Source organism: Coregonus lavaretus (assembly GCF_964263955.1).
Source record: "Coregonus lavaretus genome assembly, chromosome: 3".
Lineage (NCBI taxonomy): Eukaryota > Metazoa > Chordata > Actinopteri > Salmoniformes > Salmonidae > Coregonus > Coregonus lavaretus.
In genome coordinates, this window is record NC_139990.1 from 34,633,677 (window position 1) to 34,701,546 (window position 67,870).

The following is a 67,870-nucleotide window of genomic DNA, read 5'->3' on the forward strand; positions in this document are numbered from 1 at the left end:
ATCCCTGTACTTCACACGTATATTTATCCTTAAGGTCCCTCAGTCGAGCTGTGAATTTCAAACACAGATTCAACCACAAAGACCAGGGAGGTTTTCCAATGCCTCTCAAAGAAGGGCACCTATTGGTAGATGGGTAAAAAAAAAAAAAAAGAAGCAGACACTGAATATCCCTTTGAGGATGGTGCTAAGCACAGGCAAAATCCTAGAGGAAAACCTGGTTCAGTCTGCTTTCCACCAGTCACTGGGAGATGAATTCACCTTTCAGCAGGACAATAACCTAAAACACAAGGCCAAATCTACACTGGAGAAACTTACCAAGAAGACAGTGAATGTCCCTGAGTGGCCAAGTTAAATTATTGACTTAAAATCTACTTGAAAATCTATGGCAAGACCTGATCAACAAAAATTTGACAGAGCTTGAAGATTTTTGAAAATAATAAATGGGTAAATGTTGCACAATCCAGGTGTGCAAAAGCTTAGAGACTTACCCAGAAAGGCTCACTGTTGTATTCGTTGCCAAAGGTGCTTAATTTTCAATACATTTGAAAACATTTCTAAAAACATGTTTTCACTTTGCCATTATGGGGTATTGTGTGTAGATGGGTGAGAAATAAATATATTTAACCCATTTTGAATTCAGGCTGTAACAACAAAATGTGGAATAAGTCAAGGGGTATGAATACTTTCTGAAGGCACTGTACAATAACTACAGAAAACACAGGACAACTGAATTCTGAAATGGCTTCTCCCCCCTTAATGACTACAGAAAATGTTTTACTCATCATACAAGGTATGTTGTATGTGACAAATTTAACCGTGGCTATGTTTAAAAATTCCAAACAAGTAATTTTGCAAATTAGAATTTCAGGACCAGTCATTCATCCAGGTTCCAGGAACAGAATACAAATAATTTTCTTTCCAGCTCTTGCAGAATTCAGTCTCTCAGTTTATTGAATGCAGAGTGTCGGCATGTAAGAGGAGTCTGCATTAGAGAAGCACAACACAGTCATGCATGCAATTCAGAATTTGTGCAACTGGAGATACATTTGAGGCTTTGCTGTATTAGCTCTATTGCAATTTGGGGATCAGGGGTATTCTGGCTTCAAAATTATTTGTACCAGTTTGTTTATTTTCTCCAAACCCCATGCTGCAATACCATAATTCCTGTTTGCTTAATTGCATTATACCCCAAACCCCTTTTACCTTTCCCCACCATATACCTTATAGGCTAGCTCTTACTCGTGTTCTTAAGAGTATGAACATGATTACCTTTTCCAAACATCTTGGAGTTACCAACAAGTGAACTTTCCCTCCCTCCCCCCCTCCCCCATTTGTACTCCTTCATTCACACACAGTCATAACTTGACTCAATGGCCAAGAGCGCGCACACACAGATACACACAGGATTAGACAGTTTATTAGGTACACTACACCGCTCACGAAAATGGTTAGCTCCTACAGACAGCGAGTCACGTGGCCGTGGCTTGCTATATATAGTAGGCAGAAAGGCATCGACACATTCAGTTACTGTTCAACTGAACGTTAGAATGGGCAAAATGAGTGACCTAAGCATCTGAGCGTGTTCTGATCGTCGGTGCCAGTCGCGCCGGTTCCAGTATTTCAGAAACGTCCGGCTTCCTGGGCTTTTCATGCACGACAGTGTCTAGGGTTTACCGAGAATGGTGTGACAAATAAAAAACATGCAGCCAGCGGCAGTCATGTTCGCGAAATCAGCTCGTTGATGAGAGGTCGATGGAGAATGGCAAGAATCATGCAAGCTAACAGGCGGGCCACAAACAGGCAAATAACGGCGCAGTACAACAGTGGTGTGCAGAATGGCATCTCGGAAAGCACAACTTGTCGATTCTTATCACGGATGGGCTATTGCAGCAGACGACCACACCGGGTTCCACTCCTATCACCTAAAAACAAGAAGCGGCTCCAGTGGGCACACGATCACCAACACTGGACAATTGAGGAGTGGAAAAACATTGCCTTGTCCGACGAATCCCGGTTCCTGTTGCGTCATGCTGATGGCAGAGTCAGGATTTGGCGTAAGCAGCATAAGTCCATGGCCCCTTCCTGCCTGGTGTCAACGTTACAGGCTGATGGCGGTGGTGTAATGGTATGGGGAATGTATTCCTGGCACACATTAGGTCCCAAAGAATTCAGGCTGTTCTGGAGGAAAAGGGGGGTCCGACCCGGTACTAGATGGGTGTACCTAATAAACTGAGTGTACAGACATTTACCCACTGACATAGACCGAATATTCCATCTCAACACTATTAACATTGCCTGTTTTCTAGTCCCCTTTGTGACCACTGATCGGAAAGAACAGCATATGAAGGGAATCTGAAGCAAACTCTGCCTTGGGCTAGTTTGGGGTTTACACTATATGGGCTAGTATTGACCTATTGTCTTTGCACGGTATGGGTCACGAAGTATACTAGAAAACAGGCCAGGGACAACAGCCATAAGGGTATTAAGATATTGTATGTCACTCACAGACAAGCAAGCACACATAAACATTCACAGTTGCATTCAGACATTCACATTTCAGCCAATTGAACACCCAACCAAACAATATTACAGAACAGCCATTCATATACAGACACACAGGCAATCACATCCATACCAACAAACAAATGAGACGGGACATTAACTTACTCTTAAAACACACCAACCAACCTTGTTTCTCACACACCAAGTTTCTCTCTATGACACACACACACAAACATATAAAACACTTACGGACAGTCACTCACGCAAAGCACACAAAATGCCATAACGTGACATTACAATTTTTTGGTTTCGATTCAATATAAATCCTGAAAGTCAGTATTTAAAATCAAACACATTTTCTTTTATTAGAAACTACCTCCACCATGAAGCAAATTCATATTTTTTTTGTTATTGTAAACGACTTGTGTAAATGACGAATCATTTACAAACCAATTACCTCAAAATGATACCAACCACCTTGTAAAAAGATTGCCCTAGCTAACCAGTATGACTGTGCTCAGGTAGCATTCTCTCCAGCACTTATAACAAGCAAACTAATCGTCAAAATATTATACTTTTTTTGTTCATTGGGAGACAAATGTGTTGAGTTTCAGATCTGTTGCAAACCATATTGGTTGGTCCACTGTTGTGCTGGAGTTCTTAAGTACCAGAGAGAGGAAAATATTGAAGATGCCTCAGCACCCAATATTGAAGACTAGGGGACTCGCAAACCCACACAACCCAGTGCCCCAAACCCCTGCGCTGCCCCCCTCCCTGCTTAGCAAGCATTGCCACAGATAATTTCAAAGAGAAGCAAAAAATATATATAACATATTTTTCTCTGCTCTCATCATCATCAGCTAAACATTTTTAGCGGGACCAAAAAAAAGATCACAGCTGCCAGTTTGAAGATGCTACAATTCGCTTTCAAATATAATTCTGATGTGAGCCAACCCACCCCACACACAGGAATAGTCCCTCAGCTTTTCACAATCATAACAAAACTGTATGAATGCCCCCCCAAAAGACTCAGGGTCTTCCCAACCTAATGAATAGCAGAGATAACAAATGAGAGTTCTGCCAAGTTCTCAGCTCTGTATGTATCATATCAAAATACCCTCCCTTCTCTCTTGGAGCCAGGGTGAGGAACATAACCCAAGAGCTCTGAGGATTTTAAAATAAAAGCTTGGTTCTTGTTACCTAGTTTTTAGTCTAAATATACTATATTTTGGCCTTGGCATGTACCATTGGGATGCACAGTACATATTGGCAGTTAATACATTCACAACACTTTGGAGATTACATTTTACATTTGAGTCATTTAGATTGATTCAAATTAGACCCTAACCCTAAGGACATACCCACAAAACTGGCCCAGTGTTACCAACATGAAATGTCTACCTCTAAAAAACATATTATATTACTTTGAGGGTCCCTCACATCGAGGAAGACAAAGCAGGTCTTAACAATATGTTGAACCATGTTGTTTTGTACAAAGAAAACTACAAGATTGCCTCTAGGGCAATTCAGGTGGATGTTAGTGGGCCTTTTTATGGAAGAATGTGTTTGTTTCCTTTGCTCCGCATATGTGTTATTTCGTAGTTTTGATGTCTTCACTATTATTCTACAATGTAGAAAATAGTAAAAATTAAGAAAAACCCTTGAATGATTAGGTGTGTCCAAACCTTTGACTGGTACTGTAGATATTTAGTGTAATTGTTGTTTATTGAGGTGTTCATGCAGGGCTCATATACGAAAGAGACAGTGGTTAAAAAGGTTTTAAAAAAGACGCCATGCTGATCGTAATCTCCAACAACACTCTGTGCGTCTTTCAGAAATTGGATGCATATGACTGAACAGATGGTCAATTCTACCAGTTCTTTCCATAGCTGCAGACATATGGGCCTATTTCCTATATAGTGCACTACTTTATGGGTCCTGGTCAAAAGTAGTGCACTTTACAGGGAATAGGGTGACATTTTGACCCATAATCACATTAACAACATTATGGGTGCCAGATCATGCGCCCCCACAACATCAGTATGAAAGCGCCGAAAATTGTTTCACTAGTAAAATGCAGCACAAGCTCAGTAATTGGATGCTACTGTGACTTGTGTTTTCATGAATTGCTCCTGTACTGGTCTGAGATCGTTTATACATAGGGGAATTCTTGTCCGGTGCTATATTAGTTTGATTGTTGGCTACCATCCACAGTTTTTACAATGAGCCCAGTCTTATCTTCTTTAAGTAGTCTTGTATCATATTTATATCTTATTCACACAATTGATTATTCATAGTGACTGGAAAACAGTCATGTTGCGTCTAAGTAAAAGCTGCCCTTTTTTATTGCAACATTTACATTAAAAGTACTTTCGCATTCTAGATGATGGCAGTCAGAGTTTGAGCCTTGGTTATTGAACATCTAGAACATTAACAAGATTCCCTAGAAGGAGTGCGCAACGAACGTTCTACTTGCATAATGGATATCTGAATCAACCAATGTTACAATTTAGCTTAATTGTGTTTTTATTCTGTCTGTTGTGTGAGAGAAAGACAGACTGATTAACTGATAAGAGCGCATTTGGGAGAGTAATTAAGGCACTTGAGTGACAAAAGGCGTGTGAATGTAAGCGGACAAGATGGCTAGTGTGAATGTCCATCTTGTCTCTACAATGGAGGAACACTGGTTTAAATGTTTGAGCGCTGTCGGGCCTTGCGTCCCTGGCAACCGCTTCGGTCCCGCCCACAAAGGGTAAAGAAAATTACTAACTCTGACCACTCATTTCAAGCTACGAAGCAAATGTAGTGAAATACTAGCAATTCAATACAACTGCATGAACGAAGGTGTTGTACCACTGTAAAAACATATGTTTGGTGGGTTTGTATCTAGTGTGAGTGGGAACACTACCACAGGTGTTTGCATCTCCGTAATTTGAGATAAACTAAACATTTATTTTGTCTAGTGACATGCATGTCATGTATACCTAGGTAACTCTAGCTAGCTTGAGGCAAGGCACAAGCAGTGTCACTTTTCATCAGCAGAAATATTGTTGAAAAAAACATCACTGTGTGCAATTCAAAGACCTGAGCCATCGATAACAAATCAGGTTTGAATAACCTACCGTAAACATTTATTTTACGGTTGGGACGGACTGCGCCGCTGAAAGTGTACGTGACTCGAGCTGCTGAACTAGATAGCTGTTGATCATTTTGAACATGACCACTTTCAAGCAACCTAAAGCCATCAAGCTATGTAGCTATTTTCCAATACAGGCATTCGTTTGATAACCCAGCTAACTATTTACACTGAGTGTACAAAACATTAGGAACACCTGCTCTTTCCATGACAGACTGACCAGGTGAATCCAGGTGAGAGCTACTGTATGATCCCTTATTGGATGTCACCTTCAATCAGTGTAGATGAAGGGGAGGAGACGGGTTAAAGAATGACTTTTAAGCTTTGAGACAATTGAGACATGAATTGTGTATGTGTGCCATTCAGAGGATTAATTGGCAAGACAAACGATTTACGTGCCTTTGAACGGGGTATGGTACTAGATGCCAAGCGCACCAGTTTGAGTGTGTGAAGAACTGCAACGCTGCTGGGTTTGTCTCACTCAACAGTTTTCCGTGTGTATCAAGAATGGTCCAGCACCCAAAGGACATACCAGCCAACTCGACACAACTGTGGGAAGCATTGGAGTCAACATGGGCCAGAATACCTGTGGAACACTTTCGAAACACTTTCGAAAACTGACGATTTTAGGCTGTTCTGAGGGCAAAAGGGGGTGCAACGCAATATTAGGAAGGTGTCCCTAATGTTTTGTAAGCTCAGTGTATGTAGTACAGAAGAGACATTATTCAAGTCGAAGTTGGATATTAGTAGTGCTGTAGCAAAGGATTTATTATCTAACTATTTGTGAATTTATGAATACGTTTAAATCTAAAAATATAGCATCTTAATTCCAAGCAAAAATGCATGTAAGTGAATGAGCTTTCCAAGATCTGAAGCTTTCTTTACCCTTAGTGGTCGTTCCTAAGGTTAACAATAGGGCTCATGTCATTGTTGACAAAAACCTGTCTTCCTCCAAAGCTGGCCATAAAAGACATATTCAGCTGGAAACAATACAACTTGATCAATATTTTGCATGGTTCTTACTTTTTTTAAAGACAATGTTCCTCACCCATCTCTGAAGTTTTTCAGCTGATTATTACCTTGCAATACCAGGATACAATCAAAAAAACATTAACCTACATGTCTTAAGCCAAAAAAGGACTGATGGATCTCATTCAGTGTGCATTGGGCAAGTTACCATTCGTGCAAAACAACATGGTTAAGCCAATTTAAACCAAAAAATGCAGGAAGCTCTTAATGAAATAACAAGGGGGAATAAGAACAGAACATACAAATCAGCAAAAACTAAAATTGACCTTAACATCCATGTGCCAGGTTCTGAAGGTTGAGAAAAGACAAGTTGAAGAGGTGCCTGAAGCCTGTGTGCAAGAGCTGAATGTTGTGCAAAAGCCGGGTATGTCCTATTGTCCTGGATGGAAGATAAGGTGGCAAGGATGAAAAAGATGGGTCACACACTTTATGCACATCACAAGACTGGTGCCGAATTCGAAATATCCCTTATCCCCTTACTTGATAGATGTAAGAAATATGGTAATAGGGCCATCTTGCCTTCTAAAGAATTTACCATATTGCTTACACCTATCCGACCCTTTCAGATCTAAGTTAGGGTCGACCTAAAATATTAGGCATTCTCACTGGCATGTCAGACTGATAGATATCATATGCATATATAAGCATTAAAGTACTGGGTCCATCTCGTCTTCTGAGGAATTTTCCATATTGCTAGACCGGCTCAGTAGCATGTCAGAGTGAATGACTCACCAGTTGAGGGGTTCTAGGGCTCCCCCTGTTGGCAGCCTGTCTCCTTCAACTCCTCCTCCACCACCTCGCAGTCTAGGTTGGCGGCATGGAACTCTGCCACGTACAGGTTCTTGTCGATGCTGCCAGGGATAGGCTTGATGTCGGTGACCAGCTGGTCCTCGATGGACTTCAGGTTAAAGCGGTCCTCAGAGGTGATCAGGTTGATGGCCAGGCCCAGGTGACCAAACCTCCCTGAGTGAGACAATACCACAGAGGGATGGAATGTACATGTGGCCATGTTTGCAAAACAGAACATTCAGATATTACAAGATGATAAAAAGCATTGACATAATACCACAAGAAGCACATAAACAACACAAGAAAATGTCCATACCTGATCTTCCAATGCGATGCAGGTATGTCTCGGCGTTCTTGGGGAAGTCGAAGTTGATGACAACATTGACAGCCTGGATGTCAATACCTCTGGTGAACAGATCTGTTTCAAACAGTAAACCAGAAAACTGTTTAATCAACTGTACTACATACCCAAGTAAAATCTGATTATACCAAACAAAATATACAGAAACAATTCATATGGACACGCAGGGCTTTAAATAAAAAAAATGTCATTGGTAGCACTGGTGCTCCCAACTTAAAGTTAAGAGCACAACATAACATTTAGGAGCACCAGAGCATCCCCCCCACAATTTAATGAACTGCTGCTATTTAATAATGCAACACTAGTCACTTTAATTATGTTTACATACTGCTTTACTCATTTCATATGTATATACTGTATATACTGTATTCTATTCTACAGTATTTTAGTCAATGCCACTCCGACATTGGTCGTCCTAATATTTATACATTTCTTCATTCCATTCTTTTACTTTTTTTATTTGTGTGTATTGTTGTGAATTGTTAGATACTACTGCACTGTTGGAGCTAGGAACACAAGCATTTCGCTACACCCGCAATAACATCTGCTAAATATGTGTATGTGACCAATACAATTTGATTTGTTACCCACAAATATGGTATAAGAAAAACAATTATTTTAACGTGGATTTTTACTCATTTTAGACTTTTACTCAAGAAACAGTTCATACAAACACCAGTACCTGGTTCTCCTTCCATATTGAAATCAAGAAGAAGAAAAATAAGGAGAAATAAACCTGTTTACTGCTGTGCAATGTCACATGCATCCATATCAATGAAGACTAGGGTTGGCCAATTTCTATTGTAGATTTTCTCAAATTGAAGTTGGTTCTGGAAGTTTTCTAAGGATGATTACTAGGTTGCATAAACATGATTAGTGCGTTCCCCTCACAATTTTGGCCTTCAAATTTGTTTTCTAAACTAACTAAAGAGAATAAGTTGCTGCTACTGGTCAGAGTCTGGGAGGCAGGCTGCCTCTGACTGAGGAGAGAAACAGGGTTGCTTGAGCCTAATGCCTGAGGTTCAGAGAAACAGCCCATGTCTAATTCTGTAGCCTACTAGAAACCAGATATTTTAAGGTTTATAATACTCAAAATTGAGCCGAATATGACTGTTACCAATTATCACTCGTTTTGAGAAATAGCGCTCACACACGAGATGCACATCTTGTCACTTCGCAATAGAAACTTCCTCCATTTGAAAAAGTATCCTTTTCAATATAATTATTATTTGTGCTTATGAATTTAGCATGTTAAATTTGACTGCATTATTTTATTTGTTCCAAGTTAACAAACCCGCAAATATGTGTGCTAAGAAAAGAGGAGAGAGAGCGAAAGGGGAGATATTGCGCGTTTCTCCATTCACCTTACCAGTCTTGCGCAACTTTTTTTCTCTTCACAAACCTCGGCCTCTGAGGACCGGGCCAAACCAAAAGCATAATTGGAGATGAGGGGGATTCAATCATAAAATAAAGGTAGCATTGTGTGGTGTAGGCCTAAAGCCATAGAAAGCCAGTAGCTGCCTGTCGCTTTACATGTAATAATTTTCAATCAATCAAATTCATCACGGTATATTATTGAGGGGGTGAAATTGACCCGTCTCTAATATTGGGGTTGGGGGTTACGTGCCTGGTACAACCATGAAACTAATGAATATGTGATAGCTTTATTTCTCTAGGGCACTCAGAAACAACGGTAGAGCGAAGCCTAATCATTACAACAATTATCTGGGTGATTTTCTTTTTCTAGGTGCACTGGTGCTCCCAAATTAATATTCCAGGTCGCACAGCTAAATTATTAGAAGCATATGCGACCAAAATGGTCGCACTTTAGAGCCCTGTGGACACGTACCGGTGCAGACAAGATTTCTGCAGAGTCCATTTCTGAAGTCGTGGAACACACGGTTTCTGTACTCCTGTGAGGATTAAAAAAACACTGAATGAGAGCACTGAACACACAACCTCAGAAAAGCATCTCTTCTCATGGCTCCCATAGATTGACTAGTACAAACTCATATATTCCCCATATTTCTGCCCAAAGGTCTGTCTCCTCTCTGGTCAGGTTTTTTCTTGTAGGACAACAAACATGAATCTGAATCATCATTAAATCTGGTATGGTTTGCAGACCCACTAAATATGTTAATAATAACAATAATAATCATAATAATGGGTTGGAACCGGTCCAGGGAACAGAACCAAAAACTGGAAAATAATGACATTTTTGGAGGAACAGAATCAGAACCACGAACAAAAGTAATCTATACTGTTCCGGAACATAACTGTTATTTTAAAACCATGGGAACCGGTTAACAACGTTCCAGGCATTTTCTTCCAGTTCCACAAAAAACACAAAGTTACGCAAAGCCCTCACTCTGTCACTCAGAAACGTATTCCAGTGTCTGCCTGCCAGAAAATCTTTGCCAGTGTGTAGGCAACCTGCCCTTCGACCTCATAAGAATAGTCTAGTAGCCTACTGACATTACAAGCGTGATTCAGAAGTTAGGGAGAGAGATTTTTCATTAGAGAAGAATGGATAAACCTTTTCAATGCTAGTTAAGGATACTATAGTTATCACCTTTCACATTGTATTTACGAACTACAAAAAGGTAAGACGTGTTTTTATTTTAATTCTGGTGCCGCTCTGCACACATAAGCTTGTTAGCTAGCTAGCTGGTCCAACGTTAAGCCAACTTTCTGAAGTTCAAAGATATTAAACGTTTCTTCATAGAAGTCACTCCTCCGTAGGTACAATTATGTGGGCCTAATTATGATGCTTGTCATAACAAGATGCCCAGTGCTTCAAGCCAAGCCTCCTGCACCGCCTCTCGCTCTCTCCCATAGCTTAGTGGGTAAGAGCGTTGTGCCAGTAACCGAAAGGTCGCTGGTTCTAATCCCCGAGCCGACTAGGTGAAAAATCTGTCGATGTGCCCTTGAGCAAGGCACTTAACCCTAATTGCTCCTGTAAGTCGCTCTGGATAAGAGCGTCTGCTAAATGACTAAAATGTAAAATGTCAGTCGCATCTCGCGCCTTACTCACGTCTGTCCAATGCATGTAAATAGCTTGCCCGCTCCATAGCAAGCTGCTCTATGCGCACTGATTGGTGAAGTAATTAATGTTGAGCTACAGTGCCTTCAGAAAGTATTCACACCCCTTGACTTTTTCCAAATGTTGTTGTGTTACAGCCTGAATTTAAAATGTATTAAATTGTGATTTTGTCGTCACTGGCCTACACACAGTACCCCATAATGTCAAAGTGGAATTGTTTTTCGAAATTGTTACAAATTAATTAAAAATGAAAAGCTGAAATGTCTTGAGTCAATAAGTATTCAACCCCTTTGTTATGGCAAGCCTAAATAAGTTCAAGAGTAAAAATTTGCTTAACAAGTCACATAATAAGTTGCATGGACTCACTCTGTGTGCAATAACAGTGTATAACATGATTTTTGAATTACTACCTTATCTCTGTACCCCACACATACAATTATCTGTAAGGTCCGCAGGAGGTTGGTGGCACCATAATTGGGAGTGGAATCAGTGGAATGGTATCAAATACATCAAACACATGGCTTGATGCCATTCCATTTGCTCTGTTCCAGCCATTATTATGAGCCGTCCTCCCCTCAGCTGCCTCCACTGGTAAGGTCCCCCAGTCGAGCAGTAAATGTCAAACACAGATTCAACCACAAAGAGTGAGGCACCTATTGGTAGACAGGGAAGAAAAGAAAAAAAGCAGACACTGAATATTCCTTTGAGCATGGTGAAGTTATTAATTACACTTTGGATGGTGTATCAATACACCCTGTCACTACAAAGATACAGGCATCCTTCCTAACTCAGGTACCGTAGAGGAAGGAAACCGCTCAGGGATTTCAACACGAGGCCAATGGGGACGTTAAAACAGTTACAGTTTAATGGCTGTGATAGGAGAAAACTGAGAATGGATCAACAACATCGTAGTTACTCCACAATACTAACCTAATTGGCAGAGTAAAAAAGAAGCCTGTACAGAATAAAAATATTCCAATACATGCATCCTGTTTGCAACAAGGCACTAAAGAGTAATACTGCAAAAAATGTGGCAATGCAATTCACTTTTTGTCCTGAATACAAAGTGTTATGTTTGGGGCAAATCCAATGCAAACATTACTGAGTACCACTTTCCATATTTTCAAGCATAGTAGTGGCTGCATCATGTTATAGGTATGCTTGTAATCATTAAGGACTGGGGAGTTTCTCAGGATAAAAAGAAAACGGAATGGACCTAAGCACAGGCAAAATCCTAGAGGAAAACCTGGTTTAGTCCGCTTTCCACCAGTCACTGGGAGATTAATTCACCATTTTGACTTAAATCTGCTCGAAAATCTAGGGCAAGAATTGAAAATGGTTGTCTAGCAATGATCAACAACCAATTTGACAAAGCTTTTAGAGACTTACCCAGAAACACTCACAGCTGCAATCACTGCGTAAGGTGATTCTAACATGTACTGACTCAGGGATGTGAATACTTATGTACATGTTCAATACATTAGCAGAAATCTCCCCCCAAAAAAACATGTTTTCAATTTGTCATTATGGGGTATTGTGCGTAGATGGTTGAGAAAAATAATAAATGTAATCAATTTTGAATTCAGGCTGTAACAACAAAATGTGGAATATGACAAGGGGTTTAGTTTAATTTATTTGCACCAAAGAAAACAAGTGATAGACAACAATACAGATAAAAAAATATAGAACAAATAAAACCGGTGTGCAGGTGTGGTTGGAAGCCCAGTGGCTTATATGAAAACCACACCACAAAAACGCAATATACAATACATAAGTACAAAAATAAAAAAGGTTTGTTAAAAAAGATAAAACCTACTATTCATGAATTAATTGATCAGTAATCAAAAATATAACAAATTGTTTTGTTTAAATGTGTGTGTGCTTGTGAGTGTGTGAGAGTTAGGCTATATGGAAGAGATTACTGAGTAGTTTGGTTCATCAGGCTGACCCCCAGTCTGTCCGTAGAACTCTGAGACAGGATTGTGTCGAGGCACAGATCTGGGGAAGGGTACCAAAATATTTCTGCAGCATTGAAGGTCCCCAAGAACACAGTGACCTCCATCATTCTTAAATGGAAGAACTTTGGAAGCACCAAGACTCTTCCTAGAGCTGGCCGCCCGGCCAAACTGAGCAATCGGAGGAGAAGGGTCACTCTGACAGAGCTCCAGAGTACCTCTGTGGAGATGGGAGAACCTTCCAGAAGGACAACCATCTCTGCAGCACTCCACCAATCAGGCCAAACGGAAGCCACTCCTCAGTAAAATGCACATGACAGCCCGCTTGGAGTTGGCCAAAAGGCACCTAAAGGACTCTCAGAACATGAGAAACAAGATTCTCTGGTCTGATGAAACCAAGATTGAACTCCAAGCCTGAATTCCAAGCGTCACGTCTGGAGGAAACCTGGCACCATCCCTACGGTGAAGCATGGTGGTGGCAGCATCATGCTGTGGGGATGTTTTCAGCGGCAGGGACTGGGGAGACTACTCAGAATCGAGGGAAAGATGAACGGAGCAAAGTACAGAGAGATCCTTGATGAAAACCTGCATCAGAGCGCTCAGGACCTCAGACTGGGGCGAAGGTTCACCTTCCAACTGGACAACGACCCTAAGCACACAGGCAAGACAATGCAGGAGTGGCTTCGGGACAAGTCTCAATGTCTCTGGCCCAGCCAGAGCCCGGACTTGAACCCGATCTAACATGTCTGGAGAGACCTGAAAATAGCTGTGCAGGGACGCTCCCCATCCAACCTGACTGAGCTTGAGAGGATCTGAAGAGAAGAATGGGAGGAACTCCCCAAATACAGGTGTGCGAAGCTTGTAGCATCATACCCAAGAAGACCCGAGGCTGTAATATTTCAGTTTATGTGTAATACATTTGCAAAAATGTCTAAAAACCTGTTTTTGCTTTGTCATTATGGGGTATTGTGTGTAGATTGATGAGGGGGGAAAAAATGATTTAATCCATTTTAGAATAAGGCTGTAACAAAATGTGGAAAAAGTCAAGGGGTCTGAATACTTTCCGGATACACTGTAGATTGGGATTAACAAAGGTCCAATTATCAAACGCTGTGGCATGCCACAGAATATCTTGGCCCTGGTAGATGCACAGCCTTTTGCATAAACAAATTGTTCACTATCATAAACATAACTATATAACCAATTATATGTATAATCATGAAAACCATAGTAATGCAATTTAGAAAGTAATATTTAATGATCAACCGTGTCAAATGCTTTGCATAAATCTAAAAAGATGCCAAGAGCGTATTCATTGTTGTTGAGGGCTGTAAAGATTTTATCCACAAGTTGCAAAAGAGCCATATCTGCGGAGTAGTTTTTACGATATAGAATACAGTGTTGATTTAAATGTTTCAACATTCCCCTATACACCAATTTTTCTAGGATTCTGTGAAAAACATGGTAGTACAGATAATTGGACGATAATTTGTAAAAGATATTGGATCCCCAGATTTATAGGAGGGGGATAACTTTGGCCATTTTCAAATATTCAGGAACAATACGAGTTTGCATAGATTTGGTGAAGATATACGTTAGAGGATCAGTAATCGAGGAAGACACTGATTTCACCAAAAAGGCACCAATCTCCTCATGACCTGCTGCTGATATCTTTAAGTTACCAATCACCTCCATTACATCAGGAGGATCAAACTGAAGCAGAGAAGGGAAATGGCCCTTAATGTAATCCAAGGGATTTCCATCAGCTTTCTCTATTTTCTTTGACAGAGAGGAACCCACATTCACAGTTGATTGATGATTTTCCAAGTTTACTTTATATTATTTAAGGATTCTTGGAATTTGTTAATAAAATATATATTTTTGGATATCTGAAGTAGGTGAGTCAATTTGTTCTTATACTTTTTGTAATTTGCAGAATTCAGGGGAGAGGGATTTGTTAGAAACTTTTTATACAACTAGCTTTTTTTACTGAGGATTTTCTGAGACCGGTTGTAAACCAAGGTTTCAAGAACCCTTCTGCTGCTCTCTTATGTGATTTAACTAAGGGAAAGCAGTGATGAAATACAGAATTGAAAGATGTGAGAAAAGTCTGGTAAGCAGACTCCACATCGGCCTGATTATAAAAATTAAAGCGCTCACAATTAATTTGGTTAAATATTCTACATTTACTGCTACTAATCATTACCATCTGTTCATTTCCAGCGGCCAAAGAAGTGGAACATTGGAAAGTGGTCAGGAATGTCAGCATAAAGTACATCTGTATTAGCCACATTATTCAAAGAATTTATATAAATATTATCAATAAGGGTGGCAGATGAACTGGTCACTCTTGTGGGCTTATAGATGAGGGGATACAGCTGGAGTATAAAGTATTCAAAAAGTCAGATGTCACTGAGTGGTTCTCGCTTTTAAATAAGTTTATGTTGTAATCACCCAATAGAAAACACATTTTATCTTCATTATTAATCAAATCCATGTTGATGCAAGGATATCAATGAAACTCCCAATATCAGAATCGGGTGGCCGATAGATGCATCCAATTACCACTTTACCACCCACAAATGAACTGGAGGGAATTTCTATGAAAAATTATCAGATGTAAGTGCAAGGTCCTCTACGAACAGAACAGAAATGGACACTCCTCCTCCCACTTGATGTTCTACAGTGGTGAACAGCATCATAAGGAGACATGCCATAAGTCTCTTCAGTCAACCATGCTTCTGAAAGGGCAACAATGGAAAATTCATGATTGAGAGAAGACAGATAATGAACAAGGTGGTCGTGATTTTTAGGAAGACTGCGAACGTTCAAATTAAAGGTAGAAAATAAGCTTGTCTTGGAATTAGATAAACTGCTATACAGGTTGTTACACAGGACCCGTGTAGCTCAGTTGGTAGAGCATGGCGTTTGCAACGCCAGGGTTGTGGGTTCGATTCCCACAGGGGGCCAGTATAAAAAGTAAAAAAAATATGCTCTGGATAAGAGTGTCTGCTAAATGACTAAAATGTAAATGTAAATGTTACATCTTTTAACATTAAAGTAATCACAAGTGATCGTCATCTCTGGTAAAATTCAGGAAATGTTAATCTGGATCAACACAATCATTATATTTATCATTCGCTTCATTAATATCTAAATGGGTTAAAGACCATGTTATCAGGGTTGATATCCTAACCAACTAAGAGAGATACACAGTCGGAATCATCCATTGAGTGGAACGGAAACATAGAAGTGCATGCTTCACATGTCCAATACAACCATACATTTGTGTTAGTTTTATCAATAGGGGTGGACTTCCTATGTAATGCACATTGACACAGTCCACATAACACCACTGAAGACTTCAGAGGGTTATGACATTTAGAGCAATGTGCGTTTTTGGTCATGAGGTTAGGTGAAACACATGAACAAAGTAGAGTAAATGTGTATGTGTGGGTGGGTGCGTGTGTGTGTGTGGTTGCTTGAATACTTTCTGAAGGCACTGTAAATGTATAAAAAAAAACAGGTATAAAAGAGGTATAAAAAGGAACACCAAGGAACGATATAAACTGTTATTTTTTTGTACGAACCCGTTCAGAACTATATTTTGCTGGTCTTAACATATGAACGTAACGGGAAAAAAATGTTTCTGTTCAGAACGAAAACGATTGGAAAATAATTTTGGTTCCAACCCGATAATAATGTTTTCCCTCTTTTCAGGCGGATGCAGATTTTCCTCTTGTAGGACAATAAGCGTGAATCTAAATCGCTCACCTGCATCATCTTGGCGTGGATGTAGAAGCAGGAGTAGCCCAGCTGGGTGATCTTCTTGGCCAGCAGCTCAACTCTCTGGGTGGAGTTACAGAATATGATGGACTGATTGATCTGCAGCTGTGAGAAACAAACCACAAGAGAAAGGAAATGTTAAAACTAACAAACAATATCAGATGTACTTTATATAGCGCTTTTCATGAGAATCTCAAAGCTTTAAATGCATTAAAAACAAAAATAGAGTTCTGGCAGGTCTTAGGCGATGGTTTAACATGAATGTAAACATTTCTGAAGTGGGTTTGAAAGATCTGAGTGGCTGCGGATCGGACTTTTTCCGGACCTTTCCAAGCCCCCGGACTAAAGATTGAAGATTATGCGAATGTGCGGAACACGTTCTGTGCATGTGTTTATTCTCTACGCAAAGTCTCTGCTCTACTAGTCTGACTACCAGTCTCTTTAGCTAACATTCCACTCGTCACAAGTCTAATAAATCAATTTAATATAGCGTACACCAACATAATAAATCCATTATTCTTTTAGACAGGTCTAAAGAAACATGATATGAAGAAAATGTACCCTATTTCATTTACATTTACGTCATTTAGCAGACGCTCTTATCCAGAGCGACTTACAAATTGGTGCATTCACCTTATAGCCAGTGGGATAACCACTTTACAATATGTTTTTTTTTCTTTCTTTGGGTTGGGGTAAGGGGGGGTAGAAGGATTACTTTATCCTATCCCAGGTATTCCTTAAAGAGGTGGGGTTTCAAGTGTCTCCGGAAGGTGGTGAGTGACTCCGCTGTCCTGGCGTCGTGAGGGAGCTTGTTCCACCATTGGGGTGCCAGAGCAGCGAACAGTTTTGACTGGGCTGAGCGGGCACTGTGCTTCCGCAGAGGTAGGGGGGCCAGCAGGCCAGAGGTGGATGAACGCAATGCCCTCGTTTGGGTGTAGGGACTGATCAGAGCCTGAAGGTACGGAGGTGCCGTTCCCCTCACAGCTCCGTAGGCAAGCACCATGGTCTTGTAGCAGATGCGAGCTTCAACTGGAAGCCAGTGGAGTGTACGGAGGAGCGGGGTGACGTGAGAGAACTTGGGAAGGTTGAACACCAGACGGGCTGCGGCATTCTGGATGAGTTGTAGGGGTTCAATGGCACAGGCAGGGAGCCCAGCCAACAGCGAGTTGCAGTAATCCAGACGGGAGATGACAAGTGCCTGGATTAGGACCTGTGCCGCTTACTGTGTAAGGAGAGAAAAGAAAGAAGGGATACTGGTCTGTAGTTGTTGACATCGGAGGGATCGACTGTTGGTTTTTTGAGTAGGGGTGCAACTCTCGCTCTCTTGAAGACGGAAGGGACATAGCCAGCGGTCAAGGATGAGTTGATGAGCGAGGTTAGGTAAGGGAGAAGGTCACCGGAGATGGTCTGGAGAAGAGAGGAGGGGATAGGGTCAAGCGGGCAGGTTGTTGGGCGGCCGGCCGTCCGTCACAAGTCGCAAGATTTCATCTGGAGAGAGAGGGGAGAAAGAAGTCAAAGCATAGGGTAGGGCAGTGTGAGCAGGACCAGTAGTGTCATTTGACTTAACAAACGAGGATCGGATGTCGTCAACCCTCTTTTCAAAATGGTTGACGAAGTCATCCACAGAGAGGGGGGGGGGATTCAGCAGGGAGGAGAAGGTGGCAAAGAGCTTCCTAGGGTTAGAGGCAGATGCTTGGAATTTAGAGTGGTAGAAAGTGGCTTTAGCAGCAGAAACAGATGAAGAAAATTATTTCAGAAGAATAGAATAGCATATTCTGAGTTGTCCTTATGTTAGGACCTGACCTGGCTGAGCCATATGGCTGTGGGCTACACTAGTTCATTTAGCAGACAGGATTTGCTAAGAATTATGTAGCATTATTTTATAGTATGAAGAATAGGCCTACAATTCAACATAGTTAAATAAATAAGAAAGGATATTTTCCCCAAATGATTTGCGAGGGACTTCGCTCATGCGGCTATTCTGTGTTGAGCGCTTAACAAAGAAACATGTCCTCCTATATGCTTAATTTAGAGTTATTTATGCAACTTTAGTTGTGATACGTTATACTATATGTTTTCATTAACTGTATGATATTACATTTAAGGCAAGAGCTCTGCACTGTTTCTTGTGCAGGCTGCACACACTTCAGTCTCTCATTCACAATTTGACAAGCACTTGTAATAATTTCAGCAGGGAGGAGAAGGTGGCAAAGAGCTTCCTAGGGTTAGAGGCAGATGCTTGGAATTTAGAGTGGTAGAAAGTGGCTTTAGCAGCAGAAACAGATGAAGAAAATTATTTCAGAAGAATAGAATAGCATATTCTGAGTTGTCCTTATGTTAGGACCTGACCTGGCTGTGCCATATGGCTGTGGGCTACACTAGTTCATTTAGCAGACAGGATTTGCTAAGAATTATGTAGCATTATTTTATAGTATGAAGAATAGGCCTACAATTCAACATAGTTAAATAAATAAGAAAGGATATTTTCCCCAAATGATTTGCGAGGGACTTCGCTCATGCGGCTATTCTGTGTTGAGCGCTTAACAAAGAAACATGTCCTCCTATATGCTTAATTTAGAGTTATTTATGCAACTTTAGTTGTGATACGTTATACTATATGTTTTCATTAACTGTATGATATTACATTTAAGGCAAGAGCTCTGCACTGTTTCTTGTGCAGGCTGCACACACTTCAGTCTCTCATTCACAATTTGACAAGCACTTGGTAATATTCTCACCCATCAGATCATACTTACATTTAATCTGTTCTTTACATATACAGTGGGGAGAACAAGTATTTGATACACTGCCGATTTTGCACGTTTTCCTACTTACAAAGCATGTAGAGGTCTTTTATCATAGGTACACTTCAACTGTGAGAGACGGAATCTAAAACAAAAATCCAGAAAATCACATTGTATGATTTTTAAGTAATTCATTTGCATTTTATTGCATGACATAAGTATCTGATCACCTACCGACCAGTAAGAATTCCGGCTCTCACAGACCTGTTCATTTTTCTTTAAGAAGCCCTCCTGTTCTCCACTCATTACCTGTATTAACTGCACCTGTTTGAACTCGTTACCTGTATAAAAGAAACCTGTCCACACACTCAATCAATCAGACTCCAACCTCTCCACAATGGCCAAGACCAGAGAGCTGTGTAAGGACATCAGGGATAAAATTGTAGACCTGCACAAGGCTGGGATGGGCTACAGGACAATAGGCAAGCAGCTTGGTGAGAAGGCAACAACTGTTGGCGCAATTATTAGAAAATGGAAGAAGTTCAAGATGACGGTCAATCAGCCTCGGTCTGGGGCTCCATGCAAGATCTCACTCCATGCAAGATCTCTCCAATGTGTATTGGTGCTAAACCGTGTTATTGGAGGCTGGCATGCTAGTTGGCTTTGGCGTCATAGGATTCGGTGCCCTGGACGGTTTTCACGGAAGAATACTGTACCAAGCTGCTAGCTGAATAAACTAAGTTAGTCTATTCCTAGAAACATTGAACCGCTGTAGTTTACAACAATTATAATTTCTAAAGTGGAAGTTGGGATAGTTATATTTGAGTGTTTCAGTGAAACGTAAGTGAGGGAGGCCCCGCTCTCTCGCTTTCCCAGATGTTTAATTCATTTCATTCCGATCTCCTTTGCATTATTGTAGCCTTTTTTTCTGTAGCCTGTCAACTATGTGTCTGTCTATCCCTGTTCTCTCCTCTCTGCACAGGCCATACAAACGCTTCACACCACGTGGCTGTTGCCACTCTAATCTGGTGGTCCCTGCGCGCACAACCCACGTGGAGTTCCAGGTCTCTGGCAGCCTCTTGAACTGCCGTTCTGCGGCCAACAAGGCAGTGTTCATCTCAGCCTATGCTACCCTCCAGTCCGTCGACTTCTTGGCGCTGACGGGAACATGGATTACCACAGAAAACACTGCTACTCCTACTGCTCTTTCCTCGTCTAACCATGTGTTCTCGCATACCCCGAGAGCATCTGGTCAGCGCGGCGGTGGCACAGGAATCCTCATCTCTCCCAAGTGGACATTCTCTCTTTTTCCCCTGACCCATCTGTCTATCTCCTCATTTGAATTCCATGCTGTCACAGTCACTAGCCCATTCAAGCTTAACATCCTTGTCATTTATCGCCCTCCAGGTTCCCTTGGAGAGTTCATCAATGAGCTTGACAAATTCCTTTCCTGAGGATGGCTCACCCCTCACAGTTCTGGGTGACTTTAACCTCCCTACGTCTGCCTCATTTCTCTCTGCCTCCTTCTTTCCACTCCTTTCCTCTTTTGACCTCACCCTCTCACTGTTCCCCACTACTCACAAGGTAGGCAATACGCTTGACCTCATCTTTACTAGATGCTGTTCTTCTACTAATCTCACTGCAACTCCCCTCCAAGTCTCCGACCACTACTTTGTATCCTTTTCTCTCTCGCTCTCCTCCAACACTACTCACTCTGCCCCTACTCAGATGGTAATGTGCCGTCGCAACCTTCGCTGTCTCTCTCCCGCTACTCTCTCCTCTTCCATCCTATCATCTCTTCCCTCTGCTAAATCCTTCTCCCTCCGATCTCCTGATTCTGCCACCTCAACCCTCCTCTCCTCCATTTCTGCATCTTTTGACTCTCTATGTCCCCTATCCTCCCGGCCGGCTCGGTCCTCCCCTCCTGCTCAGTGGCTTGACGACTCATTGCGAGCTCACAGAAGAGGGCTCCGGGCAGCCGAGCGGGAATGGAGGAAAACTAGACTCCCTGCGGACGTGTCATCTTTTCACTCCCTCCTCTCTACATTCTCTTCCTCTGTTTCCGCTGCTAAAGCCACTTTCTACCACTCAAAATGTCAAGCCTATGCCTCTAACCCTAGGAAGCTCTTTGCCACCTTCTCCTCCCTGCTGAATCCTCCTCCCTCCTCCCTCTCTATGGATGACCGTCAACCATTTTGAAAAGAAGGTTGACAACATCCGATCCTCATTTATTAAGTCAAATGACACTACTGGTCCTGCTCACACTGCCCTACCCTATGCTTTGACTTCTTTCTCCCCTCTCTCTCCAGATGAAATCTTGCGACTTGTGACGGCCGGCCGGCCAACAACCTGCCCGCTTGACCCTATCCCCTCCTCTCTTCTCCAGACCATTTCCGGAGACCTTCTCCCTTACCTCACCTCGCTCATCAACTCATCCTTGACCGCTGGCCATGTGCCTTCCGTCTTCAAGAGAGCGAGAGTTGCACCCCTCCTCAAAAAACCTACACTCGATCCCTCCGATGTCAACAACTACAGACCAGTATCCCTTCTTTATTTTCTCTCCAAAACTCTTGAGCGTGCCGTCTCTAGCCAACTCTCCTGCTCTCTCTCTCAGAATGACCTTCTTGATCCAAACCAGTCAGGTTTCACGACTGGTCAATCAACTGAGACTGCTCTTCTCAGTGTCACGGAGGCTCTCCGCACTGCTAAAGCTAACTCTCTCTCCTCTGCTCTTATCCTTCTAGACCTATCCGCTGCCTTTGATACTGTGAACCATCAGATCCTCCTCTCCACCCTCTCCGAGTTGGGCATCTCCGGCGCTGCTCACTCTTGGATTGCGTCCTACCTAACAGGTCGCTCCTACCAGGTGGCGTGGCAATGTGCACACGGCAGTAGGCTATAAGAACGAATGTTCCATTAGCAGGAAAACACCATTCTGAAAAGTGACCACAAATGCGATTATGCATGGAATGCTTTTATTATAAAGGTGCATTTTTATGGTGAATATCATCTTCCCCAAACTTGAAACTCACGCGCTCCGTATGTATGCCAGTTAGGCTCTACACCCGCTGTAAAGTGGATTAATGTGCTTCATTTTAAGAAGTCATTTGGCCACTCTAGTTGTGATACAAACCTTCTCAAAATATGTAGGCCTATGGGCTAGGCTACATGAGGTGTGTGACTATGATTTGAAAAAGTTGCAAAAAAAAGCATGCGCTGTTTGCCTTAAACTGGGCATCATTCACACATGATATAATTCACAATTCATAGGCTAATATTGTCACCCATCACACTATTCTTGATTTAACCTCGTCTTTACATATACTAAATAATATATGTGTGAAATTTGTTTTGATTTAGAATGGACCATTATCATGCACCTGTCTCGAAACAGGGGCAGTAACAACAAAAAACTACGTCATCTATGCACTTCAATAGCGAATGGAGGATGCTTTTCCCGTGGTTCATTTTCATGCCAGCCAGGCAGGCTGTTTTAAAGACAAGCAATGTGCTTAATATTATAAAAGGTTGAGAAATAAATATAGTAGGCCTAGTCTATAGAAAGCTGATGGGATCCTCCTCTTTTTAATTGAGGCCATCACTTTGTTCTTTCACTCAATTGCATAGCCTATAGAAATGTTGAACAACATGAGCGCTCATGAAGTGTTTGATTAGATTTTCGATTACATTTGCATTGATGTCAGAGGGACAATAGACTGCGGAGTGCCAGGCAGTTAGCAAGTTTGGTAGGCTACTAATGACCATCAGCAGCATCAGAGCTTGGAGAAGCCAAATGACTGTGACTAAACGGTCACATGGAATTTGACTGCCATCATGACTCATGACCGCTAGTGTGGCTGTAATACGGTCACCGTAACAGCCCTAGTTGTGGTCATTAGTTGTGTGGTTGTGGTCAGTAGCTGTGGTCACTAGCGGTAATTAGTTGTGTGGTTCAGTAGTTGTGTGGTCAGTAGTTGTGTGGTTGTGGTCAGTAGTGGTCAGCAGTTGGATGCTTCTGGTCATTAGTTGTGTGGTTCAGTAGTTGTGTGGTCGGTAGTTGTGGTCAGTAGTTTTGGTCAGTAGTGGTCAGCAGTTGTGTGCTTATGGTCATCAGTTTGATTCAGTAGTTGTGTGGTTGTGTTCAGTAGCTGTGGTCGGTAGTTGTGTGCATGTGGTAAATTAATCATGTGATTATGGTTCAGTAGTTGTGTGGTTGTCGGTCCGTAGTTGTGGTTAGTAATTGTGGTCAGTAGTGTGGTTGTGTGTTCAGTCATTGTGGTCAGTAGTTGAGTGGTTGTGTGTTCAGTCATTGTGGTCAGTAGTTGAGTGGTTGTGTGTTCAGTCGTTGTGGTCAGTAGTTGAGTGGTTTTGTGTTCAGTCATTGTGGTCAGTAGTTGAGTGGTTGTGTTTAGTCGTTGTGGTCAGTAGTTGAGTGGTTGTGTGTTCAGTCGTTGTGGTCAGTAGTTGAGTGGTTGTGTGTTCAGTCGTTGTGGTCAGTAGTTGTGGTTTAGTAATTTTAGTCAGTAGTTCTGTTGCAGGTTCTTTGGGCCCTACATTATGGACGTATTCAGTAGTTGTGTGGTTCATTAGTTGTGTGATTGTGGTCAATAGTTGTAATGAGTAGTTGTGGTCAGTAGTTTTGTTAAGTAGGTGTGTGGTTCAGTAGCTGTGGTCAGCAGTTGTGTGATTGTGGTTCAGTAGTTGTGTGGTTGTTGGTCAGTAGTTGTGGTAAGTAGTGTGGTTGTGGTCAGTAGGGTTCGTAAGTAGGTGTGTGGTTCAGTAGTTGTGGTCAGTAGATGTGTGGTTGTGCTCAGTAGTTGTGTGTTTCATTAGTTGTGGTCGATCATTTTTGACAGTAGATGTGTTGCAGGTTCTTTTGGCCCTACATTATGGACGGGGTCAGTAGTTATGTGGTCCGTAGTTGTGTGGTTCATTAGTTGTGTGGTTGTGGTAAGTTGTGTGGTTGTGGTCAGTTGTGTGGTTCAGTAGTTGTCGTCAGTAGTTGAGTGGTTCAGAAGTTGTGTGGTAAGTTGTGTGGTTTTGGTCAGTTGTGTGGTTCAGTAGTTGTGGTCAATAGTGTTTGTAAGTAGGCATGTGGTTCAGTAGTTGTGTGCTTCATTAGTTGTGGTCAGTAGTTGTGGGTTTCAGTAATTGTGTAGTTCAGTAGTTGTGTGGTTGTGGCCAGTAGTTGTGTGGTTGTGGTCAGTTGTTGTGTGGTTGTGGTTAGTTGTGGTGAGTCGTTTTGGTCAGTAGTTGTGTGGTTGTGGTCAGTAATTGTGGTCAGTAGTTGTGCGGTCAGTAGCTGTGTGGTTGTGGTCAGTAGTTGTGTGGTTCTGGTCAGTAGTTGTGGTCATTAGTGTTCGTAAGTAGGTGTGTGGTTCAGTAGTTGTGTGGTTGTGGTCAGTAGTTGTGGGGTTCAGTAATTGTGTAGTTCAGTAGTTGTGTGGTTGTGGTCAGTAGTTGTGTGGTTGTGGTCAGTAGTTGTGTGGTTGTGGTCAGTAGTTGTGAGGTTGTGGTCAGTAATTGTGGTCAGTAGTTGTGGGGTTGTGTTCAGTAGTTGGAGTCAGCAGTTGTGTGCATGTGGTCAATTTGTGTGATTGTGGTACAATGGTTGTGTGGTTGTGGTCAGTAGTGTGGTTGTGGTCAGTAATGGTAGTCAGTAGTTGTGGTCAGTAGTTGTGTGGTTCATTAGTTGTGGTCAGTAGTTTGTGGCTGTGGACAGTAGTTGTGGTCAATGGTTGTGGTGTGGTTCAGTCGTTTTTTGGTCAGTAGATATGTGGTTGTGTTCAGTAGTTGTGTGCTTGTGGTCATTAGTTGTGTGGTTCTGTAGTCAGTAGTTCTGTGGTTGTGGTCAGTAGTTGTGGGGTTCAGTAATTGTGTAGTTCAGTAGTTGTGGTCAGTAGTTGTGTGGTTGTGGTCAGTAGCTGTGAGGTTGTGGTCAGTAATTGTGGTCAGTAGTTGTGGGGTTGTGTTCAGTAGTTGGAGTCAGCAGTTGTGTGCATGTGGTCAATTATTTGTGTGATTGTGGTACACTAGTTGTGTGGTTGTGGTCAGTAGTGTGGTTGTGGTCAGTAATGGTAGTCAGTAGTTGTGTGGTTCATTAGTTGTGGTCAGTAGTTTGTGGTTGTGGACAGTAGTTGTGGTCAATGGTTGTGGTGTGGTTCTGTAGTTTTTTGGTCAGTAGATATGTGGTTGTGTTCAGTAGTTGTGTGCTTGTGGTCATTAGTTGTGTGGTTCTGTAGTCAGTAGTTGTGGTCAGTAGTGGTCAGCAGTTGTGTGCTTGTGGTCATTAGTTGTGTGGTTCAGTAGTTTTATGCTTGTGGTCATTAGTTTAATTCAGTAGTTGTGTGGTTGTGATCAGAAGTTGTGTGCATGTGGTCAGAAGTTGTGTGCACGTCTCCCGAGTGGCGCAGTGGTCTAAGTCAGTGCTAGCTGTGCCACTAGAGATCCTGGTTCGAATCCAGGCTCTGTTGTAGCCAGCCGCGACTGGGAGACCCATGGGGCGGCGCACAATTGGCCCAGCGTCGTCCAGGGTAGGGGAGGGAATGGCCGGCAGGGATGTAGCTCAGTTGGTAGAGCATGGCGTTTGCAACGCCAGGGTTGTGGGTTTGATTCCCACGGGGGGCCAGTATGTAAAAATAATGTATGCACTCACTAACTGTAAGTCGCTCTGGATAAGAGCGTCTGCTAAATGACTAAAATGTAAAATGTAATGTAAATGTCAATTCGTTTGGTGATTTTGGTTCAGTTGTTGTGTGGTTGTCGGTCCATAGATGTGGTTAGTAATTGTGGTCAGTAGTGTGGTTGTGGTCAGTAGTTGAGTGGTTGTGTGTTCAGTAGTTGTGTCTTGTGGTCAGTTCTGTGGTTGTGGTGGTCAGTAGTTGTGTGGTGGTCAGTAGTTGTGTTGTAGACAGTAGTGTTCGTAAGTAGGTGTGTGGTCAGAAGATGTGTGGTTGTGCTCAGTAGTTGTGGTCAGTAGTTGTGTGATTCATTAGTTGTGTAGTTGTCTGCAGTGGTCAGTATTTGTGGTCGTGATCAATAGTTGTGGTTTAGTAATTTTAGTCAGTAGTTGTGTTGCAGGTTCTTTAGTTGTGTGGTTGTAGTCAGTTGTGTGGTTTAGTAGTTGTGTTGTGGTCAGTAGTAGTGGTCAGTAGTTTTGTTGAGTAGGTGTGTGGTTCAGTAGCTGTGGTCAGTAGTTGTGGTCACTAGTGGTCAGCATTTGTGTGCTTGTGGTCATTAGTTGTGTGGTTGTGGTCATTAGTTGTGTGGTTCAGTAGATGTGTTGTGGTCAGTAGTTGTGTTGTGGTCAGTAGTGTTCGTAAGTACAGTTGAAGTCTGACGTTTACAAAAACCTTAGCCAAATACATGTAAAATCAGTTTTTCACAATTCCTGACATTTAATTCTAGTAAAAATTCCCTGTCTTAGGTCAGTTAGGATCACCACTTTATTTTAAGAATGTGAAAGGTCAGAATAATAGTAGAGAGAATGATTTATTTCAGCATTTCTTTCTTTCATCACATTACCAGTGGGTCAGAAGTTTACATACACTCAATTAGTATTTGGTAGCATTACCTTTAAATTGTTTAACTTGGGTCAAACGTTTTGAGTAGCCTTCCACAAGCTTCCCACAATAAGTTGGGTGAATTTTGGCCCATTCCTCCTGACAGAGCTGGTGTAACGGAGTCAGGTTTTTAGGCCTCCTTGCTCGCACACGCCTTTTCAGTTCTGCCCACACATTTTCTATAGGATTGAGGTCAAGGCTTTGTGATGGCCACTCCAATACCTTGACTTTGTTGTCCTTAAGCCATTTTGCAAGTATGCTTGGGGTCATTGTCCATTTGGAAGACCCATTTGCGACCAAGCTTTAACTTCCTGACTGATGTCTTGAGATGTTGCTTCAATATATCCACATAATTTTCCTTCCTCATGATGCCATCTATTTTGTGGAGTGCACCAGTCCCTCCTGCAGCAAAACACCCCCACAGCGTGATGCTGCCACCCCCATGCTTCACGGTTGGGATGGTGTTCTTCGGCTTGCAAGCGTCCAACCTTTTTCCTCCAAACATAACGATGGTCATTATGGCCAAACAGTTCTATTTTTGTTTCATCAGACCAGAGGACATTTCTCCAAAAAGTACGATCTTTGTCCCCATGTACAGTTGCAAACCGTAGTCTGGCTTTTTTATGGCGGTTTTGGAGCAGTGGCTTCTTCCTTGCTGAGCGGCCTTTCAGGTTATGTCAATATAGGACTTGTTTTACTGTGGATATAGATACTTTTGTATCTGTTTCCTCCAGCATCTTCACAAGGTCCTTTGCTGTTGTTCTGGGATTGATTTTCACTTTTCGCACCAAAGTACGTTCATCTCTAGGAGACAGAACGCGTCTCCTTCCTGAGCGGTATGACGGCTGCGTGGTCCCATGGTGTTTATACTTGCGTACTATTATTTGTACAGATGAACGTGGTACCTTCAGGCGTTTGGAAATGATGGATGAACAAGACTTGTGGAGGTCTACAGTTTCTGAGGTCTTGGCTGATTTCTTTTGATTTTCTCATGATGTCAAGCAAAGAGGCACTGAGTTTGAAGGTAGGCCTTGAAATACATCCACAGGTACACTTCCAACTGACTCAAATGATGTCAATTAGCCTATCAGAAGCTTCTAAAGCCATGACATCATTTTCTGGAATTTTCGAAGCTGTTTAAAGGCACAGTCAACTTAGTGTATGTAAACTTCTGACCCACTGGAATTGTGATACAGTGAATTATAAGTGAAATAATCTGTCCGTAAACAATTGTTGGAAAAATGACTTGTGTCATGCACAAAGTAGATGTCCTAACCGACTTGCCAAAACTATAGTTTGTTAACAAAAAAATTGTGGAGTGGTTGAAAAACAAGTTTTAATGACTCCAACCTAAGTGTATGTAAACTTCTGACTTCAACTGCAGTTGTGTGGTTAGTTAGTTGTGGTCAGTAGCTGTGGTCAGCAGTTATGGTCAGTATTTTTGTGTTTGTGATCAGTAGTTGTGGTTTAGTAGTTTTAGTCAGTCGTTGTGTTGCAGGTTCTTTGGACCCTACAGTATGAACGTGGTCAGTAGTTGTGTGGTTCATTAGTTGTGTGGTTGTGGTCAATAGTTGTGGTCAGTTGTGTGGTTCAGTAGCTGTGTGGTCAGTAGTTGAGTGATTGTGGTCAGTAGTTGTGGTCAGTAATTTTGGTCAATGGTTGTGGTCAGTAGTGTTCGTATGTAGGTGTGTGGTTCAGTAGTTGTGTGGTTGTGGTCAGTAGTTGTGTTCAGTAGTGTGGTCAGTAGTGGTCAGTAGTTGTGTGGTTGTGCTCAGTTGTGGTGGTGTTGTGGTCAGTAGTTCATAAACTCATTTACATCTCCTGGCTGCCTACAAGCAGCTGATGCAGACCTTTGGAACATGTACATTTTAAAAAGTCTAACAAATCCATATAACATACAATAAATCCATTATTTTAGACGGATCTAAAGAAACATGATATGAAGAAAATGTTGTACATTTCAGATGAACAGAATAGCATACTCTGTGTTGTCCTTATGTTAGGCCCTGATCTTTCAATCACAGAGGTCAGACGTTTCCTGTAGTTGGCCACCAGGTTTGCACACATCTCAGGAGGGATTTTGTCCCACTCCTCTTTGCAGATCTTTTCCAAGTCTTTTCCAAGTTTTCCGCGGCAGGTAGCTTAGTGGGTAAGAGCGTTGTGCCAGTAACCGAAAGGTCGCTGGTTCTAATCCCCGAGCCGACTAGGTGAAAAATCTGTCGATGTGCCCTTAAGCAAGGCACTTAACCCTAATTGCTCCTGTAAGTCGCTCTGGATAAGAGCGTCTGCTAAATGACTAAAACAAAACAAACAAAACAAGTCATTAAGGTTTCGAGGCTGACGTTTGGCAACTCGAACCTTCAGCTCCCTCCACAGATTTTCTATGGAATTAAGGTCTGGAGACTGGCTAGGCCACTCCAGGACCTTAATGTGCTTCTTCTTGAGCCACTCCTTTGTTGCCTTGGCCGTGTGTTTTGGGTCATTATCATGCTGGAATACCCATCCACGACCCATTTTCATTTTCGTCCCTTTGATGCGGTGAAGTTGTCCTGTCTCCTTAGCAGAAAAACACCCCCAAAGCATAATGTTTCCACCTCCATGTTTGACGGTGGGGATGGTGTTCTTGGGGTCATAGGCAGCATTCCTCCTCCTCCAAACACGGCGAGTTGAGTTGATGCCAAAGAGCTCGATTTTGGTCTCATCTGACCACAACACATTGTTCATTGGCAAACTTCAGACGGGCCTGTATATGTGCTTTCTTGAGCAGGGGGACCTTGCGGGCGCTGCAGGATTTCAGTCCTTCACGGCGTAGTGTGTTACCAATTGTTTTCTTGGTGACTATGGTCCCAGCTGCCTTGAGATCATTGACAAGATCCTCCCGTGTAGTTCTGGGCTGATTCCTCACCGTTCTCATGATCATTGCAACTCCACGAGGTGAGATCTTGCATGGAGCCCCAGGCCGAGGGAGATTGACAGTTATTTTGTGTTTCTTCCATTTGCGAATAATCGCACCAACTTTTGTCACCTTCTCACCAAGCTGCTTGGCGATGGTCTTGTAGCCCATTCCAGCCTTGTGTAGGTCTACAATCTTGTCCCTGACATCCTTGGAGAGCTCTTTGGTCTTGGCCATTGTGGAGAGTTGGGAATCTGATTGATTGATTGCTTCTGTGGGCAGGTGTCTTTTATACAGGTAACAAACTGAGATAAGGAGCACTCCCTTTAAGAGTGTGCTCCTAATCTCAGCTCGTTACCTGTATAAAAGACACCTGGGAGCCAGACATCTTTCTGATTGAGAGGGGGTCAAATACTTATTTCCCTCATTAAAATGCAAATCAATTTATCAACATTTTTTACATGCGTTTTCTGGATTTTGTTGTTGTTATTCTGTCTCTCACTGTTCAAATAAACCTACCATTAAAATGATAGACTGATAATTTCTTTGTCAGTGGGCAAACGTACAAATCAGCAGGGGATCAAATACTTTTTTCCCCTCACTGTACATTCTAAGGCTGCATGATGTGACTAATGATGATTTGAAAAGGCATGAGCTCTGCTTTGTTATTTGCGCAGGCTGCACACACTTCAGTCTCTCATTCACAATTTGACAAGCACTTGATAATGCCTCGAATTTCCCGGCGGCATCCCCTTTGTCTGGCCGTAATGCCCACAAAAAAAAAATCCATGCATTTTGCGGCCGGTGGCCTTTGTGCCCTTGGGCCGAATATAATCATTATAATTCCTTTTCTCCCGGCTGCGTGCTCCGAAGCACTGCTCACTCACGGCTCTCTCAGATAGCTCAATTCCTATTAGCCAATGCCAGTCACATAAATCAGGTCTTTTTCACAGGCTACAAGTGAAGACAGACACATTGGGGACGCAACTGTGCGCGCCCTTATCCAATTCCGAGGCACATAATAAAGATATTGGAAGGACTGTCTACGTTTACATTTCGTCAGCCAACAAAATTAATAACTAACAAACAGCAAAAGCACTAGCCTATCAACTTTTGTACATAGGCTGCCTATGTCAATCTACTATCCAACATAGTACAAAAGTTGACCTATTCTATTCTTTGCAATAAATAAATATTCCAAACATAGTCTGGGACAGTTGTGGGATGCGATAGATCCCAAATTAATACAACCACTAGCATAAAAAAAAAACATTAAGCAATGAGTCTGACGCAACAGATCAGAACGTTTAGCTTAAAACGTTGATAAACTATTAGGCTATTTCTTTACATTATAAGCCCAGCAATGCGCAAACAGGCAGTAAACTATAAGCACGAATGTTCCAAAATGCAATCAATTAGCGGGAAAACACCATTCTCAAAAGTGACCGCAAATGCGATTATGCATGTAATGCTTTTATTATAAAAGGTGCATATCTATGGTGAAAATGATGTTCCCCAAACTTCAAATTCATGCGCTGCGTATGTATGCCAATTAGGCTCTACAACCAATGTAAAGCGGATTAATGTGCTTAATTTTAAAGAAGTTATTTGGCCACTTTAGTTGTGATACAAACCTTATCAAAACATGTAGGCCTATGGGCTAGGCTACATGAGTTGTGCGACTGATTTGAAAAAGGTCACAAAAAAATGCATTAGCTGTTTCTTGTCTTACTGCACACAAGCTGGGCATTATTCACAACTGATAATATATAATTCACAAGTGATAGGTTTATATTTTCACCCATCAGAATGTTCTTGATTTAATCTTGTTTTTTCATATACTAATGGGCAGAAAAAAAGAAAAAAAAGTCATCTATGCACTTAAATAGCGAATGGAGGACGCTTTACCCATGGTTCATTTTCATGCCAGCCAGGTAGGCTATACTCCTGTTGTAAAGAGAAGCAATGTGCTTAATATTAGGAAAGTTGAGAAATAAATATAGTAGGCCTAGCCTATAGAAAGCTGATGGGATCCTCCTGTTTTTAATAGAGGCCATCACTGTTTTCTCAAGCAATTGCATAGCCTATAGAAATGTTGTGCAAAATGAGCTCATGGGCTCTCATTAAGTGTTTGATTAGATTTCCGATTACGTTTGCATTGATGTAAGAGTGATTAGAGGGACAATAGAGTGCTGAGTACAAGACAGTTAACAAGTTAGTTAAGGTCAGACGTTGAGGTTGTGGTCAGTGGTTGTGGTCACGTCACCCTCATCATTATTTTTGCCTATGCTGCCACGTGCTCCTGTGTCTGAATAACTGCTTTTTGTCACTCTAAATTCCGACAAACAGCTGTAACTTTTTATTGGTAGAAGCTATTCCTAATACTTTTTCAGGTTTGAAAAGCAGAGACGTGGAGGAAGATTTCATTTGCTCTATGTTTTAGTCTAACTTGTTGGGGGAGTGGTCGTTTGAAAAACGTTGGGGTTGGGGGGGGGGGGGGGGGGGTCCGTTAGATCCGTAGTGGATATTTTTTTACGAACAAATTTGAATAGCAGACAAGTGGATTAAAATGTCATACCCTCAAACTTTTTATCTAACTTTTGGGGTAGTGGTCAAAATTTCTGTTTATAATAGAAGTTACAGAAAATGCTGTTATTGCAGATACTAAAATAGCTGAAACTTTATCAGAATAAGATATTTTTGTTCCGTGTCAGATTTGAAAAGCAGAGAAGTGTCGTGACGTGACTTACTTTAATGTACGACAGTTATTTATCGAATCACCTAACTATGTTTTATTGTCACTTGATTAAATTAATCATGTAACAATTAACTCATTAGGAATTTGGGGCACCACGGAAGAGTTACTAACTCCCAAATTAAACTCTTAGAAGATATGTTATATATCGATAACAGTCACTTATCAAATAATTACCTCATCAGTCTCATTCTGAACATCGCATAATCCTTGAACCTGCAAGAACCCTAACCTTGTTGATGAATCAGCAATACACAAATTGGCTTAGTTATTTATTTACTAACTAAATAAATAATAACACAATACAAAACGCACAGGTTATTGATTACTAACGTAATACAATGAAAACAGGTCCCTAGTGGACTGGACTAACAATAGCATGAATGCTTGGGTAGAAGGAGGGTCACTTTGGAAACTATGCTCAAGGAAATACAAATGCTTAAAACCCCACTAAACGCTCATTCAGATTAGAAATGCAACATGTATTTACGTGTAGCTGTCCTCAATAGTTGAGTTGATGATGTAGGACTCTGGTTTGCCCACCAGAGATCCCAATGTCCTTGGTAGAGTTTCTGGTCGTAGTTTTGGTTAGAATGGATACTTCAGATGTACCAGCGGTTGTCTGAGAGTGATTGTCTTCTCCTCGCGTGTCTTTAGTGAAAGTTTCTTAGACAACTATACATGCCAGCTGCAGACTGAAATGATAAGGTCTAGTGCATCGTCGTCTTCTTCACCTTGTGTAGAGGTTGAGAGTTTCTCCATTTCAAACGTGTGGACTAACGTCTCACGTTTTCTGGTCTTTCTGGTCTAACCATTATGTAACGTGCAGCTTCAGCTTCACGCTTCTTGGTCTTGTAGAAATTCAACCATTTGCAACATTTGGCTTATACCGTAGTATGCTTGGTCTTCCTTTGGTAATGGAGTTGTAGTTTTAAACCATTTTGTAACGTTTAGCTCAAGCTTCACGTCTGCTGGTCTTGTAGTGTGTCAACCATTTTAAGCCGTGGGCTTCCTGGTCTGAATTTCGTCACAAGGCTTTTTATGCACTCGGGGTAAAAGGGGCGTTCCATGTTTGTGCTCATCTGGGCGTGGCCACTGACTGAGAACAAATCAATATGGAAAACAATCTCATCTAGAATGCTAAAATCACATTGTTATCTTCACAAAAGTATTATTATACTTAATCATTCATTTTATACAACAAATAGATGCAAACCTCATAACTGGGAAGTGTACACCCCCAGAGATACAGTTATGTTGTTCCACCGTCTTTAATGACATCACAACATAGTAACACATTTGACATGATTGTTCTTTAAGTCCCCACCAACAATTTCCCACATTCTTTTAAGTAGGAATATTGTTTCATTATCCACTTTTGGATGTTGGAGTCTTGGCGGGAAGACGTTCTTTTTCTGACAGGGAAAATCCCTCTCCAAATACTGCATGGCATGGAAAAGTAAGTTTCTGCAAGGAATTTACGACCGGTCAAAAAACTTGCCCCCAGGAAAGGGGTTGTTCAAACCTTTGCCTAGCCGGCATCTTTGATCCTCAGCCCATGAGGGCAAGTCATGACACATGGAGGAAGATTTCATACGCTCAAATTTTGTGTCTAAGTTGTTAACAAAGTGGTCAAAGTAGCCGATATGTGTCAAAAGTTGTATTGTTGTATTTACTGTGAATGGAATGTTGGAAGTGATGATGTCACAATGGAGAGATTTTGAATGTTGAGGAAATTCAATACAAGGGGATGGAGGACAAAAAGTTGAATATTTTAAAAAGTATAAAGGATATCAAAAACTTGTATACAAGCAACTCAAGCGAGACCAGTCTGCACGTTTGAAAGTTTGAACGGCGTTTCTAGCTTAAAGAAAAAATCCATTCCTTTAATTTAGTGTTAAATAACACTAATATGTATGAACAATATTTGTTGTGAACAAATACGTTTCATTTTGGCTTTATAAGAAGGTTGGTAGCAACATGGAAAATCGTTGTGGAAATCTGTTGCAGCTCAAGTAGACTACAAAACCCACAATGCTTTCTCTGGGCTAGCTAGTAAGAAAGAAAACGTAGCTACACACAATAATACCAAAGACAATATCAGCATGTAACGTAGCTAGTTAGCTGTAAAATCGCCTAAACAAACTGCACTATCAATTTAGGAGTCTACAATCTCACCATGTTCAACCTGCAGATCGATGTGCCACAGAGTGGAGTCTGACATTCGCAACGGCAGATATACTTTTGAGGAGCTGGGGAAACGTTGCCCATGCTACATCAATGAGCCGCACAGTGCATTCTGGGCGATTCTGGGACAAGGAGCGTTCTCCTTCAAGGAGTGAATGGGAGTCTACTGGGCGCTAGTTTAAAAACCCAACATTAGCACGAATTTCATCAACAAGAAGTAAAACACTACAAATCTTTTCCGATATGTGAGATAATTAACCTCCTATCTGTAGTATCGTATAGCTTTGGAATCATGACATTACATACTTGAGGAAAATAGGCACTTTCTCGACATATACAATGACTTTGAGAAGGGATTGCGTGACGATTAGCTTAGCAACCGCGTGACGCAGCATGACAACGTGAACGCGATTAGTCGACAGTCTGGTGGGTGGGGCGTTATATGTTACATCATTCAATGCCTAGATCTGCTCTATGCTATACTCGCTCAGCCATGCATTAAACTGTCTTTTTTACAAACAGTGATTGAATTATATTAGCCTAAATTATGACTATCCAATCTACTCATCACATTACGAATAGTAGGCCATCTTACATAAGTCTGCAAATGTGATGATGCATGGAATGCTTTATTACAAAAGGTGCACTTTTATGGTGAAAATTAGCCTCCCCAAACTTGAAACTCGCGCACTGCCTATGTACACCAGGTATGCTACACCGGTTGTAAAGCGGATTAATATTCAGTCTTTAAATATACTAAATAATACATGCGTGAAATTAGTTTTGATTTAGAATGGACCATTATCAGGCATTTGTGGGAACAGGAGCAGGGGAACAAAAACACGTAATCCGTATGCACTTAAATAGCGAATCGAGGACGCTTTTCCCACGGTTCATTTTCATGCCAGCCAGGTAGGCTACTCCTGTTGTAAAGCAAAGCGCATAATATTAGGAAAGTTGAGAAATAAATATAGCAAGCCTATAGAAAGCTGATGGGATCCTCTTTTTAATAGAGGCCATTAAAACTTCTCATGCAATTGCATAGCCTATAGAAATGTGGCGCAACATGAGCTCATGGGCTCTCATTAAGTGTTTGATTTGATATTGGATTGCATTTGATGTCTCATTGATTATAGGGACAATGGAGAGCTGTGTAAAAGGCCATTAGCGACTGGCAGTTATAGCAAGTTTGGTAGGCTACTAATGACCATCAGCCTAGTTACCGTGACTGAACAGGCACGTGGAATTTGACTGTGGTCATGACTCGTGACCGCTGGCGTGTCAGTAATCCGGTCACCGTAACAGCCCTAGTTGGTATGCAGATACTACGACTTTTCACCGGTAAAACTTAAAGAACTATCATTCACGATTGACAGTGAGAAATGTGAATGGAAGGAGACCATAAAAATGTGTGGGTAAAGAAAATGCATGTGCACAACGTGATCCTCACACGTGCAGAAGCTTCGGGACCTTTAGTCCAAGGGAAAAAAGGTCCGGGAAAAGTCAGAACTGCAGCCACGACCTTAAAATATTGTCTAACTCATTACTACCGATGGTAATAAAGGCTGCCTGTAAAGGCTCTGTGGTACACTAATCTGTGCCCACATACCAGACTACAAGTACATTCACATAAAAGAGTGTGTGTTCAACGTTGCCAAGGCTTACCCTGGAGAAGAGCGTGTTGAGACAGTGGACTTTTTGTCTCTCAGTGACGTAGGCATAGTACTGGGTGATGCCCTTCAGAGTCAGCTCCTCCATCAGGTTGATCTCATAGGGTTTCTGCAGGTGCTTGGCCTGGTGGAGGAGAGAGGGCAGAAAGGGAGGGGGGATACAGAGAGGATGCGAGAGTGAGGACAGAAAGGGGGACAGGAAAAGAGAAAAAAGCAGAGAGGGTTATTAAAGTGCCTGAGTAAATCAATGCTAGGATAACTACATGTGTGCATGGGCGCCCGCACACACACACGGCTAGACCCTTGCAGCAACTTAAGACAAAACGGACAGCCTTTTCTTGCGTGCAACCAAGAGGAAGTGAAAACCATGCAGAGGACAGTAAAACAACACATAGCCCAAGCTAAGGACAACTACAAAAAGAAAGTGGAAACCATGTTCCACAGAGGGAATCTCAGGCAGGACTGGCAAACCTTACCGGTCAAGTCAAGAAGAAAACCCAAGGGAAAACCAAAAGGATGAGGAACAGTTTGTCAATGAACTCAACACTTTTCACTTTAGTTTTGATAATCACGACTTCTCCACTGTAACAGAAAGCCTGAGGGAACAACCGGAGTTCCAGGCCTTGGATGGAGAAAACCGCAGAGGAGATGGTGAGACGTGTCTTCGAGAGTCAAATCCAACAAAGCGCCAGGAGCAGACAAAATCAAGGGACAGCTACTGAAGGAATGTGTAGATGACATCTTCTGCACTCGCTTTAACACTAAAACCACCTGGCCTTTCAGCCTATAAGTACCCGATAGAGAGCGTTGCCGTGTGTCCTCTTTAGCATATGTATCAGATGCATATCAACCCGCAAGGTGCGCAAACATGAGCACCAATGCTTGATAAATAGTGCATAAACTATTGTAAAGGATTAATTGCATGAATAAATATTTGTGGAAATATATCCAAAAAAATACACATATATTTTTTTAGAGCGTCAAGGATATGTTTTGTATAATTCTACAAAGTCCTATACAAAACGTAGGCCAATAAGCCCATTTTTCATTTCCCTTATAATGAAAAAATTAGTGTAATCCATTTGATCAACTTTATTTGTAGATTCGATTATAGTTACAGTAATTTATGAAGTCCAGTTACAGCTTCTTATGACAAAGTAGAAACTAAAAATATATTAATAATAATAATAATAATAATAATAAACCAGCCATGTGCACAGGTGAAATTATTTGCCGTATTCCTAAACAAAACCACCAGTGCATGAACAATTGTAAAGGATGACTTGCATAAATAAATATTTGTGGAACTATATTAAAATAGTAATTTGTTGATTGTATTGGACATTATATTGTGTCCTTATATGCATGCATTTAGCATGAAACAATATCTTCTTTATGCTTCTGGTCCACAGTCAGCACACAGCTTTGCGGCTTTGTGTGAGCAAGACCCACAAACAACAAAATTGGTTGCACTGCACACAGTTTATGGTCCTTGTTTCGTGTGCACCTGCCGCAGATTTGGCAGAATCTTTCTGAAGCGGTTGAGTGGCATGGTCTCTCGGAAAAAGTCCACCCAATACAGTTCATTCGGGAAGTATTCAGACCCCTTGATTTTTTCCCACATTGTTACGTTACAGTTACGTTACGTTTTGCATTATTCTAAAGGCCTACTGCAATCAATCAATCAATCAATTTTATTTTATATAGCCCTTCTTACATCAGCTAATATCTCGAAGTGCTGTACAGAAACCCAGCCTAAAACCCCAAACAGCTAGTAATGCAGGTGTAGAAGCACGGTGGCTAGGAAAAACTCCCTAGAAAGGCCAAAACCTAGGAAGAAACCTAGAGAGGAACCAGGCTATGAGGGGTGGCCAGTCCTCTTCTGGCTGTGCCGGGTGGAGATTATAACAGAACCATGCCAAGATGTTCAAAAATGTTCATAAGTGACAAGCATGGTCAAATAATAATCAGGAATAAATCTCAGTTGGCTTTTCATAGCCGATCATTAAGAGTTGAAAACAGCAGGTCTGGGACAGGTAGGGGTTCCATAACCGCAGGCAGAACAGTTGAAACTGGAATAGCAGCAAGGCCAGGCGGACTGGGGACAGCAAGGAGTCACCACGGCCGGTAGTCCCGACGTATGGTCCTAGGGCTCAGGTCTCTCAGTTGGCTTTTCATAGCCGATCATTAAGAGTTGAAAACAGCAGGTCTGGGACACCTAACATGTTTTCATTTCGCTTATAATACATTTGATTAGTAATCGAGATACAGTAAATAAAACAGTCCCGTAACAGCTTATTTTTACAAAAAGTAATATGTAAAAGAGAATGGAATCAACCCGCAAGGCGCGCGGTCAAATTAACATCAGCGCCAACGCTGATAAATAGGCATAACAAACTCATCATTACACTATTGTCTTTCGAATCTAAAATCAACCTCTTCACCCTCCTTATCATTCAGTTAGGCCTAATTTATATTAAATTGTGAAGTAAGGTGCACAATTGTTGCCAATTCATCCATTTGTCATTCATTCAGTGAGGAGAGAGACGCATTAGCGCCTGGCTGGGTACCAACATCCTACAGCACATTGTCTTGGCGGGTTAAGTTGGGAATAGGTGTGAAAAAAAAAACAGGTAAAAAAGGCTTCAAATACTTTACTGTAAACATTTAGGAAAAGTCAGGGTATGACTCGGACAGCTTTATTTTGTATCTTTATTTTTTGACAAAATCAAACATCAGTGGCCGTTAGCCTATGGCAGTTCTAGTGTTCAAATCAAATCAAATTGTATTTGCCACATGCGGCGAATACAGCAGGTGTAGACATTACAGTGAAATGCTTACTTACAAGCCCTTATCCAACAATGCAGTTTCTTTAAAGAAAAATGTAAAATAAAAGCAAATAGCTAAAGAGCAGCAGTAAAATAAAATAACAGAAGGGACGCTATATACAGGGAGGCCGAGCAGTTGACATTCCCGGCGGTGATGCAACCAGTCAGGATGCTCTCGATGGTGCAGCTGTAGAACTTTTTGAGGATCTGAGGACCCATGCCAAATATTTTCAGTCTCCTGAGGGGGAATAGGTTTTGTTGTGCCCTCTTCAAAACTGTCTTGGTGTGTTTGGACCATGATAGTTTGTTGGTAATGTGGACACCAAGGAACTTGAAGCTCTCAACCTGTTCCACTACAGCCCCGTCGATGAGAATGGGGGCATGCTCAGTCCTCTTTTTTTCCCCTGTAGTCCACAATCATCTCCTTTGTCTTGATCAGGGAGATCAAGGGAGAGGTTGTTATCCTGGCACCACGCGGCCAGGTCTCTGACCTCCTCCCTATAGGCTGTCTCATCGTTGTCGGTGATCAGGCCTACCACTGTTGTGTCGTCTGCAAACTTAATGATGGTGTTGGAGTCGTGCCTGGCCATGCAGTCATGGGTGAACAGGGAGTACAGGAGGGGACTGAGCACGCACCCCTGAGGGGCCCCCGTGTTGAGGATCAGCGTGGCAGATGTGTTGTTACCTACTCTTACCACCTGGGGGCGGCCCGTCAGGAAGTCCAGGATCCAGTTGCAGAGGGAGGTGTTTAGTCCCAGGATCCTTAGCTTTGTGATGAGCTTTGAGGGCACTATGGTGTTGAACGCTGAGCTGTAGTCAATGAACAGCATTCTCACGTAGGTGTTCCTCTTGTCCAGATGGGAAAGGGCAGTGTGGAGTGCAATAGAGATTGCGTCATCTGTGGAGTGGGTCTAGGGTTTCTGGGATAATGGTGTTGATGTGAGCCATGACCAGCCTTTTCAAAGCACTTCATGGCTACAGACGTCAGCGCTACGGGTCGGTAGTCATTTAATCTTAGTGTCCTTGGTCACAGGGACTATGTTGGTCTGCTTGAAACATGTTGGTATTACAGACTCAGTCAGGGACATGTTGAAAATGTCAGTGAAGACACTTGCTCAGCACATGCTCGGAGTACACGTCCTGGTAATCCATCTGGCCCTGCGGCCTTGTGAATGTTGACCTGCTTAAAAGTCTTACTCACATCGGCTACGGAGAGCGTGATCACAGTCATCCGGAACAGCTGGTGCCCTCATGCATGCTTCAGTGTTGCTTGCCTCGAAGCGAGCATAGAAGTGATTTAGCTCGTCTGGTTGGCTTGTGTCACTGGGCAGTTCGAGGCTGTGCTTCCCTTTGTAGTCTGTAATAGTTTTCAAGCCCTGCCACATCCGACGAGCGTCAGAGCCGGTGTAGTACGATTCAATCTTAGTCCTGTATTGACTCTTTGCCTGTTTGATGGTTCGTCGGAGGGCATAGCGGGATTTCTTATAAGCTTCCGGGTTAGAGTCCCGCTCCTTGAAAGCGGCAGTTCTACCCTTTAGCTCAGTGCGGATGTTGCCTGTAATCCATGGCTTCTGGTTGGGGTATGTACGTACGGTCACTGTGGGGACGACGTCATCGATGCACTTATTGATGAAGCCAGTGACTGATGTGGTGTACTCCTCAATGCTATCTGAAGAATCCCGGAACACATTCAAGTCTGTGCTAGCATAACAGTCCTGTAGCTTAGCATCTGCGTCATCTGACCACTTTGTTATTGACCGAGTCACTGGTGCTTCCTGCTTTAGTTTTTGCTTATAAGCAGGAATCAGGAGGATAGAATTATGGTCAGATTTGCCAAATGGAGGGCGAGGGAGAGCTTTGTATGCGTCTCTGTGTGTGGAGTAAAGGTGGTCTAGAGTTTTTTTCCCCTCTGGTTGCACATTTAACATGCTGATAGAAGTTAGGTAGAACGGATTTAAGATTCCCTGCATTAAAGTCCCCGGCCACTAGGAGCGCTGCCTCTGGATGAGCGTTTTCCTGTTTGCTTATGGCCTTATACAGCTCATTGAGTGCAATCTTAGTGCCAGCATTGGTTTGTGGTGGTAGATAGACAGCTACAAAAAATATAGAAGAAAACTCTTGGTAAATAGTGTGGTCTACAGCTTATCATGAGATACTCTACCTCAGGCGAGCAAAACCTTGAGACTTCCTTAGTATTAGATTTTGTGCACCAGCTGTTTACAAATATACACAGACCGCCACCCCTTGTCTTACCGGAGTCAGCCATTCTATCCTGCCGATGTAGCGTATAGCCCGCTAGCTGTATGTTATCCATGTCATCGTTCAACCACGACTCAGTGAATATTACAGTTTTTAATGTCCTGTTGGTAGGATAACCTTAGTCTTAGGTCATCCAATTTGTTTTCAAATGATTGAACATTGGCTAATAGGATTGATGGAAGAGGCAGTTTACTTGCTCGCCATCGGATCCTTACAAGGCACCCCGACCTACATCCACGATATCTCCGTCTCTTTCTCATGCGAATGACAGGGATTTGGGCCTTGTCGGGTGTCTGTAGAATATCCTTCGCGTCCGACTCGTTGAAGAAAAAAATCTTCGTCCAATATGAGGTGAGTAATCGCTGTCCTGATATCCAGAAGCTCTTTTTGGTCATAAGAGACTGTGGCAGAAACATTATGTACAGAATAAATTACAAATAACGCGAAGAAACACACATAATAGTACAATTGGTTAGAGGGCTGTAAAACGGCAGCCATCTTCTCCAGTGCCACGCCTAACAGCTCCCTCTCAGAACACATGGTTCCCTCACTCTGGAAGACCTGAGGTTACAAAGAACAATTCAGCAGAGCTGAATGACTATCGTCCTGTGGCGTTAATGTCAGTCGTTGTGAAGTGCTTTGAGCGCGTGATACTCAAGTTTCAGGTCTCATGTGGATGGAGCCCTTGGCCCAATGCAGTTTGCATACAGGAAGAACAGTGGAGGATGCAGTCCTGACGGTGTTGCACAGTGCCATGACACACCTGGAGAGGGCTCACTCTTATATGTGCATCCTTTTCCTGCGCTTCCCCTCTGCTTTTAACTGCATGTAGCCTCACCTACAGTATCTCACAAAAGTGAGTACACCCCTCTCATTTTTGTAAATATTTGAGTATATCTTTTCATGCGACAACACTGAAGAAATGACACTTTGCTACAATGTAAAGTAGTGAGTATACAGCTTGTATAACAGTGTAAATTTGCTGTCCCCTCAAAATAACAACACACAGCCATTAATGTCTAAACCGCTGGCAACAAAAGTGAGTACACCACTAAGTGAAAATGTCCAAATTGGGCCCAAAGTGTCAATATTTTGTGTGACCGCCATCATTTTCCAGCACTGCCTTAACCCTCTTGGGCATGGAGTTCACCAGAGCTTCACAGGTTGCCACTGGAGTCCTCTTCCACTCCTCCATGACGACATCACGGAGCTGGTGGATGTTAGAGACCTTGCACCCCTCCACCTTCCGTTTGAGGATGCCCCACAGATGCTCAATAGGGTTTAGGTCTGGAGACATGCTTGGCCAGTCCATCACCTTTACCCTCAGCTTCTTTAGCAAGGCAGTGGTCGTCTTGGAGGTGTGTTTGGGGTCGTTATCATGTTGGAATACTGCCCTGCGGCCCAGTCTCCGAAGGGAGGGGATCATGCTCTGCTTCAGTATGTCACAGTACATGTTGGCATTCATGGTTCCCTCAATGAACTGTAGCTCCCCAGTGCCGGCAGCACTCATGCAGCCCCAGACCATGACACTCCCACCACCATGCTTGACTGTAGGCAAGACACACTTGTCTTTGTACTCCTCACCTGGTTTCCGCCACACACGCTTGACACCATCTGAACCAAATAAGTTTATTATCTTGGTCTCATCAGACCACAGGACATGGTTCCAGTAATCCATGTCCTTAGTCTGCTTGTCTTCAGCAAAATGTTTGCGGGCTTTCTTGTGCATCATCTTTAGAAGAGGCTTCCTTCTGGGACGACAGCCATGCAGACCAATTTAATGCAGTGTGCGGCGTATGGTCTGAGCACTGACAGGCTGAACCCCCACCCCTTCAACCTCTGCAGCAATGCTGGCAGCACTCATATGTCTATTTCCCAAAGACAACCTCTGTATATGACGCTGAGCACGTGCACTCAACTTCTTTGGTCGACCATGGCGAGGCCTGTTCTGAGTGGAACCTGTCCTGTTAAACCACTGTATGGTCTTGGCTACCGTGCTGCAGCTCAGTTTCAGGGTCTTGGCAATCTTCTTATAGCCCAGGCCATCTTTATGTAGAGCAACAATTCTTTTTTTCAGATCCTCAGAGAGTTCTTTGCCATGTTGAACTTCCAGTGACCAGTATGAGGGAGTGTGAGAGCGATGACACCAACTTTAACACACCTGCTCCCCATTCGCACCTGAGACCTTGTAACACTAACGAGTCACAAGACACCGGGAGGGAAAATGGCTAATTGGGCCCAATTTGGACATTTTCACTTGGGGGTGTACTCACTTTTGTTGCCAGTGGTTTAGACATTAATGGCTGTGTGTTGAGTTATTTTGAGGGGACAGCAAATGTTCACTGTTATACAAGCTGTACACACTACTCTACATTGTAGCAAAGTGTAATTTCTTCAGTGTTGTTACATGAAAAGATATACTCAAATATTTACAAAAATGTGAAGGGTGTACTCACTTTTGTGAGATACTGTATGTTACAAACTCTCCCACCTACAGATAGAACCCAGCATTACCTTGTGGGTGCTGGAAAGGGGGCAGTATGTCAAGTTCAACAACAACATCCCTCCTCTGTGTACATCTAGCTGGTTCCCCCTCAAGGAACTGGCATCTCTCCAGTGCTATTCGCCACATACACCAATGACATGAGAGGCTCCGACGGGGACTGCTTGGCAGTGAAATATGCAGATGACACAGCATTTGTCGACCTCTCAGATGACACAATGCATTTCCAAACAGAAGGAAACAGGGTTCATGACTGGTGCAATAACAACTACCTTACACTAAACAGCAACAAAACAACTGCACAATGATTTCCGGAGGAAGGCAGATCCAGTGAGCCACCTAGTCCTGGATGGTGAAGCGGTAGAGTGGGGAGTTAAAGTGGGGAAAAAAAGTATTTAGTCAGCCACCAATTGTGCATGTTCTCCCACTTAAAAAGATGAGAGAGGCCTGTAATTTTCATCATAGGTCCACGTCAACTATGACAGACAAAATGAGGAAAAACAATCCAGAAAATCACATTGTAGGATTTTTTATGAATTTATTTACAAATTATGGTGGAAAATAAGTATTTGGTCAATAACAAAAGTTTTTCAATGCTTTGTTATATACCCTTTGTTGGCAATGACACAGGTCAAACGTTTTCTGTAAGTCTTCACAAGGTTTTCACACACTGTTGCTGGTATTTTGGCCCATTCCTCCATGCAGATCTCCTCTAGAGCAGTGATGTTTTGGGGCTGTCGCTGGGCAACACAGACTTTCAACTCCCTCCAAAGATTTTCTATGGGGTTGAGATCTGGAGACTGGCTAGGCCACTCCAGGACCTTGAAATGCTTCTTACGAAGCCACTCCTTCGTTGCCCGGGCGGTGTGTTTGGGATCATTGTCATGCTGAAAGACCCAGCCACGTTTCATCTTCAATGCCCTTGCTGATGGAAGGAGGTTTTCACCCAAAATCTCACGCTACATGGCCCCATTCATTCTTTCCTTTACACGGATCAGTCGTCCTGGTCCCTTTGCAGAAAAACAGCCCCAAAGCATGATGTTTCCACCCCCATGCTTCACAGTAGGTATGGTGTTCTTTGGATGCAACTCAGCATTCTTTGTCCTCCAAACACGACAAGTTGAGTTTTTACCAAAAAGTTATATTTTGGTTTCATCTGACCATATGACATTCTCCCAATCCTCTTCTGGATCATCCAAATGCACTCTAGCAAACTTCAGACGGGCCTGGACATGTACTGGCTTAAGCAGGGGGACACGTCTGGCACTGCAGGATTTGAGTCCCTGGCGGCGTAGTGTGTTACTGATGGTAGGCTTTGTTACTTTGGTCCCAGCTCTCTGCAGGTCATTCACTAGGTCCCCCCGTGTGGTTCTGGGATTTTTGCTCATTGTTCTTGTGATCATTTTGACCCCACGGGGTGAGATCTTGCGTGGAGCCCCAGATCGAGGGAGATTATCAGTGGTCTTGTATGTCTTCCATTTCCTAATAATTGCTCCCACAGTTGATTTCTTCAAACCAAGCTGCTTACCTATTGCAGATTCAGTCTTCCCAGCCTGGTGCAGGTCTACAATTTTGTTTCTGGTGTCCTTTGACAGCTCTTTGGTCTTGGCCATAGTGGAGTTTAGAGTGTGACTGTTTGAGGTTGTGGACAGGTGTATTTTATACTGATAACAAGTTCAAACAGGTGCCATTAATACAGGTAACGAGTGGAGGACAGAGGAGCCTCTTAAAGAAGAAGTTACAGGTCTGTGAGAGCCAGAAATATTGCTTGTTTGTAGGTGACCAAATACTTATTTTCCACCATAATTTGCAAATAAATTCATAAAAAATCCTACAATGTGATTTTCGGGAAAAAAAAATCTCAATTTGTCTGTCATATTTGACGTGTATCCATGATGAAAATTACAGGCCTCTCTCATCTTTTTAAGTGGGAGAACTTGCACAATTGGTGGCTGACTAAATACTTTTTTTCCCCACTGTAAGTACCTGGGAACCATCATGGACAGCACACTCAATACAAACACTCAGAACATCAATTTAAAAAATGCCAATAACGACTGTACCTCCTGCGCAGACAGACAACTGAATGTCAACACCACGATACTTTCCAACTACACTGAACAAAAGTATAAAACAACATGGTGGTCCTCTGTAGCTCAATTGGTAGAGCATGGCGCTTGTAACGCCAGGATAGTGGGTTCGATCCCCGGGACCACCCATACGTAAAAATGTATGCGCACATGACTAAGTCACTTTGGATAAAAGCGTCTGCTAAATGGCATATTATTTATTATGTTTCATGAGCTGAAATAGAAGATACCAGAAATTGTCCATACGCACAAAAAACGTATTTCTCTCAAATGTTGTGCACAAATTTGTTAACTTCCCTGTTAGTGAGCATTTCTCCTTTGCCAAGACAATCCATCCATCTGACAGGTGTGGCATATCAAGAAGCTAATTAAACAACATGATCATTGCACAGTTGCACCTTGTGCTGGGGACAATAAAGGCCACTAAAATGTGCAGTTGTGTCACACAAAACAATGCCACAGATGTCTAAAGTTTTGAGGGGGCGTGCAATTGGCATGCTGAATGCAGGAATGTCCAACAGAGCTGTCGCCAGAGAATTTAATGTTTATTTCTCTACCATAAGCGACTCCAACGTCGTTTTAGAGAATTTGGCAGTACGTCCAACCGGCATCACAACCGCAGACCACGTGTAACCACACCAGCGCAGGACCTCCACATCTGGCTTCTTTACTTGCGGGGTAGTCTGAGACCAGCCACCCAGACAGCTGATGAAACTGTGGGTTTGTACAACCAAAGAATATCTGGACAAATTGTCAGAAACCGTCTCAGGGAAACTCATCTGCGTGCTCGTCATCCTCACCAGGGTCTTGACCTGACTGCAGTTCGGCATCTTAACTGACTTCAGTGGGCAAATGCTCACCTTCGATGACCACTGGCAGCTGGAGAAGTGTGCTCTTCACAGATAAATCCTGGTTTCAACTTTACCGGGCAGATGGCAGTATGGCGTTGTGTGGGCGAGCGGTTTGCTGATGTCAACGTTGTGAACAGAGTGCCCCATGGTGGCGGTGGGGTTATGGTATGGGCAGGCATAAGCTACGAACACAATTGCATTTTATCGATGGCAATTTGAATGCACAGAGATACCGTGACGAGATCCTGAGGCCCATTGTCGTGCCATTCATCCGCCGCCATCACCTCATGTTTCAGCATGTTACAAGTCAGACTTAAAGCCGTACAAGCCATGTCACAAGAATCAATTCCTGGAAGCTGAAAATGTCCCAGTTCTTCCATGGCCTGCATACTCACCAGACATGTCACCCATTGAGCATGTTTGGGATGCTCTGGATCGACTTGTACGACAGAGTGTTCCAGTTCACGCCAATGTCCAGCAACTTTGCACAGCCACTGAAGAGTGGGACAACATTCCACAAGCCACAATCAACAGCCTGATCAACTCTATGCAAAGGAGATACATGAGGCAAATGGTGGTCACACCAGATACTGACTGGTTTTCTGATCCATGCCCCTACCTTTTTTAAAAGGTATTTGTGACCAACAGATGCATATCTGTATTCCCAGTCATGTTAAATCCATAGATTGGGGCCTAATGAATGTATTTCAAATTGACTGATTTCCTATATGAACTGTAACCAGGGCCTAAAATTAACACCAGCCACCTGCCAAATGCAGGTAGATTTTGGCATTGGCGGGAAAGATGTCTATTTCACCAGCCACGTTGGCGCGTGGTCAGGGCTCCACAGTGCGAGCATGTCACTCACATTTGTTTATAAAAATTAGTCAAGTACGATCACATTTATAGTAAAATGAATGCTACAGTAGCTGTTTAAAGTATTTCCGCCTTTTTGTTTCATAGCTGGTAAATGAATCGCACAAAGTAAAATAACTACGACCCCAATATAGCCTGTACCACCTCACATTGCAACACCGTCTGGCTGGGGGCTGTGCGCACGTGAAGAGCGGAGTGAAAGACACATTTTTAGAAGTACTGCGCAAAGGCATAAAAGTTGGTATAATTTACTTGAAACCAAAGTCTACTGAAGTGAGACTTTGTGTTTGTTGGCTGTTGACATTATTTTGTTCAGAAGCTAGGTTGTTTTTCTATGTTTGAGTTTCAACTGCTGGGTAAGAGAAGACAACACTTCTTTCTACTTGTCAGGATCAATCACACTGGCACAAACGTGACTTGAGTCGCGCTAACGCCATAACCTCACACATTTAAAGGGGCAGGTGAAAATGTTTGTCTCAACTGTGATATTTTGGTTAAAAGACTCAGGTCACAATATATTAAATTAAATAATATATCACATTACTTCTTACTAATAATACATTTACTGTTCTAGAACCATTACAAAGCATGCTCATCTGTTTTTGTGTTTTGTTGGTGTCATTTTAGCGGGGAAAAAATCTGAGTGGCTGGTAGATTTTTTTGATTTACCTGCCACAGTAGCTGGTGGACAAAAAAGCAAATGTTATGCCCTGACTAACTCTTCGAAATTGTTGCATTTCACGTTTATACTCATGTTCAATGTACTACACCTGCCATATAGAGAGGGTGCTGACTTTCAGTTTCCTGGCCTGGTACGGTGGGTTGTCAGTGGCTAATAAGGGTATCCTCAGGCGGACTGCGAACCTTGGGTCGAAGCTCTGTGGGCTGCAGTGCAGGGGGCTTCAGGGCCTCTATGATAAACGGGCAAGGGAGAAGGCCAAGCACATCAGAGGACCCCACACACAATCTTGCCCAATGTTTTGAGCTGCTGCTCTCCGGAAGGAGATCAAGGGTCCCACTGTTCAGCAAGAATTGGTGCATTTTCCATGTAAAGGGACAATAAAGTAAATTGTATCGTTACGAAATAGCAAAACAGACTGGCCTGTTGGTGATACCACATGGCTGCCAACATGTGGCTTAGGGCCATGTGGCACTACTCACCATGAACTTCTGCACGCTGATGGGGAAGGTGGCAGAGTAGAGCAGGATCTGACGGCCCTTGGCCAGGAAGCTAATGATATCCTCAATGAGCACCACAAAGTCCTGAGACAGCAGCTTGTCCGCCTGAGAAGAAGACAAAACATTAAATGGAGAATTAGCAGAGTCACACAGCATTCTGAAAAGTATGTTTTACTCTCGTGTATTTCTATTACATTTGCTATTACTGGTATGCAATTGACATTTGGCGCTGGTTGCTTGGGAAAATGTTCCATGTAGCTCCTTTACTAAATGTCTTCACTGACATTTTCAACATGTCCCTGATTGAGTCTGTAATACCAACATATTTCAAGCAGACCACTATAGTCCCTGTGCCCATGAACACTAAGATAACCTGTCTAAATGACTACCGACCCATAGCAATCACATCTGTAGCCATGAAGTGCTTTGAAAGGCTGGTCATGGCTCACATCAACACCATTATCCCAGAAACCCTAGACCCACTACAATTTCCATACCGCCCCAACAGATCATGGAATCTCTATTGCACTCCACACTGCCCTTTCTCACCTGGACAAGAGGAACACCTACGTGAGAATGCTATTCATTGACTACAGCTCAGCATTCAACACCATAGTGCCCTCAAAGCTCATCACTAAGCTAAGGATCCTGGGACTAAATACCTCCCTCTGCAACTGGACCCTGGACTTCCAAACGGATGGTAACAACACATCTGCCGCGCTGATCCTCAACACGGGGGCCCCTCAGGGGTGCGTGCTCAGTCCCCTCCTGTACTCGCTGTTCACCCATGACTGCATGGCCAGGCACGACTCCAACACCATCATTAAGTTTGCCGACGACACAAGTGGTAGGCCTGATCACCGACAACGATTAGACAGCCTATAGGGAGGAGGTCAGAGACCTGGCCGTGTGGTGCCAGAATAACAACCTCTCCCTCAACGTGACCAAGACAAAGGAGATGATTGTGGACTACAGGAAAAAGAAGAGGACTAAGCACGCCCCCATTCTCATCGACGGGGCTGTAGTGGAACAGGTTGAGAGCTTTAAGTTCCTTGGTGTCCACATCACCAACAAACTATCATGGTCCAAACACACCAAGACAGTCGTGAAGAGGGCACGACAAAGCCTATTCCCCCTCAGGAGACTGAAAAGATTTGGCATGGGTCATCAGATCCTCAAAAAGTTCAACAGCTGCACCATCGAGAGCATCCTGACTGGTTGCATCACCGCCTGGTATGGCAACTGCTCGGCCTCTGACCGCAAGGCACTACAGAGGGTAGTGCGTACGGCCCAGTACATCACTGGGGCAAAGCTTCCTGCCATCCAGGACCTCTATACCAGGCGGTGTCAGAGGAAGGCCCTAAAAATTATCCAGAAGACTCAAGCCACCCTAGTCATAGACAGTTCTCTCTACTACCGCACGGCAAGCGGTAACGGAGCGCCAAGTCTAGGTCCAAAAGGCTTCTTAACAGCTTCTACCCCCAAGCCATAAGACTCCTGAACAGCTAATCATGGCTACCCTGACTATTTGCATTGTCCCCCCTCACCCCACCCCCTCTTTAATGCTGCTGCTACTCTGTTTATTATCTATGCATAGTCACTTTAACACTACCCACATGTACATATTACCTAAATTACCTCGACTAACCGGTGCCCCCGCACATTGACTCTGTACTGGTAACCAATGTATATAGCCTCCCTGCTGTTATTTTATTTTACTGCTGCTCTTTAATCATTTTTTACGTATCTATTTTTTACTTAACACCTTTTTTCTTACATTTTTACAATTAATCATTGTTGGTTAAGGGCTTGTAAGTAAGCATTTCACTGTAAGGTCTAGACCTGTTGTATTCGGCACATGTGGCAAATTCAATTTTATATGATTTGATTTATTTAACCTCTTTGGTAGGTTGATGAACCAGAAGAGATTTGAAGGCCCTGATGAAGAATATTGAGTGGCTAGTAACAACATAGCGAGAGAGGACTGATTCTCTGGAGTCATCTACAGTAGTTTATTATAGTCAGTGGTTGATGGACTCATGTACCACATGTATTCACACACTAACCTCATCCATCACCATCATCTGGACTCTATCCACTTTGGCCACGCCCTTCTTGATCAAGTCCAGGATCCTGCCGGGTGTGGCTATGACCACATGCACTGAGAGAGAGAATCAGAAACACCACCATTACAGATGTGGCTTTGTGTACAGCTTTGAGGTTTTGTGACTTGTTTGTAGTGTACAGTGTGGTCCGAAATGATTGACACCCTTGATGAAGATGAGCAAAAACGACTATCAAATAAATCATTCAAATACGGAGCTACGCTATATATACACACATACAGTGCATTCGCAAAGTATTCAGACCACCTTCCCTTTTCCCACATTTTGTTACGTTACAGCCTTATTCTAAAATCGATTAAATAAAACATTTTCCTCAATCTACACACATTACCCCATAATGACAAAGCGAACAGTTTTTAAAACAAATTTTGCACAAGAAAGTAAAAAAATCTAACAGAAATACCTTATTTACTAAAGTATTCAGACCCTTTGCTATGAGAATCAAAATTGAGCTCAGGTGCATCCTGTTTCCATTGATCATCCTTGAGAGGTTTCTACAACTTGGGAGTCCACCTGTGGTAAATTCAATTGATTGGACATGATTTGGAAAGGCACACACCTGTCTATATAAGGTCCCACAGTTGACAGTGCATGTCAGGGCAAAAACCAAGCCATGAGGTCGAAGGAATTGTCCGTAGAGCTCCGAGATAGGATTGTGTCGAGGCACAGATCTGGGGAAGGGTACCAAAACATTTCTGCAACATTGAAGGTCCCCAAGAACACAGTGGCCTCCATTATTCTTAAATGGAAGAAGTTTGGAACCACCAAGACTCTTCCTAGAGCTGGCCGCCCAGCCAAACTGAGCAATTGGGGTAGGTCCTTGGTCAGGGAGGTGACCAAGAACCCGATGGTCACTCTGACAGAGCTCCAGAGTTCCTCTGAAGAGATGGGAGAATCTTCCAGAAGGACAACCATCTCTGCAGCACTCCACCAATCAGATCTTTATGGTAGAGTGGCCAGACAGAAGACACTCCTCAGTAAAAGGCACATGAGAGCCCGCTTGGAGTTTGCTAAAAGGCACCTAAAGACTCTCAGACCATGAGAAACAAGATTCTCTGTGATGAAAGTAACAAAATGTGGAAAAGGTCAAGGGGTCTGAATACTTTCCGAATGCACTGTATTTATCGCAAGGTACCATTTTTGGTATGAAGTAACTGAATGTGATGCTGCTGTTGGGTCATTACCAGTCTCGTCCAGGCGCATGATGTCATCTCGCAGGTTGGTGCCGCCCGTTGTGGCCATGACTTTCACTCCGCCCAGGTGCTTACTGATCTGGATAGTGATCTGGCTAACCTGCAGGGCCAGCTCACGAGTGGGCACCATCACAATAGCTTGGGAGAGAGGGAGAGGTATAGATAGGGCAAGTGCAAGACAATGTGGTTTGACAGAGGGGGAGAGAAAGTAGGAAGAAGGGTACAGTTTGAAAGATGATAGGAAGTTGAGTCATAGAGTAACAGTAGTAGTAGCAGGAGGGCTCCAGACAGCAACCATTTAGTCGCATTTTGCGACCCTTTGACTTGGCTGTGCAAGTTAAAGTAACTATCCAGTCAATGTTCCCTCTAAGCTGCGCGCCCACGCGCAGTATCCCCGGGACTGCAGCGGATGGAGAGAAGCACCAGATTGAACTTCACTCAACTTTCTAGAGTTTTCCCCGTTAACACTATCAACATACCGAAACAAAACGAACTATGCAAGATTTAGCATGCAAAAGTAACTATGCAAGATATTTTGATGTAGACAGAACGCATCGGAGCAGGATTCTATTGCATTGACAGACTCATCCCATACTCTACACAGACCGGTGCGGCATAACCAATCAGAGCAGCAGTAGGCCTATATGCAAATAGACTATTACCATATATGGATCTGTTCCATTTACATTGAACTGGACTGTTTACAGCGTGAGCGGTCATGAGCAGATGCGCTTGTTTTGAGATGTAGCCATGTGTGCACATTTAGTTAATTTTCTTTGCTAGTTAGTGAGTTATTAGCCCAGTTATATATATTTGTAGTCAACAATAGGGGAGTGAGGGCTTCCTACAAGAGCACAAAACCTGTACATTTCTAGACATCTTTGAAAAGCAAGTCAGGTAAAGAGCATTTTTTTTGTCTTAAAGGGGCAGTGTTGTATTTTGAGACTGTCTTGAATAAAGTAAGTAGCCAATAAGCAGAGGGTAGCATAATTTATCTGATTCTCTGTAATAATGGTATGGGAAGTTGTTTCCTGCATCAAACAACATTTTCAGTCACCTTGTCTGAAGGACAAGTGGATAAACAGGTTAATGTCAAGCCCTGCATGATTTTTTTTTTCTTTCAAAAGTCTCATGGAATGTAGGCCTACATTGAACACCACACATTTGCTGCTAATGTAGGCTGAATGATAGAAGAGTTATTTCCTTGGTAAAATGTTATGGGAAGCATTTTCTCCATTGTCTTTGATGGTAGGTCACTCCTGCAGGCCTACATTTTGATCAAATGGCCACTGTTAAAACTAACTTAAATTGTTTTGAGGGAACAGTGTGTCCAGTGCTTCCATATTTCATTGAAATATGACCTAGAAATACTTACTATGGTAAAAAGCAGCTTTTATGTGTTGGAATGGTGTGGGCGTACCCCAACAGAATGGTATGGGCGTATACCAGTCATAAAAAAATATTCATGCAAGTATACCGCTGATTGGCCAGCTCATCCTCCTCGGGAGTATGACATACTCCATGAGGAAATAGCAAGCATTTTTGAAACAGTCTGTTTGATATACAAGTTTGAGGAGGGTTTTTAAAAAGTATTTTTCTCCAATTTATGCTTTGGCCACAAATACGAGTATAGGATGAGTCAACAACATGATTTGGTTAAGCAGTAAGTGCATTATCCTCATGATTCCTGTAATGAAAGTGTTTGCCCTGACGCTCTGCCTGTTTCCCTGGGGCCCACTGCTGTGATGAGCAAGCCACCCTCCCTGCCTCTCCCACTTTGCTCTGGGTGAGAAAAACATTTTAATTGTATAACAAATTCAAAATCCAATTCCAGGAAAAACAGTTATCCTGTGTAACACTTGTCACAGTTGAAGAGAGGAGGTTCTCAGTTTCTGTTGGTATACTTTTTATTTCTCAACTCTCAATTTTTAGCTCTATAGCAATTATTTTACAACCGAGATATTAGATATAGCTTTGAGATATGGAGTGTGCGAAATGTGCATTGACCATTACGAGAGCATGGGCCTGATTGGGAAGTAGGCTACGACTGTAAAGTTATTTTTAGGACATTAAAATGTATTGTTATGCTTAATATGGCTACTATTATATTTAAGTTAGCGATCTAGCTAATGTGTTTTGAGTTTCCACTTACTCATGTGGTGAATTGGTCCCAAATAAATTAGCCTATATTAGCGCACATAAAGATGTAGGCAAATTCATCTCTATTGAAAAAATAATAATTCTGGAGTCCTATTTTAACAGTAAAATGTAACAATAGCCTTAATTGTCAACCCAAAATCCATGACAATCACAGGATTAGCTCGTACATGAAAATATCTGGAATCACGCATTCCTGCTTAAACATGTTAGATGAAACATATAACTTGAATACCTTCTCAGTAGTCTATAACACTTTTTTAAAAAGCACTGTGAATGACATAAGACTATTAGAAATGTTATTGGTGATGGCCTGGTGCCACCAACTGAAAAAGGGGAAAATGTTAGTCTGGAGCCCGGAGGAGGAGGAGTAGTAGTAGTAGTAGTAGTAGAGACAAGTCGAGTATAAAAGGAGGGAAAGAGTAAAGTGAAGAGCCTTGACTCACCCTGTATATAGTCCTTCTTCAGGTCTATTCTCTCCAGCATGGGGATGAGGTAGGCCCCACTTTTCCCTGTTCCATTCTTGGCACGGGCCAGGATGTCTCGTCCTGACAGGGCTATGGGAATGCTCTCCTCCTGAAAGTGACAAACTCTAGTTTAATGTATTTTTAATCAAAAACTGCATGGCTATTACCAAAATATGTAACTATGACTATGCCAAAGTACAAAAGCTAAGTCCAAAGACTGTTCAGGTATAACTTAAAAGACGCAGTCCGGGATCGTAAGCTCAACAAATTCGCAACATATTGTACGAATTTTTGCAGGAGGTAACATATCATACGAAATGTACACAACTGGATAACACAGAACACAAAAAACAGGGACCCACTTTGGCTCTTGAGCACCACTTTCAAAACTACTGGTTGAAATTATACAGAAGTTCTGGAGCATCACTTTAAAGTAGCTTTATAGGTTATAGGCACAAGAAGCAGGAGCCAATTTACAGCAAGGGAATCCCCCAGTTTCAAAAGGTGATCTGTGGGCAGAGACGCTTCCAGTGAGTGTCGTACCTGGATAGGGGAGGGCTTCTCCCAGCCCATCTCAAAGATGCCCATCAGGAGCTCCCGTTTCAGACAGTAGTCCTCAAACTCATTCCCCTTAGTGGACGTCACATCCTGGGACACAGAACGAAAGAGGTTAGACAACAGAAGTAACATAATTGATTAAAATGACACTGGGAGAATCCTGTGTGCTAGTGAAAAAGCATGCTGCATTGTACCATGACTTACAGAGGTTCTGACCCTGGTGTCTTTGGGAGGGAGCTGTAGCCTCTTTTTCCAGTCATCTCCAAACCTAACGTAGGGCAGCAAAGAGAGAAGAGAGCAAAACAAAATATGTGTCATCAGTTCTAAAACCTGGTATGAAAGTATAATAAACTATATGAGCAGAACACAATTGTTTCAGTCACTGGGTGAAACGGGGTGTAAGAGAGAAATGTGTACCTAATCCCAGTTCCCTCCTGGGCAGCACCCGCTTTCTGGGGTGCACCTGTGGCCTTGTCTGACAGAGAGCCCAGGACAAGGGGTCCTGATTGGGTAGAGGCCGGTTTAGGCCTAAGCTGCCCGTTCTGCTTGTTCAGTCCCATGACGACAGGGCCAAGGTTCTCTGTTCTGGCAGTTGCCATTTCTTCTTTCCTTTATTTTTATTCTCAAAGATTTACGTATTTTACCCCTCAGTTTTTTTTCTTCCTTAAAAAGCCTCTTCAAAAGTAGATGAGTCTAATAAAGCATTAACAAATAATATCTTATTTTTAGTCCAAAGCATTTACAACAGAAGTCTATTTGTAGTTTTCACATTTACACGTATGTGCAGTTCGGTCCCCTTCAACAGAGTTTACTGACGTATGAAAAAAAAGTATTTATACAAGAGCTCTTCCAAATGAAGAGATATATGCATTCAAATGCATAAATATAGAAACCTGCACACAATATAGAAAATTATATGTGAACAAGTATCAAGGAGTTTAATTCCTGCAATACAACTGCTAAGACAATTTGAACCGGGGGAATAGTATCTGTAATATAATCTTTGTTCAAACGTTAAATGTTGTTCAAACGTTAAATGTATCTGTTTTTATTTCCTTGTTTTGCATCAAGTCCCTTTGAATTGCTCAACATCGATGTCCTTGGAAATGATTTTTCAAACCTTTGTACAAATATTTATTCAAAATAATATGGTCCTTATTGTTCAACATTTGTTTTCCACTCTGTGTGTATATGTCCATCCACGTGTTAAAGTAGTTTCCTGACGTTGAAAATCAAACAAGGGATAACTGTAGTCCAAAAGCAAAACAGCTTTAAGTTCCCCTTGGGCTCCTCTTGGTCTGTCCCCTCTGCTCCAGGTGAGTCTCCCTCCTCTCTCAGGTCTTCTGTCAAAGTGTGTAGCTATGTGTGTGAGTGGGGGTGTATTCAGCTCATTTCGTACGCAGCAACTCAAACTTGTGCCTCCTGACAGGAAGAAGGAGAGTAGAGGGAGAATTTTATTTTATAAGTAAAGTCAGAGTGAATACTATATAAGCCCTAGACTTTGCTTTAAAACTGCCTAATACAATGTAGAATAGATGCCCAAACGTTCTATTCAAATCCCCAACTACATCATGTCAAAAATGTATTCGGCAGGCAGGCACAAGGTAAAATTGCTTTTCTAGTGTTGGGTTGGTGGATCAGTCTGTAATGTATTCCAACCAATTCGTGTATGGCATGACCACAGAAGAGTTGCCTACACTACAAGTGCATACATGGGACCAGACCATAGAAGAGAGTAACGTTAGGCTATAATGTCAACAATGTGGGACTCATAGCTACTTTATAGCCGTAATCACGTGCGAAGTTTTGAAGTTACTTTGAGGAAATTAGCTAACGTTAACTAGAAGCATCTGAATTTAAATATAAGTTAATTGCATATGTATGGACAAACAAACACGCGACTGGCATTAGCTAGCTAGCTAACGTTAACGAACAATTAGGATGCCCTTATCGGCCAAATAAAGGTAAAAAGCCAGCTAATGTTACCAGTCAGTAGTTAGCTAACTTACCTCAATTGTGGCAACTACGAAAAGTGATTCAAACCTAACTAATCGCGATTTGAGTTGGTGCTATAAAGGCCATTCATCTTGCCAACTTCAGAGGAAGATATTTAGTTAGCCAGTTAACTTATATTGCTAGATACCTAATGACGTTAGCCACTTCAGCTTCAGACATAAACATGCAAGTTGGCTAGTAAGTTACGTTAGCTAGCTCGCTAAATACTAATTTAGTTAGCTAACTAGGTAGCGTTACATCACTGATGAAAGGGGTTATTATAAACTAGCTAGCCAGTTTAGTTAACTTGGATGGCTAGTAGTGCAGGGGGCTCTCGTTTACCACGTCTGAATGTTAGCTGGCTGGCTAAATTATCTAGCTGACGAGCAAACGTCGACTTTATAAAATCTTTATTATGCAAATTGAATACAACACCACGAAACACTCACCTCTCTCTCACTTTGATGTTATATATCATACATGTTTTCGGCAGATCAATTACTTATTTTATTGTTAGATTAAATTCATTCCAAATAAAACGCTAATTCAACATGGTCGCCTCTTCTTCATCGCCTTCTTCTTCTATGATATCGTGGCGGTCCACAAACAAACTTTTAAAGTCCATGTTGCCACCTACTGTGCTGGAATGTAGGATCAATCATGATCTGCCCAATTATGTACTACCATGAAAAAAACATTCTAAACCAAATAAATCCCTAACACCACCAATTGCAGCACTTAACCTTCACATTGCTTCCACATTCACCGTAATCATGTGCCCCTCCACAGTTGGCACATATTTTCTTTCCTTTACACTGAGCAGCTACATGTCCCATTCTTTGGCATTTAAAAGACTGCAGTGCATATGGGACAAATTCTCTAACACTGAAGCAAAGGAATCCTATCTGTACTTTTCCCAGCAAGACTTTCTCAAACCTCAGCATCACTGATAAGCTTTCACTTCTTTGACCCTATTTCCTAATGATCAACCTTTTGGCCTCAATCACTCTGCCTCCCTTCACATATATATTGGGACCCCAGTGATGACTCCCCTCAATATAGCATAAGCACCAGGGTCCCAAAAAATAAAACAGATCTTATCCCTACACAGGCTCAAGGGGAACCTGGGTGGGCTGGTCTTCCGGCGCTAGTACATTTACATTTACATTTACGTCATTTAGCAGACGCTCTTATCCAGAGCGACTTACAAATTGGTGCATTCACCCTATAGCCAGTGGGATAACCACTTTACAATATGTTTTTTTTTTTTTTTTGGAGGGGGGGGGGGGGGGGGAGTAGAAGGATTACTTTATCCTATCCCAGGTATTCCTTAAAGAGGTGGGGTTTCAAGTGTCTCCGGAAGGTGGTGAGTGACTCCGCTGTCCTGGCGTCGTGAGGGAGCTTGTTCCACCATTGGGGTGCCAGAGCAGTGAACAGTTTTGACTGGGCTGAGCGGGAACTGTGCTTCCGCAGAGGTAGGGGGGCCAGCAGTCCAGAGGTGGATGAACGCAATGCCCTCGTTTGGGTGTAAGGACTGATCAGAGCCTGAAGGTACGGAGGTGCCGTTCCTCTCAAAGCTCCGTAGGCAAGCACCATGGTCTTGTAGCAGATGCGAGCTTCAACTGGAAGCCAGTGGAGTGTGCGGAGGAGCGGGGTGACGTGAGAGAACTTGGGAAGGTTGAACACCAGACGGGCTGCGGCATTCTGGATGAGTTGTAGGGGTTTAATGGCACAGGCAGGGAGCCCAGCCAACAGCGAGTTGCAGTAATCCAGACGGGAGATGACAAGTGCCTGGATTAGGACCTGTGCCGCTTCCTGTGTAAGGCAGGGTAGTACCCCTTGCAAGTCTTCAGATGTAAAATCCGTAAGACCCAAAAACCTTTCTGCCGCAGCCACAATAATGTTCACTGTTCACTGCTCTGGCACCAGTTTCTTAGACTTCTTTGCGACTTGTGCCATCCAGTTTATAACTGTGGCAATGAACGCAAAAAAAATCCACCTTTTTAACACACAGGGTATCTTTTGTCTGGAAGCAAACATTTACTACAGGCTGTGGTGTATCCACTACCATATCTTTAATAGCATCACTTGTTTTCTCAATTATTTTGATCGCCTCCGCATAGGAGATTCGATTGACCGCTCGAACTTTTGCCACCTCAATCTCCTTCACCCTAACAGGGCACTCCAGGAACTCAGGATCATGATCCCCACCACAATTGCAACACAGTCATCCTTCTACACACCGTTCTTCAGTATGCTCTGTCGGTCTGCTCACACTTGAAACATGGCCAAATCCTTTACAATTCTTACACTGCAGTGGTTTGGGTACGAAAGCTCTTACAGCGTATTTTACATAACCAAGCTTCACATTAGCTCTTTATCAAAAAACAACAGCACCAACAGACTTTCTTATTTTTCTCCATTCACCCAGCGGGTCAGACGCCAGCCACACCAGGAATTCTCTCAAAAATTCAACCTGAACATCCGTCGTCACCCCTGAAATGACTCCTTTGACGGGTGCTCTACTCCGAAGTTCAAAACACAAAACTTCTGTTGTCCGGATTATTTTGAGGCCACTGCAATCTTCCTCTGTTCTTAAGAAATATAATTAATCAAAATAAGACCACTCCCGGTCACTCTGACAGACTCCACTTTTCCAAGCGCATACTTCACCGTTTTCGACACCTCCTTATTCAACAAATGCATCCCAACAAGAAGCGATTCATTATCATTCATACACATATCCTCCACTCCAATTTGAGACAATTTCCTTTTTGTTCCAGTTTTCGACACTATTGTTGTCCATTCAGAACATTCGTCTTCACCAACTTTGCTCGACGCGCTGCTTGATTCGAACTCAGAATCCACTTCCGCTATCTTCTTGCCACCCCATCGCCTTCTTCTTTGTCCTCCTCTACGATTTAAATCACATGAAGTTCTAAACCAATGCTGCCATCTACTGAATTATTGCAATATGACCAGTTTCAAACAGTGCATCTACACAAGAGTAATGTTACTTTTTTATTTTAACCATACAGTCTATGGGGTTTTCTGGTGACGTCAAGTTGGCGACAAGTGCAGTCGCAACTTCTACTGTGTCCGCCTAATTTCAACTTTAACCCTCTCAATTTCTTTTTTAAGCTCTGAACAACGGTTAAAAACTAAGACTATAGCTAAAACAATTCCTCCTTTAGTCGAAAGATAATCTGCTAACATGTCACAAGAGGAGAGAAAAAAGGAAAAGCTAGCCACAAGGATGAGAAAAGAAGAAGAAAAAATAAGAGAAAAGCTAACCTAGGTTGCTGAACATGATTACTCGAACGCAAGACAGCCAGCCCTTAGCCCTGACTCATCTGAGGTCAAAATGCGGAGGATGGAAGGGGTTTTGAATGACTCAAATACCCCAAGAACAGCCCCAAATACAGCCCCTGCCCACAAGATGAAGTGAAAGGATCTCTCCCTTCATGATATGCAGGTGAACATCCATGCAGTTACGGCTAAAGTAAACCACAGAGCTGATAACCTGGAGAAGCTGGTGAAGGAGAACGCATCATGCATCGAAGCACTCAAGGCGTCTGTGAATTCAAGACATCAAGAAATAAAACAAAGACTCACCGAAAAGTGCAATAGTGTGCAACTGCAGCCCACAATTAGGGGCGTTCCTGAATGTGGGCATTCCTGCATCTGCAGGAACGCCCCCCCAAGAGCTTTACATTGGTTACTTCATGAACACCCCTCGAGCATCCCTTTGGTTCCTGCATGAACGCCCTCCCCCTCGTTCGAGCACGTCATTTTCATGCTTGCGTGGCACTTTTGAATGTGAAATAAAAGTATTATATTAGTTTTTCCCTCCCGTGTACCGGAGTCCTCCTTGCTAGCTAGCGGGAGCGACACCGGTAAACTGTCCTTTGCTCCCGTCTGCCGAACACCTGCCCTCATCGTTGTTAACAGACCTGGTGGAAAACAGTGCCCGACAGGCGGGGGCAAAGGACACTTTTATCGGTCGCTCCCACTAGCACAGCAGGCGGTAGGCTGGGGCGACACTGTGTGCTAGCTAACTTGCTAGTTAGCAAGCACACGATGTCGCCCTTGCATCCTGTGTATCTGAGAAAACCATGCCCGACAGGCAGGGGTGAAGGACACTGTCTACAAGCTACTCTGGTAGACGGGGCGACATCGTGTGCTAGCGACACCATGTGCTAGCTAACTTGCTAGTTAGAAAACACTGTGTGCTAGCTTGCTAGTTAGCTAGCTAGCACACGGTGTCGCCCCTGCCTCCTGTGTACCTGAGAAAACCATGCCCGACAGGTGGGGGCGACACCGTGTGCTAGCGACAGGCAGGGGCAAAAAACACTCTACCTGTGTGTACTAGTTATAGCTAGCTACCATTGTTGCCCCTGGCTCTTCTTCTGTGGGGTTTATCGCCGGTTGGCATCCAACGTTATGGTGCATTACCGACACCTACTGTACTGGAGCAACCCTGCCTCCCGCCTATGTTCTAGAGTCATAGCTTAAAAATGGGCCAATAGAAGTATAAAGAGGGGTTCCTGCAGATGCAGTAATGCCCACACTCAGGAACGCCCAGAATTGCGGGCTGCAGTTGCACCCTTCTCCACAAACAAGTACACATTTGCTCGGTCCGGACCAGACCGAATCTATACTGAACAAAACTATAAACGCAACATGTAAAGTGTTGGTGCCATGTTTCATGAGCTAAAATAAAAGATCACAGACATTTACAAATTTGTTGACATCCCTGTTAGTGAGCATTTCTCCTTTGTCAAGATAATCCATCCACCTGATAGGTGTGGCATATCAAGAAGCTGATAAAACACCAGGATCATTACACAGGTGCACCTTCTGCTGGGGACAATAAAAGGACACTCTAAAATGTGCAGCTTTGTCACACAATGCAGGAATGTCCACCAGAGCTGTTGCCAGAGAATTCTATGTTATTTTCTCTACCATAAGCTGTCTCCAACGTTGTTTTAGAGAATTTGGCAGTATGTCAAACTGGCCACACAAGCGCAGACCACGTGTAACCACGCCAGCACAGGACCTCCACATCCGGCTTCTTCACCTGCGGGATCGTCTGAGACCAGCCACCCAGACAGCTGATGAAATTGAGGAGTATTTCTGTCTGTAAAAAAGCCCTTTTGTGGGGAAAAACTCATTCTGATTGGCTGGGCCTGGCTCCCCAGTGAGTGGGACTGGCTCCCAAGTGGGTGGGCCTATGCTCTCCCAGGCCCACCCATGGCTGCACCCCTGCCCAGTCAAGTGAAATCCATAGATTAGGGCCTAATGAATTAATTTCAATTGACTGATTTCCTTATAAGAACTGTAACTCAGTAAAATTGTTGAAATTGTTGCATGTTGCGTTTATATTTTTGATCAGTATAAACAAATCATAGACGTCTAGGCTATGTTTTACAAGTTTAAACTGCACAGTACAGTATGGCACAGTTCAGTACAGTAGAGTACAGTAGAGTACGCTACAGGACAGTAGAGTTTTATTCAGTAGAGTACAGTAGCGTCTAATTCAGTAGAGTGCTGTACAGTAGAGTTTAATTCAGTAGAGTACAATACAGTTTAGTTCAGTAGAGTTGAGTACATTAGAGGAAAGTAGGGTACAATACAGTACATTAAACTGTACTATGCTCTACTGTGGTGTACTGTACTCTACTGTACATAACTATACTTTACTTTACTGTACTCTACTGTGCGCTACTGTATTGTACTATACTCTACTTTTCTTTATTGTACTATACTGTGCTAAATTTGGGCCAAATCAAGACCAGACCGTACCAAATCTGAACCAATTGTAGACGTCTATGTTTAAGCCAAATAAAGTCTGGGCCGGACGTCTGTGGCAGTTGAAATCGAGGCTAGTCCAGACCGGACCAAATATGAACGAAACATAGACGTCTATGTTTCGGCCAAATCAAGGCCGGTCCGGACCAAATCTGAACCAAACATAGACGTCTATGATTGCTTCAGATTTGGGGACGTTGATATAAAGGCCGGTACGGACCAAAAAATTAAAAAGACAGCCAGTACAAAAAATGATTTCCAAAATACTTTGTTTATTCATTGGCCAGTTCAGTACAGGTCAGTTAATTTGCCATGGAACAAGGAATGTAATGCATCTTCTTCTTCATGCAAGTTGAGCGTAAGTTTGCAGAAATATGTGAATCCTTTGTCATGATGCCATGGTGATATACAGTACACTATAAATACAAAAGTATGTGGACACCCCTTCAAATTAGTGGATTTGGCTATTTCAGCCACACCCGTTGCTGACAAGTGTATAAAATCGAGCACACAGCCATGTAATCTCCATAGACAAACATTGGCAGTAGAATGGCCTTACCCAAGAGCTCAGTGACTTTCAACGTGGCACTGTCATAGGATGCCACCTATCCAACAAGTCAGTTCGTCAAATTTCTGCCCTGCTGTAGCTGCCCCGGTCACCTGTAAGTGCTGTTATTGTGAAGTGGAAACGTCTAGAAGCAACAACGGCTCATCTGCAAAATGGTAGGCCACACAAGTTCATTTTTATTTTTTATTTTTAGGGGGTAGATCAGCTTTAATATTGCAGATAGATTGTAGCTTCCATCAATGTAATTGTCTGCATCATTTCCAATCTCCCATATATATTTTTTGTACATTTATATATTCAGAAAGTATTCAGACCCCTTGACTTTTTCACACTTAGTTACGTTACAGCCTTAATCTAAAATTGAGCAATCTACACACAATACCCCATAATGACGAAGCAAAAACAGGTTTGTAGACCTTTTTGCACATTTATAAAAAATAAAAAACCGAATTCAGACCCTTTGCTATGAGACTCGAAATTGAGCTCAGGTACATTCTGTTTACATTGATCATCCTTAAAATGTTTCTATAACCTGATTGGAGTCCACCTGTGGTAAATTCAATTGATTGGACATGATTTGGAAAGGCACACACCTGTCTATATAAGGTCCCACAGTTGACAGTGCATGTCAGAGCAAAAACCAAGCCATGAGGAGTGGGAGGCCCTGGTACACAATTGAGCAAGAGGACAAATACATTAGTGTGTCTAGTTTGTGAAACAGACACCTCACAGGTCCTCAACTGGCAGCTTCATGAAATAGTACCCGCAAAATACCAGTCTCAACATCAACAGTGAAGAGGCGATTCCGGGATGCTGACCTTCTAGGCAGAGTTGCAAAGAAAAAGCCACATCTCAGACTGGCCAATAAAAAGAAAAGATTAAGATGGGCAGTCTGACATATGGCTTTTTCTTTGCAACTCTGCCCAGAAGGTCAGCATCCCGGAGTCGCCTCTTCACTGTTGACGTTGAGACTGGTGTTTTGCGGGTACTATTTAATGAAGCTGGCAGGTGAGGACCTGTGAGGCGCCTGTTTCTCAAACTAGACACTCTAATGTATTTGTCCTCTTGCTCAGTTGTGCATCGGGGCCTCCCACTCCTCTTTTTATTCTGGTTAGAGCCATTTGTGCTATTCTGTTAAGGGAGTAGTACACAGCGTTGTACGAGATCTTCAGTTTCTTGGCAATTTCTCGCATGGAATAGCCTTAATTTCTCAGAACAATAATAGACTGACGAGTTTCAGAAGAAAGTTATTTGTTTCTGGCCATTTTGAGCCTGTAATTGAACCCACAATTGCTGATGCTCCAGATACTCAACTAGTCTCAAGAAGGACAGTTTTATTGCTTCTTTAATCAGTAAAACAGTTTTCAGCTGTGCTAACAGAATTGCAAAAGGGGTTTCTAATGATCAATTAGCCTTTTAAAATGATAAACTTGGATTAGCAAACACAACGTGCCATTGGAACACAGGACTGATGGTTGCTGATAATGGGCCTCTGTACGCCTATGTAGATATTCCATTAAAAATCAGCAGTTTCCAGCTACAATAGCCATTTACAACATTAACAATGTCTACACTGTATTTCTGATCAATTTGATGTTATTTTAATGGACAAAAAAATTGCTTTTCTTTTGAAAACAAGGACATTTCTAAGTGACCGCAAACTTTTGAATGGTAGTGTATATATAAATATACATATACACACATATATATATATACCTATAATTTTCCATTATTATTTTCTGCTAACCCTATCACTCCTCCCCTAATTGGAGTAAACTAATGACAAAACCGAATATACACTGGAGTTGCTTACAAAGACGACATTCAATGTTCCTAAGTGGCCTAGTTACAGTTTTGAATTAAATCAGCTTGAAAATCTATGGCAAGACTTGAAAATGACTGTCTAGCAATGATCGACAAACAACTTGACAGAGCTTGAAGAATTTAAAAAAGAATAATGTGCAAACATTGTACAATCCAGGTGTGCAAAGCTCACAGCTGTTATCGCAGCCAAAGATGATTCTAACATGTATGGACTCAGGGGTGTGAATTCTTATGTAAATTAGATATTTCTGTATTTCATTTTTATTAAATTTGTTAATATTTCTAAAAACATGTTGTCCCTTTGTCATCATGGGGTATTGTGTGTAGATGGGTGCGAAAAAAACAACAATTTAATCCATTTTGAATTCAGGCTGTAACACAATAAAATGTGGAATAACTCAAGGGGTATGAATCCTTTCTGAGGGCAGTGTGGAGTGCAATTGAGATAGCATCGTTTGTAGATCTGTTGGGGCAGTATGCAAATTGGAGTGGGTCTTGGGTGTCTGGGATGATGAAGATGATGTGTGGCATGACCAGCCTTTCAAAGCACCTCATGATTACAGATGTTAGTGGTAGTCAGCTTGAGATGTGGGGACTACATACTGGGACAAGGAGTGGTTGAAAATGAGTGTGAAGATACCTGCCAGCTGGTTTGCGCATGCTCTGAGAACGCACCCTGGAATACCGTCTGTCTCTGTGGCCTTGCGAGTGTTGACCAGATTAAAAACCCCGGCCTCGGAGAACGAGATCACCCAGTCCTCTGGGATGGCGGGGGCCCTCATGCACTGCTCGGTGTTGTTTTTGTCGAAGCGTACATAAAATGCATTGACTTTATCTGGTAGAGGCATCATTGGATAGATCACGGGTAGGTCTACCGTAATGGACTGTAGCCCCTGCCACATGCGTTGAGCGTTGGAGCTAGTGTAATAGGATTCCACCTTGTTCCTATACTGTAATTTTTCCTGTTTGATTGCTCTGTGGAGGTTGTAGCAGGACTTCTTGTACACGTTGGTGTCCTCATCCGTAGCATCTGGGTTGATAAATGTAATTCTTAGGATAGTTGGTCAATAATAGCTTTTCTGTTCTTGCCAAGATATTGAAGCCATTACACTAGACTAGTGCAATGCTCATAGTTAGAATATAATTCATGACCTTTATGATAGCATCAACTAGAGGAAATCATGCCCATGTTTACTACTCAGTGGAGTTTTCCTTATTCTATCTACCAGCCATGACCCTCATACTTGACAGCATCAGACACAAGATGTCCTGTCTCGGAAGTTATTTAAAGTTCCTAGTTATGAATCACTCTGTATCCGCTACCTTCTTCAGAAATGTTTAACCAGGAGAGGTGAGCTGAATCTATTCTCACACACATGCTTTTATGTGAATAGGTGAGTTATAAGAAACCACCGATGGACGGTTATATTTACACTGTCAATCAACCATATTCTGTTAAATGTACACATTGCACAATACCCTAGTACATAACAAAGGACCACAGTGCTGGTCATTTTGCATCTTCATTTTTTACCCATTCATCGCCAATTCTGAACTGTTTTTATGGTTTTGCATTATTTAATTTATTTCTGTTAAAATTCAGATGATATCCACAGCTAAATTTAATCTAAACCAGTAACAAGTTTCCTGGGTGAGACAAAACCCTACTCCTATTGTGCTTAAATAATTAAAAAGACAATAAATTGCATATATTGCCTGGGCGGCAGGTTCTTAGTGGGTAAGAGCGTTGTGCCAGTAACCGAAAGGTCGCTGGTTCTAATCTCCGAGCCGACTAGGTGAAAAATCTGTCAATGTGCCCTTAAGCAAGGCACTTAACCCTAATTGCTCCTGTAAATTGCTCTGGATGAGAGCGTCTGCTAAATGACTAAAATATAAAATCAAACTGTTCTGAGAGTTCACACAGCGCAAAAGGAAAGTTGTTTTTTACCTACCGTAGAAACCTTGTTACAGTGGCATGTATTCATGGGCCAAGGGAAGCCAGGCTTCCCCCAAAAATCAGCCAATAAAAAAATACTTATCTTTCGTCTCTCTGTGTTTCATAATTTTCCTTCAATTCGTAAGAGGCTAACTGCATCTCACTGGAGAAAGCATCTGAGTGAGTGAAAAAACACCCTTCTGTCTCTGTATGTGTAGCTCATCTATCTGATGCTGT

General features: G+C 42.5%; 1 protein-coding gene across 2 annotated transcripts; it reads right to left on the reverse strand.

Annotated features, from left to right (window-relative positions):
* Window positions 1–6,376: 6,376 nt before the first annotated feature.
* LOC311120641 (putative ATP-dependent RNA helicase ddx6) lies at window positions 6,377–58,098 on the reverse strand. Of its 2 annotated transcripts, XM_084157873.1 has the most exons (14): window positions 57,944–58,077; window positions 55,917–56,921; window positions 55,704–55,767; window positions 55,485–55,589; window positions 54,921–55,050; window positions 52,309–52,455; window positions 51,065–51,159; window positions 48,981–49,103; window positions 36,408–36,536; window positions 16,590–16,706; window positions 9,667–9,730; window positions 7,773–7,874; window positions 7,400–7,630; window positions 6,377–7,046 (listed from the first exon to the last, which is right to left on the reverse strand). In XM_084157873.1, the coding sequence occupies exons 2-13, from the start codon at window positions 56,096–56,098 to the stop codon at window positions 7,413–7,415; spliced, it is 1,476 nt and encodes a 491-aa protein (XP_084013999.1). In that variant the 5' UTR covers window positions 56,099–56,921; window positions 57,944–58,077; the 3' UTR covers window positions 6,377–7,046; window positions 7,400–7,412. The 2 variants fall into 2 exon arrangements, with proteins under 2 accessions (XP_084013999.1, XP_084014000.1); XM_084157874.1 differs by lacking the exon at window positions 55,917–56,921 and having other exon boundaries at window positions 57,944–58,098.
* Window positions 58,099–67,870: the final 9,772 nt, after the last annotated feature.

Coding starts and splice junctions, on each gene's coding strand:
- LOC311120641 (XM_084157873.1), bottom strand. CDS start 56,098: ATGGCAACTGCCAGAACAGAGAACCTTGGCCCTGTCGTCATGGGACTG. Junction 55,768..55,916: donor CAGGAGGGAACTGGGATTAG/GTACACATTTCT, acceptor GCCCTACGTTAG/GTTTGGAGATGACTGGAAAA. Junction 9,731..16,589: donor TCCACGCCAAGATGATGCAG/GTGAGCGATTTA, acceptor TAATCCTCACAG/GAGTACAGAAACCGTGTGTT.